General features: G+C 42.8%; 5 protein-coding genes across 8 annotated transcripts; 2 read left to right on the top strand and 3 right to left on the bottom strand.

The window, feature by feature from the left end:
- Nucleotides 1–2,534: 2,534 nt before the first annotated feature.
- LOC140127974 (uncharacterized) lies at nt 2,535–9,473 on the top strand. 2 transcript variants are annotated; one of them, XM_072149260.1, is made up of 3 exons: nt 2,535–4,744; nt 5,031–5,126; nt 5,205–5,280. In XM_072149260.1, the coding sequence occupies exons 1-2, from the start codon at nt 2,631–2,633 to the stop codon at nt 5,122–5,124; spliced, it is 2,208 nt and encodes a 735-aa protein (XP_072005361.1). In that variant the 5' UTR covers nt 2,535–2,630; the 3' UTR covers nt 5,125–5,126; nt 5,205–5,280. The 2 variants fall into 2 exon arrangements, with proteins under 2 accessions (XP_072005361.1, XP_072005360.1); XM_072149259.1 differs by having other exon boundaries at nt 2,535–5,126; nt 5,205–9,473.
- Nucleotides 9,474–12,568: 3,095 nt separating this feature from the next.
- On the top strand, nt 12,569–44,252 carry DDHD2 (DDHD domain containing 2). 3 transcript variants are annotated; one of them, XM_072149252.1, is made up of 19 exons: nt 12,575–12,706; nt 20,816–20,928; nt 25,229–25,424; nt 26,812–27,002; nt 27,632–27,721; nt 28,971–29,091; nt 29,479–29,568; nt 30,248–30,389; nt 31,336–31,544; nt 33,305–33,375; nt 33,942–34,064; nt 34,158–34,253; nt 35,111–35,230; nt 35,477–35,632; nt 35,773–35,875; nt 36,741–36,905; nt 37,625–37,781; nt 38,446–38,552; nt 41,814–44,252. In XM_072149252.1, the coding sequence occupies exons 3-18, from the start codon at nt 25,232–25,234 to the stop codon at nt 38,525–38,527; spliced, it is 2,109 nt and encodes a 702-aa protein (XP_072005353.1). In that variant the 5' UTR covers nt 12,575–12,706; nt 20,816–20,928; nt 25,229–25,231; the 3' UTR covers nt 38,528–38,552; nt 41,814–44,252. The 3 variants fall into 3 exon arrangements, with proteins under 3 accessions (XP_072005352.1, XP_072005353.1, XP_072005351.1); XM_072149250.1 differs by having other exon boundaries at nt 20,816–21,196; XM_072149251.1 differs by lacking the exon at nt 20,816–20,928 and having other exon boundaries at nt 12,569–12,706.
- Nucleotides 44,253–45,573: 1,321 nt separating this feature from the next.
- Nucleotides 45,574–46,500, bottom strand: LOC140128523 (olfactory receptor 10C1-like). Its single transcript, XM_072150220.1, has one exon. The coding sequence runs from the start codon at nt 46,498–46,500 to the stop codon at nt 45,574–45,576; it is 927 nt and encodes a 308-aa protein (XP_072006321.1).
- A 10,643-nt stretch (nt 46,501–57,143) lies between these two features.
- On the bottom strand, nt 57,144–58,082 carry LOC140128522 (olfactory receptor 5V1-like). Its single transcript, XM_072150219.1, has one exon. The coding sequence runs from the start codon at nt 58,080–58,082 to the stop codon at nt 57,144–57,146; it is 939 nt and encodes a 312-aa protein (XP_072006320.1).
- Nucleotides 58,083–67,186: 9,104 nt separating this feature from the next.
- Nucleotides 67,187–67,933, bottom strand: LOC140128521 (olfactory receptor 1N1-like). Its single transcript, XM_072150218.1, has one exon. It carries the CDS (start codon nt 67,931–67,933, stop codon nt 67,187–67,189), a length of 747 nt encoding a protein of 248 aa, XP_072006319.1.
- Between the last annotated feature and the right edge of the window lie 4,156 nt (nt 67,934–72,089).

The following is a 72,089-nucleotide window of genomic DNA, read 5'->3' as shown; positions in this document are numbered from 1 at the left end:
AAATTTATATGAAACTTTTTAAAGGGAAAACTGGTTTTAATTTACGGTTTTTACTCAAATTATCTGTCGGGATAACATTTCTTAGAAAAGTGGCATCGCTTCACTGATCGGTGTCTGTATCATGTGCACCAGGTAAGTAGCGAGGCTACTAAAGGCTGCGCTCCACCCTACATGCACCATATACGTAGGAAGGATGTAGATGTTTCGACTCTCAGGCCTTCTTCAGGCTGTATAGAACTTCCCACTACTGACCTGACGATGCAGCTTTTTTGGGTCCCTCTTCATGAAGGACTTTAAATTTAGCAGCGACATCCAGTGATTGGCCCCTCAAATTCTATTTTTGTTCTGTAACTTTAAAAATGGTTAATGTATTTTACTATCTCTTGGTATAAGGCAGATCTTGCTTTTTTTTTTTTTTTTTTTTTAATGGATTTAACTTTTTTTCACAAAATACTGTTTTATTCCTTCAGAAACATTGGAAAAATTGCAAAATCATCCTGTATTTTTCAGACTTGCCCCAGATTTAGTCAAAAGTAAAATATAGATTTGACAACAATTACGCATTTCCACTTCGTCCCCCATGACGGCCCACCTGGAGGATGCCCCTTGACCTCTGTAGGGACAGGAAGAAGAGAGGTTAAATTCCCCTCCCCGCATCCTCCCGCCAGTGTTCTTCCTGTCCCTACCGAGGCAGGTCATAGAGAGGTGCCCTCTCTCCTCCAGGTGGGGGGGGGGGGGGGGACGAAGATTTACTCACGGGTGATGCCGTCCACGGCGAAATCCCGGCGGCCCCGGCTCTCGGTCGATCCAGGGTCCTCCTTGTAGCCGTCCAGGGGTCCGTTGACTGGCCGCCGCGCCGCAATTCTGATTACACGCGCGCGCGGCCGAAGAAAACTACATTTCCCAGCAGCCCGTAGTCTGGTGACGACTTCCGGCCGCGACCGGAAGTGACGGGGGGAACCGCGCAGCATCACTGGGAGCCGTGGGACGCGGACCAGCAGCCGCTTCTAAGGGGGATGGGCTCCCCATTAAGGTATTTAAAGCAGGTAGATCACTATGATCTGAGGTCTAGTTGATCAAGTGACTACGGCTCCAGTATCTGCATCTAAATCTTCCGCTGTCTACTATGACTGACGAAGTTAACCCAATCTTCCTGCACCCTCCAGTATCCGTAAGTGGGGCTAATTGCAGGGGATATTGCCACTGTGTATGCAATGTTTGTGGGTTATTAGTCTCCTATATTTGCCTTTTAGGAAAAAGACCTGGGGTCTAAGGGGAAAGGCAAGGAGGAGAAGGGGGATAAGGCTAGCAGGCCTGAAAGACCCGAGAAATCGGATAAAACCAGGACCAGGAAATGTAACATGTGTAACCACTCTATGCCAGATTCATATAAGAAACCAATCTGTAAAGTGTGTATTGATAATTTCATGCGAGAGGAGAAATCATCCTTCCTAGACGAGCTCAAAGGGTTCATAGAAGAGAAGGTGGTCTCATCTATTGCCGCTGCTACATCTAGGGCTCCCCCGTGTAAAAAGCCCAGATTGGAACTGGGGTCGTCACCATCCGAGGCAGGAAGTGACTCAGAGACTCCTTCTTGTTCTATAATAGAGACGGAAGACTCCTTAAACCCCCAGGATTTTATAAAATCTGCTGAATCCAGACATCTTTTCCCAATAGATGAATTGGATGATTTATTGAAGGCCATCAGACAGACATTAGAAATTGAGGATGTGGTCGTACCCCAATCTAAAGAAGACGAGCTGTTTGGTGGGTTAAAAGCAAAGCGCCAGAGGGTATTTCCCTTAAATGACACCCTCAAAGAGTTAGTGTATGAAGAATGGAAGGAACCTGAGAAGAGGATCCTTATATCAAAAAACTTTAGGAAGAGATTGGTTTTTGAGCCTGAAGACTCTAAACTATGGGATTCCTGTCCCAAAGTGGACGTGCAGGTTACTAAAATAGTAAGGAAGACAGACCTGCCGTTTGAGGACGCAGCGCAGCTTAGAGACCCCATGGACAGAAAATCTGACTCTCTGCTGAAAAAAGCTTGGGAAACATCCATGTGGGGTCTGAAATCAAATTTAACGGCCACCTCAGTCGCAAGGAATCTCCTGTATTGGCTGAACGAGCTCGAATCCCATATTAAAGAAGGAACTCCCAGAACTACAATTTTAGAGAATTTCCCTCTATTAAAATCAGCAACGTCCTTCTTAGCAGACGCGGCAGCCGAAGGTGTACGGTTCTCTTCAAAAGAAGGAGCCCTGACAAATGCTTCAAGAAGGGCGCTGTGGCTGAAGCAGTGGAATGGGGATATCCGCTCAAAAACAAAGCTATGTGGTCTTCCCTTTTCAGGCGAATTTGTCTTTGGCCCTGAACTTGATACCATCTTGGAAAGGGCATCAGATAAGAGAAAGGGTTTCCCGGAGAATAAGCCAATACCCAGGAAGCAGCCCTTTCGGGACTTTAAAGGCCAAAGAGAGGAATACAAAGATAAGGGGAAAAGGGGTCGCTGGAGCTACCCGAAAGGAGGAAAAGGTAAAGGGTTTCTCTTTTCAACATCATCCGATCCCAACAGAAACAAGAAACAGTGACGCCATAGTGGGAGGAAGATTATTGAAGTTCAGAGAGGAATGGTTAAAAATCACCTCAAATCCTTGGGTTCTAGACATCCTTCTTCAAGGATACAAAATAGACTTCAAGAAGCTTCCTCCTACAAGTTACCTACCACCCTCTCCCCATACATCAGAAATGTCCCACTATCTAATCTGGCAAGAAATATCATCTTTATTGTCTTCTGGAGTTATTACCCAGGTTCCTCAAGAACAAGAAAAGCAAGGATTTTATTCTTCTCTTTTTCTTGTAAAGAAGCCGAACGGATCGAACAGGCTGATAATCAACCTGAAACGACTCAACGACTTCATCGTCTACAACAAGTTCAGGATGGAGTCGGTAAGGTCTGCCACCCACATTATCCACAAAAATGCTGTAATGTGCACTATAGACCTAAAGGACGCATATTATCACGTCCCCATTCACCCGTCTTCACAAAAGTTCCTAAGGTTCTCTGTTTTTTCTCCGGGGGGTTCCACGTTACATTTTCAATTTCGTGCACTCCCCTTTGGCATATCTTCAGCCCCCAGAACCTTCACCAAGGTGATGATAGAGGTGGTGGCGTTCCTAAGACAGCAGGACATACTGATTATTCCATATCTAGACGACCTACTGGTTATTGGACAAAACAAACAGAACCTAATTTCCTCAAGGGACATCACAATAGGAACTTTAGAAAGACTGGGCTGGATCATAAATTACCCAAAATCAGATTTATCACCAGCCACAGTAAAGAAATTCCTGGGAGTGAATTTAAATTCTTGCTTACAAATGTCATTCCTTCCACAGGAAAAGAGGGCTCATATCAAGGAGGAGTTAAGAAGGTTCCGGAGAAGGTCCCTTATCTCCATCAGGGGCGCTATGAAGGTCCTAGGACTATTAACAGCATGCATCTCCTCAGTGGCCTGGTGCCAAGCCCATACTCGAGTTCTCCAGAAATGGGTCCTAAGGTCCTGGAACAGGAGTTCGGAGGGACTGGACAAAAAGGTATCAATCCCCGCGTCAGTCAAGGAAGATCTCAAGTGGTGGCTGATGGACACAAATCTAGACAGGGGAATCTTCTGGAGGAACAGTCCGTATATCACCATACAGACAGATGCCAGCAAGAGCGGTTGGGGAGCAGTGCTTCCTCAAAAGTTGACGCAGGGCTCCTGGACAGAGGAGATCTCCAGAAGGTCGTCCAACTATCGAGAACTAAGGGCGGTTTGGGAAGTACTCAGCTCAAACACTGCTCAACTAGCAGGACATCACCTGTTGATACTGTCCGACAACACCACGACAGTATCATACCTGAAGAGGCAAGGGGGGACCAGATCCCCATTACTGATGTCCTTAACACGGCAAATATTTTTGTGGGCAGAGGACCATGTCCTATCAATCTCGGCTACCCATCTAAAGGGAACAGAGAACACCACGGCGGATTTCCTCAGCCGAAGGAAAATACTTCCCAACGAGTGGTGCATAAAAGAGGAGATATTCCAGTATCTATCCTCCCTTTGGGGAGAACCTCAAATAGATTTGTTTGCGACAAAAAGAAACTCCAAGTGTCGACACTTTTTTTCCTTGGAAAAAGGGGAGACAAGAAATCGTCTGGATGCATTCTCCCACTCTTGGAACACCACTCTCGCCTACGCCTTCCCCCCTATTCCCCTGATCGCCAGAGTGTTGGAAAAAATTTATCTAGAGAAGACGCAGACCATATTTGTGTGCCCAAATTGGCCCAAAAAGAGCTGGTACCCGATTCTGAAGCGGATGTCCACTCAGGATCCAGTCATACTACCAGTGTCAGAAGATCTCCTGGTACAGGGTCCAATATCCCATCCAGATCCAGGAAGACTCCAGTTATCAGCATGGATCCTGAATCGGACTATATGAAGTCCCAAGGACTATCCTCTGCTGTTATAAACACCCTGAAGGCAAGTAGGAAACCTGTCACTTTTGCCATTTATCACAAGATTTGGAAAAAGTTTTGTTCTTTCTGTGCAGATAATCCACCATGTCAATCTAACCCCAATATCTTGCAGGTTCTTGACTTCCTTCAAAAGGGTTTGGAGTTGGGACTTTCCACAAGTACTCTAAAGGTCCAGGTATCAGCCCTAAGTGCTTTCTTCGATCAACCCCTCATCGAGCACAGGTGGGTGAAAAGATTCATTCTAGCAGCCTCTAGATTAAAACCCCAGGTCCTTAAAAGGACTTCTTCATGGGATCTTTCTCTGGTCTTAAATGCTTTAATTAAGGAGCCTTTTGAACCAATTTCTTCTGCTAGTGTAAAAAATCTGACACTAAAGACAGTTTTCCTGGTAGCAATCACCTCAGCAAGGAGACTAGGTGAACTCCAGGCAATTTCTACTAAGGAACCCTATATGAGGGTTCTTGATGATAGAATTATTCTCACACTGGACCCAAATTTCATCCCAAAGGTGGTCTCGGAGTTCCATAGAGGTCAAGAGATCATATTACCTTCCTTCTGCAAGAATCCGTCCTCAGAGAGAGAACGCGAATGGCACACTCTAGATGTAAGACGTTCTGTCGTTAAATACTTGGAAATAACTGAATCCTGGCGAGTTGATTCTAACCTATTTCTCCAATTCCAGGGGAAAAATAAGGGGAGGAAGGCGTCCAAGGCAACCATCGCTAGATGGCTAAGGATGGCGATATCTTCTTGTTACGACATCCAAGAGATTCCAGTACCATCAGGGATAAGGGCACATTCCACAAGAGCCGTATCCACCTCCTGGGCAGAGAAAAGAGGGGCCTCCTTAGAACAGATCTGCAAAGCAGCAACTTGGACTTCCTCTTCTACCTTCTCTAAACACTATAGACTTGACTTGCCCTCCTCGAAGGATCTGTCCTTCGGGAGAAAAGTGCTTCAAGCAGTGATCCCTCCCTAAAAGACTACTCATATTGTAAGTCTCCAGGTGGGCCGTCATGGGGGACGAAGTGGAAAGAATGAATTAGTTACTCACCGGTAATTCCATTTCCATTAGTCCACCATGACGGCCTATAGTTTCCCTCCCTTGCTTGTTATAGGTTATGTGGTATTCACAATGATGAAACTGTATGTGATGAAAACATATAAATAAATCATTGTTGCATCTTCCTCAGTGTGGTTATTTTGAAGTCACTGGCGGGAGGATGCGGGGAGGGGAATTTAACCTCTCTTCTTCCTGTCCCTACAGAGGTCAAGGGGCATCCTCCAGGTGGGCCGTCATGGTGGACTAATGGAAATGGAATTACCGGTGAGTAACTAATTCATTCTTTTGATGGTGGTTTTCACTATCTCAAAGATTTAAAAAAAAAAAAAAAAATCTGTAAAAATACCCTCCTTAAAAATTAAATCCACAATTCCACGCTGGAGAAACACATCTTTGACATTACCTTTTCCAAATCACATTCACTTTGATGCTACTGTATTACACTGCAGATATTCCGCAACGCATGCGGATAGTATTATAGTCCGAAAAATGTTACATAGCAGCTATGGTGCTGTATCTTATCAACATATCCAGATATCTAAGGCTAAGGCTGCATTCACACTGCTGTGGCCCACTGTACATGTCCTATCTTTTTCCGGGCTACGGAGTGGTACGCCGCCGCACGTGTGCTGTACCGTACTGCTCCCGTTGGGGGCCGTGCGCCCATTGCTGTCTATGGGGGACGTATATCTGCCGTATATACGCCCCCCATACAGCAGTGTGAATGTAGCCTAAGGGTGATGGCACATGTGGCGTTTTAATGCGTTTTTGGCCCGTTTTTAAGCTGTCTGTCCAAAAACACATGCATTGAAAAACGCATGCGTTCTTGGCAGGTTTGGTTTATAATAATTGGTCAAACCTGTCAAAAACGGATGTGTTTTTTAACGTACTGCTTAAAACGCATTCAAAACGCCACTTATGCCATCACCCTAAATACTCATCATTGCTCTTGGTCTTCTGAATTGCAGATCATGTGGGTGTCACCGGGATGTGACTCCAGGTATCGCTGTATTGTATGATACAAGGAGCCCCCCCCAGCAGCGGCTCCTGGTTACAGATGGGGGGATCTCCTTGGTTGGTGAGACCTCTGTCCACCCCCTAGTACTGGGCTCTCCTGTGTATGAGTGTTGTCCTAGACCAGTGATGGCGAACCTTTTAGCGGCCGAGTGCCCAAACTGCAAGCCAAAACCCCCCTTATTTATCGCGAGGTGCCAAGCAAAAATTAAAGCAGTAACTTATTGCTTCCTGTTCCTCGACAACGTTCGATCATACTGGCCTCCTGAGGACAAGCTGAAAAATTTGCATCATTTTAGCTTCTTTCCAGTGTCCCTCAGTACTCAGAGAATCGTGGGGCCAGCAGGAGGTCCTCCAGAGATAATTCGGCCCTTCTCCCTCTTCCTACATTCCCAAGTAAGTATCACTTTAATATATGACTGAAAGCAGCATCTTTTAATTTTCTCAGAACTGCAGAAAGATTCTTTGAGTCCTGTCTGGTGTGCTGGGGTGATGGCCCGGGTGCCCACAAAAAGGGCTCTGAGTGCCGCCTCTGGCACCCGTGCCATAGGTTCGCCACCACTGTCCTAGACTATGGCTGGACCATTGGATTTGTTTCGGTCTCGTGGTAGCGTGTAGAGAGAATAGGATTTGAAAGATTTTTGTTTTTTACTTGGACATATTTGATATTAATTTCAAAATTGTCATGAAAAGTGTTTTGAAAGGGAACAAGTCACCAGGACAGACCCCCCCCCCCCCCAAAGGGAATATATTATTCTGTAATAGGTACAACCAGACATAGAACATTTTTTTATTATAATTTTTAACTTGGATATTAATACGTGGCAGACACTTTGCCCGTATCTATGTTGGCGCCATTCATAGATTCTCTTTACAGCAGTCACCTGCCTGGTATAATGTGAACTGATCTCTACAGAACAGGGAGAAATCTTTTCTCTGATTTAATGTGAATATCATTTGTAACAATGTAAAAAAAAAACAAACAAACAGAGAAGTGTATGTAACCGAAAAACTTGATTTCATCAATAGGTCATTTTTGTAATAAGTTCCCTATAAATTAGGGTATCATACAGATGTTCTAATGTAGGGGGGGGGGTACAACTTTTTTCCATGAAATACTTTGACTAAAAAGCTATTTAGGGACCATAATGGTTATAAGTGATGGAGGAAGCTCCTCCCCCTGGACTCCTGAGCTTTTGTTTTAATGTTTAGACCTTGATTTCAATATTATGGACTATTGCTTTCTTTCCTTTCATTATAGTACATTATAAAATTGCTTTCCAGTCTTTCGCTATTAATGACTTGTTCTTTAGACTCGGTAGGTGACCGGTGAGGGGTGCGGCACATACACGGTCGCCCTGCTCATAGGTGAATGACCCAGGCGTTGAGGGTGAGGCTGAGAACCCAAACTATGTAAAAAAAAAAAAAATCACCTTTTTTGTAATCTGCCAACACAGCAATTTAATTAGTAGTTGGTTCTGGTTTCCTGCTCTGCCTCAACTTTGAATTGTATCAGTGGCCAGAGGACACCAATACAGAGTAAAGGAGAAATTTGGATCATCATTGCAGCTTCCCCCTGGGGTCCCCTGAAAAGGTAGAACTGAGGGGCATGAAGCATGAGCTCCAGTGATAATCCAGCTGTGTTCACCCCTCCTGCAGGTACAGGGACATTGCATTTGCTGGGGTGGTAGTAGGAGGTCCTGTCTGGTGAACTCCATGCTGGGCTGGGTGCCCACAGAGAGGGCTCTAGGCACCACCTCTGGTACCGGTGCCAGAGGTTTGTTACCACTGACTTCGTGTAAGCAGCTGAGCAGTGCAGGTCCTGGGTATCACAGCCCCACTGATCCTCCCCCATAAGGTGCGAATAGACGGTGCGCCCATGACTGTGTTGTGATGATCATTCATAATGAAATTATTTAGTGATGGTTTCATGTACTGTTAATATGAAACTGTCGCTAAATAATTTTATTGTCAAAACTCCTAATGTGGCGGCCGCACCACATCGTGGCCACTCGTCTATTCACAGCCTTGGGCCTCTTTCACACTCGCAGATAACATCAGAGTGCAATGTGTGAAAAACTGACGTCTTTGTTCTCTAGCCTTTTTTTGTGTTTTTTTTCATGTTTTTTGGGGGGTGTTTTCAAAGCCTTTTCAATGTGAAACTTGGCTTTTGCACTCATGTCATAGTGCAATGCGGTTTTGCTGCGTCTCCATAGACTTGTATGGGGCGTTTTTTTTGCGTGCATTAAAATGCAAGTCCGACAAAAGTCATTGGATACAACGGGACAGTGCAAGTTCTACACCTCAAAAAAAAACAAGAACAGAACTTGCAGGTAAAAAACACAAGTTCAAAAAGGTCCTAAATGAGGCTTTAATTATATCCTGTCCTGTGTTAATGTATAAGCCACATCCTCTTAATGTTTGGGCTGGATCACTAGGGTGGGCAGATGTTTCCTACCCCCCTCCAAATTGGGAGGTCCCCTCTCCCTATGGAGAAGGAAAACTGTCTCCCTAGTAGGGGAGATGTCTCTGCACCCTAAGCCTGTCATTCTTGAGATAATCTGTCCTTAATTACGCACATGAACATTTTGGCGCACGAAGAGGAGGGAGTTGGGTATGATGCCTCTGAGACTGCTGCACCCGTTCGTTCAGTCAAAGCTGAGTGGGTGGTCCGTGCCTGGAGAATTTGGGAATGTGCAGATGGTCATCATCTCTAGGGGCAATACTAATGGTTACACATGAATGTATATAATGGTTGTCCTAAACATTTCAGGATTTGTATTCTCCTGTGTGAACATGAAGTTTTATACTTTATCTGTATCCATCCAATGTGCTTATCCATTTATAGAAATGTAATAAACAGTGCAGACTGCTTGTGTCTTGTCATTGGTGTAATGCATTCACAGGCCATTAGGTGGCGCTGTGGCGTCACATCTCCTCTAAATCTAATGGTAGGGTGACAGCCGGAGGACACATATACAAGTTTACTTGATGGCTCTTCCTCCAGCGCCACCTCAAAAGCCGAATAACATGACTTCAGATGTTTAAGCAGAAGATCCCTTCCATAAGAAAGACCCTCATCTACAGACACCTTGTCAAGCTACTGCTTAACTCCTTAACAACTATATACGCCCTATATACACATAGCATGTATATACCACGTCATGACAGTGGGGGACTGTCTCTGGAAACACAGTTCTGGTGTCCTTTTAAAGAGGAGAATCTGTTCATATCAGAATTATGTTTCTAGGTGCTATGGAGATATAAATGTTTGAAGTTCGCCCCCTGCAGCCTCTCGGCAGGATGTGGGTGGAGCTGCAGAAGACTGTTCATGTGCCTCTAAAAACTGGTGAAAATGGTGATGAATTTACACTACATATTTATATCCTATTTTGTGAAGTGGTAAAATTGCATTTTTAATGTTAAAAAAAATGACCTTTTTTTAATTTTCAGTTATTTGTCTGCTAATTCTAAGAAAAAAAAGTTAGAATAATTTAGTTAGAGTCTGATGTCAAAAAGATGAACAGAACTGCAAAAATTCACCTGGACAATGAGGCACCAATGAGCCTCAGTCATGAAAGGTCCAGAGGTGCTTTTGGAACGGGGGTCCAGAGTATCACAAGACGCTCTGTTTGAGTTCTGTCTTTGTGGTGCCATTTAAAAAAGAAATAAACCTTTATACTAAGGGTGATGTCACACACGGCGTATTGTGGTCTGTTTTTAAGCATGTGTTTTCAGTCCTTTTTACAACGCATCCATTTTTTACCATTTACCATGCACTTGGCTGCTTTGAATCTATGAATTACCTTGAACTGCCCGAACTATTAAGATAAACAGGTTCAATGCAGCCAAATGTATGATTAGCGGTAAAAAAACGGACCAATAACGCCACGTGTGATGCCACACAAGGCGTATTTGGTCCGTTTTTAAGCATGCGTTTCATTTACCATGTGTTTGGCTACTTACAAACTTTTTATATATTAAGATAATTGGGAAATACGGACCGAAAATGCCATGTGTGGCATCACCCTACATTCACACTGCCGTTGCCCGCCATACTGTAGCATGTTGGGCACACGGCAGTGCTGGAGAGAGGAGGAAGGGGAGAGCGCCGCTCACCCCCGCCCCTCTCCATAGGAATATATGGCGTGCGGCACCATATTATGGAGAAAGATATGACATGCCCTAACTTTCTACGCGGTACCGTGCGCCCATTGCCATCTAAGGGGGGCGTATATATCGGCTGTATATACATCCCCCATAGGACAGTGTGAATGTAGCCTAAGGCATCATTTACATGGCCATTGTGAACGACACACACCGCATCGACACATGCAATAGCTGTCATCAGCATTTCTATATTACAGTCTGTCATAGTACAAAGCGACGCAGACAGACGGGTAGGCACTTCATCGCTCGGCATATCTATCGCACCTGTCTTAAATAGACAGATACGATTGATCTACCTGGTGGGCACGGAATCGCACACCATAGTATTGGAAATTTATCAGCTTTGCGTTCTGTCGCTTGAGGTGTGATTTTCATCTTGCTTCATTGCAGATGAGGCCCTGCGGGGGCGTTCACACGTTCCGCTAGCGTCGCGTTCATAACGTGTCGATGAACCCGTTATCTCTCAGCTAACTCCCTCCTGGACCCCCTACAACCTGGTTTTTGTACCATGCCCTCCACTGCATCTGCTTCTCCTAAAGTTTCCAATGATCTCTTCATTCTCTCGGCAGTGTTTGATACTGTGGACCACCAGCTCCTCCTCAGGTGGCTTTGCTACATTCACACGAACGTAGGGGGACGTATATACGTCCACCATACACTTCAATGGCCTCACAGCCCAGTGCATGTGTGTACTACGTTACGGCGGGCATACATCGTGTGAATGTAGCCTAAGGCCGGTGGCCCATGTGGCATTTTAAACCCGTTTTTGGGCCATTCTTAAGCAGTCCATTAAAAAACGCATGCGTTTTTGTAAACACATCCATTTTTTTCAGTTTTCCCCCAATTATCATATAATTGGAAAAAACGGATGTTTTTTAACGGACTGTTTAAAAAACGGGTTCAAGACGCCACCTGTGCCACCACCCTAAAGGACACTGCACTCCCTTGGTTTTCTCCCGATCTCTCTGATCGCACTTTCAGGGCGCGTTCACACTTTGTGTTTTGGTTGCGTTTTCATTGTGTTTGAAACGTTTTACAACAGCTGAGGAGAGGTGATTTGCCTAATTACATTACCGTATTTTTCGGACTACAAGTCCAGTGCGCCTTAAATATGACCCGCACTTACAGACAACAGCTGCCTTGAACTGTGCACAGGTCTGCCACCTGCTGGTCATTCATCCTTATAATCAGGTGCACCTTATATATGAACCCAGATGTTTTAGCAGGCATTTATTGATGGTGCGCCTTATACTCCGGTGCGTCTTATAGTCCGAAAAATACTGTACTGTTTACCTGTGTTAACGCATGCATTAACCCCTTAACGCAGGGTATTTTCGCTCATTTCTCGCTCTCCACCTTCAAAAATCCATAACTTTTTACGATGCGTTTTGTAAACGGAAATGTTAACAGTGATGTAATTAGGCAAATCACCTCTCCTCAGCTGTTGCATATGCGTATCAAACGCAATGAAAACGCAGGTCAAAATGCAACGTGTGAAAGCGCCCTCATGTGACAAGGTGGTGGGGAGGTTATCACCCAGAATTTCATAACTCTGACTGAAAAACCAACGCCTCAACCTTTACTCTGCCCACATTTCAGTATTTTTAGGGCGTATTATGAAGGATGACATCGGAAGAAATCAGTTCTTTTGGTTTTAAAGTCCTGAAGATAATTTTAGACCTTCAGGTAAATGAATAAACGTCATATCAATGGTAAGCGACGCTTTCCCTCCCTCAGAAGAATTTTGGCGCGCTTTAAACGAGCTAGTAATGGGCCGATCGCTTCAACTCTCGCGAGAAGTCGCCGCCTCGCGGGGCAGAGATCACGTGCCGCTCAGCGCGTCACCCAGAACGGGAGATCGTCACATGACCGCAGCCAAGGGAGGGGGCGGGGCTTAGAGGAAGAAGGTTCTGAGCGAACATGGCGTCCTACTAGTGGTAAGTGTATGGTACAGTGTCCCGTTATGTCTGCCGGCACAGGGCGCCCCCTAGGGGCTGGGCTTACAGTAATGCATAGAGGTCTCCAGAAATATATAGATGACATTACTTGCATAGACATATGACGTGCTGTCTAATCTATTAGCACAGGCCATTGCAGAAGTATTAAACCCCCCTAAGAAAATCTACCTAAAGTCACAGTACGTACAGCTGATGCATTATGCCTTTATAAATAAAGCTTAAAAGAAAAAAAATAATGGACTTGCATAAATATCCCCCCTCCCATTTACTTCATACAGAGCCGGTGTAGTAAATGGTGGGCCGACACCTAGACAAACACGTTCAACCCCTTTAAATCCTATGTCAGTGCTGGGTTTAAAGGGATGTTTTTTTTATTATGATCAATAAGATATCCTGTTACTTATTGCTATGAGATCTACATGACGACCCGTGCAATAAAGGATGGCAAAGAGGGGCTAACGGACCCCCCTTCCGCCAATCACACAGGTCCCAGCGGGTGGACCTCATGCAGTCAGACAAAAAAAGTCAAATGTTGCAATGGTTTGGGGTTCAAGGGAACCTATCAGCAGTTATTGGTCTAATAAACCACTGGCAGTACAGTGTCCAGCAGATTAACATCTTAGGTTTCATTCACATGAACGTAAGGGGGACCTATATGCAACTGCATATTGGCCCCCATTGACGTCTATGGCGTCTGGTCACCATGCGATGAGAACACCTTGTCTCAGCGCACCGTGACTGTGCACAGCCAAATAAAGGAAGATGTCCTATATTTCTTATATATATATATTATATATAGAGAGTGCTCACCCCTCTCCAGTGCTCGGCTGTATGTTTGCCTGAGCCCTTAAAGTAATGGAACGTACCCTTTTAAATCCATTTTTGGGCCGTTTTTTAAACAGTCCGTTAAAAAACACATTAATTATCTTAATCAACATGGGTTTTCAAAAAACGCATATGAGTTTTTTTTTAAAGGACTGCTTAAAAACGGCCCAAAAACTGGTTCAAAACGCCATGTGTGCCGCCGGCCTTAGGGTGATGTCAAACTTGGCGTTTTGAACCCGTTTTTGGTCCGTTTTTAAGCAGTCCGTTAAAAAAAACTCATGCGTTTTTGACAGGTTTTACCAATTATCTTAATTAAAAATGGTAAAAAACGCATGCGTTTTTTAACGGACTGCTTAAAAATTTACCAAAAACGGGTTCAAAACGCCATGTGTGGCATTACCCTTACAGACCAGGGTGGGGGCATCTTCCAGAAAATCTATTTTGAAATGAGGTGTAAATTGGTTGTATAAAGTTGGAGATCTCTGCACTGAAGTCCAGCTCTCCCTGTTGCAGAAGGCCCCCCCTCTTCACTGTGATCGCTGGTCCTGAGCGGCCCTTCTGAAGTCTGGTGGATGATGTCCATCACAGCAGAGCTGACCAGTGTTCAGATGAGAGCTTAAAGGGAACCTGTCATCAGACATTAAGCTAATAAACCACTAGCAGTATGTTGTCGAGCAGATGAGCAGCTTCTAGATGATGTTTCTTTCATGGTCTGATGTGGTGTCATCATCCAGAAAATCAACTTTGAAGTGAGATGTAAACTGGTTTATGAAGTCAAGGAGGCGGAGAGTTTAACACTGAAGTCAAGCTATCCCTGGCATAGAACATCCCCTTCATTGTTATTGATGGTCCTGCGTCCTGGGACATCATTGACCAGATCTCCTGAAGTCCAATGCATGATGTCACTCAAATGGGAGGAGGTGTTCAGAGGCAGGGAGAGCTTGACTTTAGTGTTAAACTCTCCACCTCCCTGACTTGATACAACCAATTACCATCTCACTTCAGAGTTGATTTTCTGGATGATGCCACCACACTGGACCATGAAAGAAAAACATTATCCAGAAACTTCTCAGCTGCTTGAAAACATACTGGTAGTGGTTTATTAGACCAATTTCTGATGACAGGTTCCCTTCAGTACGGAACTCTCCACCCCCCTAGACGGGTTGGCTCCTGCTCACAATGTATGGCATGTTTTTTTTCCCCTCAGTTACATTCTTTTATGGGGTTAAATACTTTTGCAATGACTGAGGATATAAAATCTGATCTGTTTTAATTGATGTCATTTCCCAATATGTAAAAAAAAAAAAAAAAAAAAAGACTCCCTCAGCTGTGATAAAAATACCAGACCTTCAGTCGTCCTCCTCTGTCAGGACGTCTCTTCAGCTGCTTCTTATAGTTGGTCATAGAAGCTTTAATATAGGGGAACCCATCTTAAACACCTGTTTGCAGCGCCCCTGATATCAGGAGGTAAGGATTTCTGTTATTGTGGGGTATTGGGGGGTGCAACTTAATATCCCCCAGAACCAAAACCATTTCCCACTGATCTCCTGCTTGGACAAACCCTGTAATGGAAGCAGGATTGTTGTCACCCAGCTTTCCTGGAGGCAGATCTTGATTTGCTCCTGCACTTTTGTAATAGAACAGACACTGGGCCAGTCATATCCTCTCTACCACGTCATTTCCATATATGTCTATAGGACTGCTGAGGATCACCAAACACTGCATGGAAGTATCCTAGAGACTCCTGAAGGTACTAGAAATCAGTGTTTTCATAAACCTATGGGGTCCCTGCAGTTGCACCCCCAAACCCATACACAGCGTAACACCAATCCATAATTTCTGGCCTCCTTGTCCTCGCATCTCCCAGCCAGGAGGTAACACATGAGGACGTCGCCCTCATGGGGATTATTACCCGGCATGCTGAAGATTATATAGTGTAAAATACTGTATATCTGCATCCACAACTAGGGGGAGCTCACTGCATACTCTCTTATTAGTGAGTACAGTGAGTAGCATGTGTGCACTAAGCTCCCCCTGCTGGAGAACATATATAATAGGTGAACAGCTCAGTCAGGAAGATTCTGCAACCTTTTTATATTAATAATTCTCCATTTTTGGAGAGTTGTGTGAGCGAAGGCGCAGGGAGGAGTTGTGTGAGCGAAGGCGCAGGGAGGAGTAGTGTGAGCGAATGGAGCAGGGAGGAGTAGTGTGAGCGAATGGAGCAGGGAGGAGTAGTGTGAGCGAATGGAGCAGGGAGGAGTAGTGTGAGCGAATGGAGCAGGGAGGAGTAGTGTGAGCGAATGGAGCAGGGAGGAGTAGTGTGAGCGAATGGAGCAGGGAGGAGTAGTGTGAGCGAATGGAGCAGGGAGGAGTTGTGTGAGCGAATGGAGCAGGGAGGAGTTGTGTGAGCGAATGGAGCAGGGAGGAGTTGTGTGAGCGAATGGAGCAGGGAGGAGTTGTGTGAGCGAATGGAGCAGGGAGGAGTTGTGTGAGCGAATGGAGCAGGGAGGAGTTGTGTGAGCGAATGGAGCAGGGAGGAGTTGTGTGAGCGAATGGAGCAGGGAGGAGTTGTGTGAGCGAATGGAGCAGGGAGGAGTTGTGTGAGCGAATGGAGCAGGGAGGAGTTGTGTGAGCGAATGGAGCAGGGAGGAGTTGTGTGAGCGAATGGAGCAGGGAGGAGTTGTGTGAGCGAATGGAGCAGGGAGGAGTTGTGTGAGCGAATGGAGCAGGGAGGAGTTGTGTGAGCGAATGGAGCAGGGAGGAGTTGTGTGAGCGAATGGAGCAGGGAGGAGTTGTGTGAGCGAATGGAGCAGGGAGGAGTTGTGTGAGCGAATGGAGCAGGGAGGAGTTGTGTGAGCGAATGGAGCAGGGAGGAGTTGTGTGAGCGAATGGAGCAGGGAGGAGTTGTGTGAGCGAATGGAGCAGGGAGGAGCTGTGAGAGTGCAGGAAGAACCTGTCTGTAGTGAAAATGAGGTCTCTGGTGACCGCTTATCCCAGATACAGGTAACATGGCTGTTCTTCTGTCATCTTCAGAATGAGTCGCTCATTACCAGTCCACTCATGGTCTTTTCGCTTTATGTGTCATTATTTATCCTCCATATTTCCATTCTTAAATGAAGGAGGCCTAAGGTTACATTCACATAGGGCAGTAATGGTGCAGTATAATTCCAGACTCTACAACCCCTGACCATGAGAAAATAGTCACAAGTTACATAGAATTACACAATTTAGTTATATAAAAAAGTGCCGCCATATGTCATACGCCTGGATTAGATCCTGGAAGATGAGCCAAGTCCCTAGAATGTGCTTCTGTTTGCTACCCGTGTGTGACCCCCGGCTTGTTCCGGACTCTGATTTGCTCTGCCCTCCCTGGTATCTGACCCTGGCTTGTTTCACAAACCTGTGCTGTCTGCCACAACCCTCTAGCGGTCTCTGGATTCTGATTGAACGCTGCCTGCCTTGACTACAGAATGACACTGACTACCCGCCTTTGCCTGTTGGGCCAGCTGCTGTCTATACTGGGACCACTGCAAGAGGTAGCAGCCTTGCAATTTTTGAAAGGGTGAATACCGGAGAGGTCCAGGGATAACATCCTCAGTGGTCCACAGCCAAAGCAGTTATATAGCACAGTGGGTCCACAACCCTCTGCTTGTTACAGTACACATAGATAACCCATGCTTGGTCAGTGCACAGTTCTGGACCCATTTTGGATAACCACTTGGCTACATTAATGCTGTGTATCGGGAGATAGTACGCCTGCGCGGGTCTGTTCCGCCCACAAGGGGAAATGTTTGTGGGGGCGGCTCTGCAGAGGTTACTCAGGGTTGTGGCGTAGCCTTCGCATCAGGAGCTTGCAAGTAGCAGCTGCAGCTAATTTACACATATATATAAAATTTAAGTTTTAAAACCAAAATGCTGCATTCCAGAAAATAACGCTAGAGGGTTGAGGCAGACATGGGGAATCTACCTCTGAATCTACTAAGATACCGTGTATACTCAAGTATTAGCTGAGTTTTTCAGCACAAAAATTGTACTGAAAAAATGTAACTCAGCTTATACTTGCGTCTATAAAAAAAAATTACACTGTACTCACCTTTCCAACGCTCCCCACAGGTCCTCTTCTTGCTTCTGATGCTCAGCTGCCTCTTCTGGTCCTCCGGCTTGTTCGCCTCCTCTTTGTATGTACTGGCTGAGCACGAGGACCTGAAGAGGGGCACCGGAGCATCAGAAGCAAGAAGAGGACCTACGGCGGTTGTCTGAAGGGTGAGAACAGTGTTAATACAAGGGGGGAAGGGGGCATGGGCAGGTTATATACTACTGGGGGCTGGCAGGCTTTATGCTACAGGGGGCTACGGATTATTGTGTAAGTGTGCTTGGTGTACAATACTGCGTCCATGTGCTAGATTTAATCCAAGATTAATCGCTTGGAAAAATAATATTATTAGCAATAGATTTTCCCAAGTTTATGGTAAATCCACAAGATGGGTCCGCTCATCGCTATTGTTGAAGTTGCTGTGTTAGACAGCTAGGTTAGATAGTTTTTCCTTGTCTCATCCCGTGAAACGTATTTGCACATTCACCTAATAAAAGTGATCCAAACAATGGGTGCAGATGGCGGTTTGATGGTTGTAAGGATTAAAGCCTAGACCATCATCTTTGGTCCCTATTGTAGCTTGAACGCCTAAAAATGTCAATGATAGAAAGTCATCAGGCATTACGGCATGTTGTGTATAGGGACTGTACACCCACAGACTGGTCAGTCCACCCATGCTGACGCATTTCTGCCACCAAAAGCATCTACAGAAGACATGTGACCATCACAAGTGGACCATAGAGCAATGAAAGGTGGTGGTCTAATGGCCTGTTCCGTGTGTGGGTATGTTGCTGGCCAGGTGAAGAAGATGAGATGAGAAGAAGATGAGCTGTTCACGGAAGTAGTTAGCATGCTACACAGAAATTGTTCCGAAAGAGATTGAGGAACATGACAAAGAGTTCAAGGGGATGACTTGGCCTTATTATTATCTAAATCTCAATCTAATCGAGCATCCGTCAGAGATACCGAAGTCCAATTAATGGCTGCACCTCACAGTTTACACAAGTTAAAGAATCTGCTGCGAAATTCCTCATGCCAGATACTGCAGGACTCGTTCAGAGGGATTCTTGTGAAATTCTGAGACTGAGACCGAAATTCCAAAAGTCATGTACCCCCGGCCTTCGGCCAGTTGTACACAAGTAAGTTTGTTTTGCCTAACTCTCTCCATGTTTACGAGGGATTTACTGGCTTGAACATAGAAATGCTGAACTAAGCTTGGCATTACGCTTCGGTTAAACAGTTCTGTGTTCTGGAAAGTAAATCACGCAGATGCACGGAGCGAGTTTATGTACAGTGATGGGGATCCTGGATGGGGCACTCTACTATTGCCCATTAAACTGTATACTGATTTCCGGTATCTTTGGATACCCAGGCACTGCTATTTGTCATGAAGGAAAAACCCATCCAATCGGTAACATTGTGGACTGCTCTCCTCGTCCAAATTTACACAAAAAAATTAGAGGCTAGTATATATGTAAAGAAAATATATAAAGAAAAAAAAAATTTAAGTTACTTGAACTTAGTTGAGAGTCTGTAAGGCTGCCGTCCACAAAAACTATAATAGTTTAATCTTCAAATTTTACAAATTCTTTAAAATTATGCCAAATTTGTAAAATTATTGTACACAAAGCTTCCCCAAATCTAGATAATCCAATTCCATTTTCTGACCGGACATGGTGAATATTTCCTATAGTTCCTGAATTGTCCCAAATGCAGAACGTGAAAGCCACAAATCTTCAATTTTTTACATTTTCTAAATTTAGACATTTGTATTGTATGATAAGTGATTTTCTAAAGCAGGGAATCCAATTTGTTTAATGCATTTACAAGATAATTTTGGACAAGCAGATCCAAAAGTTTCCCATTGCGATTGTGAACATATACCAAGTGGTGGACCAATACTTTGGAATTTTCTTGTACCCTTCTTCTGTTTAGAGCTCCTTTCTCCAATTGCATAAGATCTGGTCTAAAATGAAAGCTGCTTGAGGAATATACCCTGGATGAATCTTTTATTTTCATAGTTTTCTGTAAAGTCAGACTGGAAGGACTTACAACATGTTCATTTTGTGGAGAGTAGACTTTGTGCAGATGTTTGTGGTCACAACATTCTGTGCAGTCATTATATAACTGGTACATTGCACCCTGCAACCTCATATACATATAAGACAATGTAGATGGGTCACTTATGGATGGCCTGCTCGTAGGACCAGAAGAACTTCCATCTGTTACGGCCTTCGACAACACTGTGTATCATAAAACAATGGGTGCCGATGGCGGTTTGATGGTTGTGCGGATTAAAGCCTTGACCATCAACTTTGATCCCTATTGTAGCTTGAACACCTAAAAATGTCAATGCTGGCAATGATAGAAAGTCATCAGGCATTACGGCATGTTGTGTATAGGGACTGTACAACCACAGACTGGTCAGTCCACCCATGCTGACGCCTTTCTGCCACCAAAAGCAACTACAGAGGACATCACAAGTGGACCATATACATATAAGACAATGTAGATGGGGCACTTATGGATGGCCTACTCGTAGGACCAGAAGAACTTCCATCTGTTACGCTCTTCGACAATACTGTGTATCATAAATCTTCTATGACATCTTGTACATCCATGAATCTCCATTCCTTAAAAAAAAAAAAAACTTTGCCATTCTTGACTTCTCTCAAAACCTTTCTTAGGTATTTTTGACCCAAAAATATAACCTTGCAGATAAGTTTCCTAGCCATGTGAGAATTATTAACAATCTTTACTTTGAAAGCCACTACTTTTGCCAGTTTGTTTTTGTCAATGTACAAGTTGCAGGATATCTTCCAATCCTCGTAGAAAAAGAGACTGCCATCACACAAAACATCTTATCATGTATGCTCACTTTTGGTCCATAACCGTACCTTGATAACATCACAGATGAAACCTGCCTACCTTCATAGTGTACATTTTGCCTATGGAATTATTATTTTTAGCCAAAACATGGCAGTTTTTACATTGTGGTTACAGTATCCTAGAAGGTATGAGCACCTTAAACAAAATGTAGACCATGCTCTTTATCTAGAAATCAACTCATGTTCCTCCAAAGGATCAGGTGAGATGGTTTTATTTTAGACGTTTCTAGAACGATAGAATAGTCCCCATTGTTGTGTAATTAAAGTTTGTTTAACTTGTAGATGGGTTCCCTCGGGTACACCTCCATGGCGGTCAACTAAAGCAACATGAAGACCAAGCAGCTTTCTCAAGATGTGCGGGAAAGAGTTGTAGAACTTCACAAAGCTGGAGAAGGGTATAAAAAAATTTCAAAGGCATTGACTCTCCATGCAAGCACAGTGCGCAGTATCATTATAAAATGGAAGACTCACCACACTACTGAGACTCTGCCCAGATCAGGTCGCCCTCCTAAGCTGTGCAGTCAAGTACGCAGGAAATTAGTTGAGGATGTCACACTTCAACCACTGACGACGTTGAAAGACCTTCAGAACTCTGCATCTCAGATGGGAGTCCATGTTCACACATCAACAATATGTCGTTCCTTACACAAAGGCCGGATATTTGTGGGTTATTTTATTTTTTAATTGCTGTTTACTCCGCTTTCGTATTTTTCGACAATCTCTTGCCTTTCAAGTGAAGATGGGGAAGCAGATCTGTGTTAAGTTGACCATTCCCGTTAGACTAGCCTAGTTCAGCTCTCTTTCTAATGGACTGGTCATGATTATAATGGGGTCTGGTCAGCTTTTTTTCTGGTGTCTATAATTTCCCCATTCACTATTTCACTCAAGATTTTTGAGTAACTTAAAGGCTTATAAAAGAGCCTGCAACATGGATATGAACATAGCCTAAATTGTAAGAAATTTTTACATTTCAACCAGAATTAAATTTCAATTTATTTAGCGGATTTCACAAATAGCATAAAAGCTAAATTAAATGAAATAATAAGTAGAGGCCTCTGGGGTAAGCGGCAAAAGATTCCAGGAAGTGGAGACCTGCGGGGTAACCGATAGGACTTCCCAAGAAGTCGAGACCAGTGGGGTAACCGGTAGGACTTCCCAAGAAGTAGAGACCTGTGGGGTAACTGGTAGGACTTCCCAAGAAGTAGAGACCTGTGGGGTAACTGGTAAGACTTCCCAAGAAGTAGAGACCTGTGGGGTAACTGGTAAGACTTCCCAAGAAGTAGAGACCTGTGGGGTAACTGGTAAGACTTCCCAGGAAGCAGAGACCTGTGGGGTAACTGGTAAGACTTCCCAAGAAGCAGAGACCTGTGGGGTAACTGGTAAGACTTCCCAGGAAGCAGAGACCTGTGGGGTAACTGGTAAGACTTCCCAGGAAGCAGAGACCTGTGGGGTAACTGGTAAGACTTCCCAGGAAGCAGAGACCTGTGGGGTAACTGGTAAGACTTCCCAGGAAGCAGAGACCTGTGGGGTAACTGGTAAGACTTCCCAGGAAGCAGAGACCTGTGGGGTAACTGGTAAGACTTCCCAGGAATCAGAGACCTGTGAGTAAGTCAGTCAGAGGTAGAGACCTATTGTGTAACCAATAAGCATTCCTAAAAAGTAGAGGCCTGTGGGGTCACCAGTAAGTGTTCCCAGGAAGCAGAGACCTGTGGGATAATCAATAAGAATTTTCAGGAAGTATAGGGTAACCTGTTGGAGTTCACGGGAAATAGAGAGCTGTAGGATTTGTAAAGTATTAGTTCATCTTATATTGTTTTGCCATTATGACAACTACTTTATTGCTATTTCTTTATTAATCTACGACCTGCCAGTAAAGGAGGATGGCCACTTTTAGACACATCATGTACATTATGTCTGAGGTTGTCTTGATTTAAAAATTTCTTGAGAAAGTTGGCCCTCAACTTGCCTAATCTTCATGTTAAATTGAGGTAAGATGCCACCTGAAGTATCAGAATGCAGATTTACTTGGGAAAAGGTGAGCAGTCAGGTGAACGTGCACGGAATGAGAAGGACTAGCTCAAAGATTTTAGGTTGACAGCTTTTCAAGGTGTATGAGCACCTTAAGATGATAACAAATTATTTGCACAAACCTGATTTCTCACTGTAAGCCAACTCTAGTTTCAGTAAAAAGATAATAAGGTAAATTTTGGATTTTTTACATTTTTGACATCTTGTGCAGTCTTTAAGTTTTGAAGATTGCAAAATCTTTAATCTTGTGCATTTGTGTAAAACCTTTAATTTCATATTTTTAATTGCTTAGAAGACCTATACTATCTATATATTCATATTTGGTCAAGATTGAAAGAAAAGCTACCTAGAGTGTCCATGTCTGTGAAAAACCACACGTCACACCGACATGCCAATGCAGTCAACGTAATGCTTTATTTGATTGCTTAATTTGTACCTTCGTGATACTACAGGGAAACTGCACCCATTCCCCTAGACATTACAATGGATCATTGGACATGGCAGCAGTGTTGGTCAGCTTATTTTTGGTGGAGCTTTTCCACAGAAGTGGAGATTGAGTGGTATTCCCCAGATAACAACTGACCATTTACCTGTATTTAACCTGTTCCTTGGCCTTCGTACAGGCAGTTATGGACCTTAGGTGTAAGATTAATCTTCTAAATTGAGAATATCAGACTTTTCATGACCTAAATAAAAGGGTTTTTCCCCATTTAACCCCCATGGTGCCGAGGCCGGAGTAAGAAATAAGAAAACGCTTGCTTCCACTTCTCTGGTTCCCTCGTCACTCCAATATTTTCGGTTTTGAGCGATCTCTGACTGGAAGTTCCTGGGAGGGTCACGGGACCCGCTTCATCCAGTGCGTGACTTCCTTTTACCAGGGGGCAACAAAGGAAGTGAAGTCACCTTGTTAAAGTAAGCTATGTCCCGTTTCCAAAGAGGTCAGTCATTGGATAATGGTGGTACCATGACCCCTGGAACTTCCAGTTGGGTGCAGGCCAGAAACCAATGCAGTTGGAAATAATTTTCTACCCCTCAACCTTTCCCAAATAATCAACATTTGTTTCAGCACACAGTAGGCCCTTTATCATAAGCTGGATGGTACTGTACTGGAGCAGTAAGTTATAGCCAGCAGAAAAAAAAAACTGAGCCAAAATCAGTGGTATACCACCTATTAAGAGTTTTGGACTTGGTGAAGCAGGTGAAAGGGTCTCTGCTTCAATTATCATAGGTTAGTCATAATCTTTGTCTACCCTATACAATCTTGTACTGTCTAAATGCTAAAGACTGCACGTTTGCCGTATCGCTTGCCGTACAGCCAGTCCAAAAAATTTACGCCCCTCGCTACCAGCCGTGGCTATGATTGGCCTCCCTCCCGGCCAATCATAGCCATGCTAAGTAAGTAGGGCTGTTCAGGCAGCCGAACCCTGATGCGAACAACATGTCTGCTCATCTTTATTTATGACCTTTGACTTTATGGAATGTTCCTGCTTGAGAAATAATTTATATATCCTATGAAAATTCTATACAATCCCAACACTCTGTAGAGAATGTTCTCTCCCAACCCACCGGATGAGATGAACACTGGACACTACATCCTGACCGAGAATAAATAGTTTCCATAACTATCACATAGAGCTCAATAGACAATTTGCAGACACTAATCTATGGATCTGCATTTTGCTAATAAATCGGTAACAAAACCACACCTCCTTGTCTATGCATTTATTTATAGAGGTGTAGGCTGCAGTAGTACATTTTTCTAAAGTTTTGCACCAAATAAATGCTACGCTAGAATTTTAGTGCAAGCATCTTGCTTCATGTGGACCATTGTCTGCGGGATACTTACTACTGTCCTGTGCTCTTGTTGGCCTAAAAGGCTACAAACTGCTGTGGGAGCAGTAAATTGGACTAGGCTGTTGGTAAGGGGTGCCGGGAGCTTTGTGGGTCAAATTTTTTTACTTTCTGTAAAGTGACCACAATGGGTTGTTGGATTTAAGGGAATTTCAGGACTTGGGGCTATATGGCCTATCCTTTAAAGGGCATCTACCACCCGCATGAAGGACTGTATGCAAATGAGCCTGAGAGGCTCCATAGGTATTACTGGAGCCTGGAGCCCCTCGGGCTCATTGGCATACAATCTTTCATCCTTATGGTAGATGCCCTTTAAGTTATGCCATCAGTATGAGTTCTTGTTCCCTGCTTCGTTATAAACACTGTGTAATACTCAAATTCCCCTGTGAAGGCGCTGCAAGGATTAAACACCAGGATTCCCTACAAATAGTAATTTGGATCTAACAGTGGTGATAGTTTGTGATCTATGAGCAACATAAGGATTGTCCATAGCAGCAAAGTCCATAATGAGTACATGGATTCAATACATCACTTCCCTAGTTCTTACCTGACCTTGATGTACAGGTTTTCTAGTTTTTTTGGACACACTTTTAGTTAGTCAAGACCTCCCATTGACAATAGCTCAGTCAACACTTCAACAAAAGTGTAGCCGGCCCCACCAAGCTCCTCCTGCAGAGAAGTCTTCCAGCTAGTCTTACCTAACACCTCGTAAGGAGGGAACAAAGTCTTCTCAGATAGTGGAAGTTACGCTACCTGTGTGTGAGTGTATAACACATTCTCAGCTATTTGACTCTGGTTTCTTTACTCCCACCATAGTACATGTCGTCAGACGGTAAACTGGAGTCCTCTCCACTAATCTTGTACCCGGTCTCCACCGACACCATGGAGACTACAATGTGCTACGAAGCCGTGGTGCCTCACTGGTTCTATGCCAGGACACAGGACGGCAGAGACATCTGGAACCCCTTCAGCAAGGAGGACTCTGACAAACTGGAGGCTGCGTTCTGCTCCGGTGAGTACGCGAGATGACATCATCCACCGATGACATCATCCACATGATTCAAGTAGAGATTTCATACAAGTGTATAGCTTTCTATGTTTCAGTTCCTCGCCACTTCATTGAATGTTTGCTGTCATATACAATTTCGGGGAGTGACTATTGATCTTTCAGTGGGTACACTATTGATCTTTTCCCCCATGCTATGATCATGACTAATACTAGTAATTGGTTCTGACTACTTATCAACAAATGATGAGGAGATATTTGGCCAATGGAAGTCATCTGTGGTTACATGAGGGTCCATTCACAGCATTCTCTGGATATGATGTAATCCTTACGCGGTGACAGCGGAGTAATGGGATTTCCATACATGAGAAGTAATCTTGTTAAGAGTGGAGTGATAGCCTTTAATACTCTAGAAGTTAATCCGCTCGTAGACAATTGATTGGTGATTACCAGATCAGTCGACAGTCTAATGGGCATCCCTAGAATGTGGGGGTGTATATGTGACCTGCTTGATCCTATGCACATTGTACCCCCCGCACCCCCCCCACCCACATCATCATAATAATAATAATTACTTTATTTCTAATATGCAGTTATCCTTTGACCACCCATAATGCACACGTAAAAAAGGGATGATTGTGAATCGCTCACAATGTTGCATGTCTGATCTAAGGGGGTCGTCTGTCCTCTTATGTTTTTTTTCATGCCAATGACCTATTCTCTAGAAAAGTCATCGGGATGAGGCTAAATAAGGGTCCAGACCCAACACTGATGAGCTCTTACGGTGGCCTCACCGATATAATAGACAGACTAAGAAGGCACCATCCGTTGTAATGCCACTTCCATTCACGTGTCTCCATCCATTGTATATATTCCGGCTTGTTGGTTGTTTCAGCACCTGTGCAGTGCAGGGTCCAGGTTTTGGAACCAAATCAATCTCGTAAACTTTGTGCACCATGTAAACTGTAACTACTGCACCAAGATGACAGTGGATGACGAGAAAACCCAGTATGTGACCAGGTCCAACCATCACCTGTTACTTCTCTGCTTCTTTGCAAATCTATTTCTGAGCCCTGCAGAAGCATGTGATCAAGTTAGTATTATTCATACGTAGCATGTGATATTTATTTATACCTGAGGAGACTTTCATGACGCCTACTCCCTGAGAAATCACACCTCCATAAGGCAGGTTGGGAGAAAGCAGCTTAACACAGACAGTCATCTGAACTCTGAACTTGCAGGTCCACAAGCAAACACACTATAATAGTGCCAGTATGTCATCCACATCGCTGCCTGGTCCTGTCATGTGTCCATGGTAATTCTAATGCTTTATATGTGAGATCTGTTTCAGTGCATATTTTATAACACTTCTGTCTTGTTCTACCTTTCCCAGGAGTAAATCCAAACAGTATTGTGGTACCAGTGTGTGGCGGCCGATATGACGTCTACCTGGGAAGTCGCAGGTGCCTGTCCGTGTACTGGGATGAAGAGGACTCCGTCGTGCAGAGATGTTCCTGGTTCTACAAAGGAGATAAGGACAGCCGATATATCCCGTATCCAGAGAACTTCAGTGAGATATTAGAGGTCATCTCCTATTCTTATATGTATTATACTGTATCGCTTAATGAGATTCTATGGCCCAGTTCACACCTGTGTTTGGACCTCCTCTTTTATTCTCTGTCACTAAAACAATAATATTTGGGCAGGGAACTATGATCCATATGCAGGCCACATTTTTGGTATGGGCCCTAAGAGAAACCTTCAAGTGTTATGGCAAGGGATCAGGGGAACCCATTAAGGTTCGGGTTTGCGTACCAAACCCAAATGCTCATTTGCATTGATCGCGGGTCTTGTGATTTTAATGTTGGCAATGGGAGCAACAATCCTCAAAAAAATGAGCTGGAACAACAAGTGACTTTAGTCCCAGTTCACACTTGCTTTCAGTGTTCTATTTTAGTTCTATGTTCTATTTTAGAATTATGTAACGGAACCTAAAAACGGCCATTCCTATTTATTTTTGTCTGCTATAAAATAATAGAAGTCTTAAAGGAACCCGCCAAACGCATCCTCTAAGAAGAGGTTCTTCAGCAGCTGCAGCATGTATTCTGCTGTATTGTGTCTCAGATTGTACTTAAAGTAACAATACAGAAACTGCAGACCTGCTGTATGTTGTATTCTGAGCCTGATTTTTTTTCCCCCCCATATTTTCCCAGGATGCCTATATGCAGGCAGTAACCCAAAATGAGTGGAAGAAGAGACTGGAATCCCCATCCAGAGACCTTATCATTCTACATAACCCCAAGGTGATTGGAGGAGAACATTTGTATGCGGCCCCTTCCTCGCAGTGCTATAAATGTGTGTACGCAGTCACCAAATAGACCTCTGCTATGTCCCTGCTTTATTTTTCTTATGCATCGGAAATACATTACTGCTTTCATATAGAAACAGCGCCACACTTATCAACAGGTTGCACGTGGTATTGCAGCTGAACTGAGTCGTGCATCGCATTGGCCCACACTAGAGTTGGTGCAAGTGGAGACAGAATTTGGTCACACTGGAAACGGAAATCTGCATAAAAAGTGAAGCCTCTAGCCAAATTTACCAATGGGTTTGGAGCAGCTGACACCGTGAAAAATCTGGGACAGTTTTTGAAATTTTTAAGAAATCTGCCCCATTAAGTTGTCCTTGAAAACTTGCCAAAACCCTCTGCAAAATAGCACGTCATGCCAGATACAACCTATACACCAGAGGGGCGCTGTTTCTATTGGACAATCGCACCCATATTTCACCCTACTCACTTTTTTCTCCTATAAACAGCACCCGCCCTGTGCTCAACTTGTAGGTAACATTACAGTTCAACTCCATTCACTTCATTGTGTTTTAGCTGCAATACCAAACTCAACTCATGGACAGGAGAGGCGCTGTTTATTGTATTTTTTTATCCTGGGAACTCCTATAACTCTCAGTATGTGGCTACCTCTCAGACTAGAGTATATAGTTAGATTGAAGCATGACATGTAATTGCTAAAATCTCTCATGCAGCTTATAGGGAATCTGTCGACAGATTTGGCCACAGAAAGCTACAGACTGCTTGGTAGCTTACCCAGAGATCTGTGTAAGCACAGCTGTGTATTAGTAGCAGCAGTAACATGAGTCTATATTCCATGATTGTAGCTGGACTTGCAGCACTGAGACACACTGGTGTGTGAGATGCTGTGCTCCTGCAGAGCCCCTCCCCCCTGAGTAACTGTTGCAGTATTCAAACAGAAGCTGCTACAGGAGAGGGGAGGGGCTTTACAGCAGTACATTGAAGAGATCCCAAATACCTGTGCACCTCAGTGCTCCATGTCCAGCTACAATCCTGAAATATAAATCCTTGTTTCACAGCAACACACACAAAGGTATTATTACACAAATCTCTATGGTAGCTACCTAGCATTGTCTGCAGCTTTCTATTGTCAAGTCTGCTGACAGATTCCCTTTATGTCCTAATATAATATTTATATATGTAAAGATTATATGTAACGTTCCTGTTTTGTTATTTTTTTAAAGCTGATGGTTCACTACCAGCCAACAGGGTTGACAGATGAATGGGGGGCCACTCCTACTGAGCAGGGGCGGCCACGGACTGTAAAGAGAGGGGTCGAAAATATCTCAGTGGAGATACCTCAAGGTGAGAAGACACATGGATTTGAAGTGTAAATTCCACAAATATTATCTTCATATGCAAATGAGGCTGCAAATAATTCCAGGACATGTAACACATCATGCACTGCCTTCATCATGGGCATCCTCCGTGTAATCTCTCCAGGGCAGCTGCACCCGCAGTATTACTGGGAGGATGCGCACAATGGGAAGTCATCAGTGTATGAAATGGGATGGCAGGAAGGTGCTCATGCTGCCAGGGACTGATCTGATCATATCCAAAACTTGGAAAAAAAAGTTTAGTAATACTTTTGTAGGAGCAGTTGTACCCTGCGCCTGTATGGCACAAACAGAAGGAAAGTCCCAGCAGATTCTGATTTGTCTCCCTTTGATCACTGTAACTTTTTTGTCCCAGGTGAACCGGAGCAGATCGATCACTTGGTCTTCATGGTGCACGGTATCGGTCCTGCTTGTGACTTACAGTTTCGGAGTATTGTGCAATGTGGTAAGTGCCTCCGGTGGACCGTTAGAAGCAGCAAGGATTTACCTCTTCATCAGGGGCGTAACTAGGAGACTTCTGCATGGAGCGTGTTTATACAGTCACACACATCTGTACAGAGCAAATACACATCCATACATTTATACACTCGTACACACATAGGGGGAGATTTATCATATGCTGGCGTATGATAGCGGCCACACCTTCCCTCTTTGTGCCGGATACATCAAGAGGCTTTAGGCCTCCTAATGTATCTGGCGGGAGAGTGACGTGGCCGGGAGCAAAACTACAGCCGGTCAGACCTGGCGTACTTTTGCGTAAAAACCATGGAATGAAAGTATGCTGGTTTTGCAAAAGAACGCAGGCACATGGCTGGATTGCCCCATGGCCGCCCCATCAACTGGTGGCCGTGTCCCTCCTCCGACCGTCCACTCCCCCGATATTTCTTATGTTAGCTGTCGGTCCTGCTGTGTTCTGTCAATGATGTGCGCTTTTCTATACATATTATGCTGTACAATGAACAGTTTAATGTGTACTTAAAGTTGCACATCCTCCATTCTTTAGTGTGTTGGGCCCCCTGACGCTGCGGGCCCCATAGCAGCTGCTATAGCTGCACCCCAATAGTTACTTCGCTGCTCTCCATCAGCGGCGGTGCACCTGATGTCAATGATTTTCTTTTCTCCAGTGAATGATTTCCGTCTTGTGTCCTTGAACCTACTTCACGCCCACTTTAAGAAGTCACTGGACGGAGGACAGATTGGACGGGTTGAGTTCCTTCCTGTGAACTGGCACAGCGCTCTGCATGCCGATGCCACCGGAGTGGACAAGTATGTGAACAGCTACAGGTCATGGGTATCACAAGGGGTCTTCTGAAAAATGGGGGACAGCATGGTACAGCAATTACACTTCACTGCCTGCTAGGTGGCCCGTGTTCAGGACCCACATCTCTTGGCCATTAGTGATAAGCTGTGAATAGCATCTCTCTCTGGAGGACATGTCTTATAAACGGTGTAAGGCTACATTCACACTGCCGTACAGGGGACGTATATACGTCCCCATAGGCGGCAATGGGTGTGCTACGGTACAGCGGGCACACATCGTGTCAATGTAGCCTAACACTGTGTAATTCTTCATTTCCCTTGTGGTGGCGCTGGATTCAACACTTACTACTAAATTTCCTCATAGATCACAGCCGATTACAGCAGGGGGACACGTTATGATCCCCAGACTTACCCCTATTAAGTTATAATAGTGGAGGACCATAAGGTTACCTGCAGATTTTACGAGCAGATTTTGGTGGAAAATCCACATCCCTAATTAATATAAAAGTGAATGATCTGGAAGAAATCATGCATTTTTGTTCAATCCTAAAAATGAAATAATGATCATGTCACTTTGTATGTGCGTCCTCAGGGATTTTTGCATCATTTTTTAAAAAAAATTTTTTTACAAAGATTTGCAAAGCCATTATGCAGATTTGATGCAAATTTTTAGCTTGAAATGTCATCAGATGAAACCAAACTGGTAAAATGGCCTCAAAAATGCACGTAAAAAAGTGCATTTTATTTTCATGCAGATTTTCCTCATGACAATTCGCTATGTGTGCAGACAGCCTTAGGCTACAGAGCAACTTAGAAACTTGCATATAAAAGGGTTTTCTGGGGGTTAAAAAACATGGCTGATTTGTTGTGCTGGTATTGCAGCTCAGGTGTATAGAGATGGAGCTGAAAATATCTGTCTAACTTTTATTGTAATAGTAATATTTTCTTCTAGAGACATCCAGAGGATTACACTGCCCAGCATCTGTCGCCTCCGGCAGTTCACAAACGAGACGTTACTGGACCTGTTCTTCTACAACAGCCCGACATACTGCCAAACCATCGTGGACACTGTGTGTGGGGAGATGCATCGCATCTACAGGCTCTTCTTGGAGAGGAACCCCACATTCAAAGGGCGCGTCTCAGTCACAGGACACAGTCTTGGTAGGTTGTAGAGTTTTACAATTTACAGAGGTTTCCTATTGCCTAAGTGAACACTATGCAATAAGAGACCATGACCACAGAGTGGCGCTGTTTTTACAGAAGGAAATGTCCTTCTAGTGTAGTATCAGTATAATGTAGAGGGTCTGTATGAATCTAATATGCTCTAGATGTACATTGGCCATTCTCACATTGTCTTATCTGTCTGTACATCCAATTCAATGAGGGCAGGTAAGGATTGGTGGAGCATGGAGTCAGCTATGACCAATGATCATTTGGCTGACAGGTCTCTTGTGTGTATGTCCAATATAATGGGTTTCCCAGGATCACCAAATTTAGTTTTTTTAGTATTGGTAAAAATAAGGAAGAACCTATACTGACAATGGCACAGAATACAGAGGCTTTATGTTGTCACATTGTAATGCAGCCTAATACAGAACGCAGGTTATAACTGGTGCAAGCACTGTCACCGCTGAGCCTCTGTATAACAACAGAGACTGGCAGCGAGAAGAAGTTGAAGTTCTTTGTTATTTTTACACTCATCTTTGCAATTGGTGACCCCAGATAAACCCTAACAGAGTATTGCATGTAATTGGACAGCTGCCCACAAGAGCTTACACTCTTATCAGACTCCGCCTGTTACAGCATTGTGGATGAAGTGAGTCACAATGTGCTGAAGGCAGAGCTTGTGTGACCTGGCACGATGACAGCGCTATCATGTTGATCTTTGTCTGTTATGTGAATAGATGTAATTCCCCATTGTGTGTGTGTAGTTTCCTTAGGGCAACATGACGTTACAATCGCCAGTTTTCTTTTCCTTGGTGAAGAAATATAGGACAGCACGGCAGCTCAGTGGTTAGCATTACAGCCTTACAGCGCTGGGGTCCTGGGTTCAAGCCCCAGGGTCAAGATCTGCAAAGAGTTTGTATGTTCTCTCTGTGTTTGCATGGGTTTCCTCCGGGTCCTCCGGTTTCCTCCCACACTCCAAAACATACTGGTAGGTTGATTAGATTGTGAGCCCCATTGGGGACAGGGCCTGGTGTGGTAAGCTCTGTGCTTAAACACACTAAATGCCAATTGGGCTGTATGGAAAGCACTGAGACTTAAACATCAGTTTACTAAGAAGTTCCTGAGGAACTATTCTCCTCAGAACCTTTATTATAACTCTATACGCCGCGCTTGCAGCAATATATACAGTTATAAAAATGATATTTCGTCACCCGAGCAACTCGTCTTATTTTTTGATTTGCCTTGAGGTACTCCGGCTACGTCACCTAGACTGATTAGCATAATTTTTAAAACTGTATATTGCTGTAATCCTAAAAGAAGTCCTGAGGAACTTCTTTGTAGGACACGTCTGCCATCAGTAAAAATGATGGTAGAAGTCCTTTAACACCTTAACTTTCCACGCCATACGGGCTGAGCCCTCTTCATACAGAGATGGGGTTCTGTTATTGAAAGAGGACAATGGGGACACAGGGGAGAGCGGAACCCCAACATGTGTCTTCTTCCGGGGGCTTCTAGGCTTCTTACCCCAGGAAGAAGCATTGGAGTGAAACACATGTCAGGGTTTTGCTCTCCTCCGCATTCCCATTGCTATTGGAAAACTGGAATTGTATGTATCCATTGTCCTCTTTCTATGATAGTACTATTGACTATATATGTAATAATAGGAGGTTGTAACCTTGTTTGAATGGCTGTGGAAGTTTTACCACCATTAGTAAACTCGCATAGTAACACTGGATTCTGTGTCTCCTCTGCAGGATCTCTTATTCTCTTCGATCTACTCACCAACCAGGTGGATCCCACAGGAAGCCCTGCTCACAAAGCAAAGGTGAAATGTCATGTACTCTGTGTATTTCCAGTAAATAGATTTGGGGAGTCCTCTAATGAGTGTATCATTTGTGTTACATTCAGACAGGGTTGTGGGGGGGTTACCTGAGGTTTGGTAAGGAGGTAGACGGGAGTATTATGGGATCCTGGCCGATAGATCTGTGAACCTCCACACGCGGCTTGTACCCCTGCCTCGCCCTGCACATCTGCCCAGGACAAAATGATTTCAGGCCCAGTATTGGTCCAAGACCTGTGATCCAATCAGTATGAAGCAGCAGTGTGCAAGTCAGAGAAGACTTGCCCATATTTAAAGGGCATTTCTATGCTTTGATATGACATGAATACATGCTAGGTGTGGGCGCATACTCAGCCACTCTGCATGCCAGTCACTGGCCGCACTGAAGATTGGAGTCAGTCCTGTGGATTTATAATGAGAACCAAAGCTGGGGATATAGCTTTAAAGGGGTTGTCCAGAAGGTGAAAAACATGGCTGCTTTCTTCCAAAAACAGGATCACACCCGACCATGGTTTATGCCGGTATTGTAACTCTTCCTTCTTTTGGCGCAGGCCTCTGTACAGGGATCAGAATCTCGGACAAACAAGAAATCGCTAAAAGACGTCTTGAAAGAGCTGGAGGTAGAAGACCTGGGTGCGGTGTTTGAGCGGGAAATGATGGATATAGACGGCTTGGTGAGTCTGACTCTTCCTATGTGGAAGCCGTGGTGTTACCGTGATGTTTCAGATCCTGTAGAACTTATGTTTTGTGCTGCACGTGTCCTATAGGTTTTGTGCTCCGAGCAAGACTTGAAGAATCTGGGGATTCCTTTGGGACCAAGAAAAAAAATAATTGAGTATATAAAACACAGAACACATCTTCAGGTGAGAAAAAATGTATCTATTTTTCTCATTTGAATAAGATGTGTATATATACCTGTTGGACTAAGGCGGCTTTAGAAAATTCTTCATAAAACTACAAGGACATTGAGGAAAGTTGGAAAAAGGGCAAAAACTGAAAGGTCCACATTGGTAAAGACATCCCAGGGGTAGGAGCCTTACACATAAGAAAGCTGCCCACTTAGTGCTTGTTTGGCCAACAGCTATCCCGCCTGATCCCCACTCATACATGCACGCTCAGCTCAGCTAGCCGTTTGTGTGTCCTTATTTGTTAAAGGTAAAGCTGATAATAGCAAAGTCAAGATGCCCAACATGGTTGACCTGTCCTGCTGAAAATGGCAGTTTAGGACAACCAATCATCTCATGTGTATGACCAGCTTTAAGGAGTTGGACCAACTTTGATTTTTAACCTCCAAACATAGCATAGGGGATAATAATCTAAGACTGTTGGGACCCCCAATAATCCCAAGAACGGAAAATGGGGGCCCGTTGTCAGTAGTTGAATGAAGTGGTAGTGTGTGCATGCATCCTGCCATCCTATTTAGTTTAATGGGAGCGCCGAAAACTGCTGAACCCAGCAAGCTGGTATCTTTGGCACTCCACTTCACTGTCTATGTAAGTGCTGAAAATACCCGAGAGCTGAGAGCATTATGGCTTGCCACTGATGATGGCCATCCTAAAGTCAGGCCTTGTTTAAATTTTTAGATCTTGGCTCTTCTGTAAAAGAGAATTGTCACCTCCCTTACAGTAAGAGAGACACAAGCTCCACTTGCATCTCTGTAGTAGTGAGCACTATAAACTAATACAAAACTCCAAAATGAGTCCTTACTTTTTATTTTTAGGACACTAACTGCCCACCTATGGAGACCTCTCCTAACCCTGAGCTAACGCCACCTCCGCTCACCTCCGGCACCACCTTCAATATGGTCAATTATGAATACTTTGATGTAGGCATTGGACAGGTAAGAGGCCGTCACTCAGTTCTTCACCTGATTTATTTCATTAATAATATGAGGCAGGTTGTAAGCTTGGAAGGACATGGCTGCTGCCTACGCTGTGCCGGTCCAGATAGCAATGGCGGACAAACGCCACCTGATCTATTCAGGGCTTATATAAATACATGTAAATTACTACTTTTTAAATGTTACCCAATTACCAAATAGCCCTGTCTGCATCCATGTGTAAAGAGATTGTTCCCTGTTTTCCAGGTCCGAATCAATTACCCACAACTCACTTTCCACCCAGAGATCTTCTTTGCCTGGGGTTCCCCTATCGGGATGTTTCTGACTGTGCGCGGTTTAAAGCGGATTGACCCCAAGTATCAGTTCCCCACATGTAAACGCTTCTTCAATATCTACCACCCTGTAAGTAGAAGGCAGTTCTTTCCTTTGTTCCACCTGTCCCTGTATTTTCCATATCACATTTGTACCGAAGTGAAATAATCTGTATATTGACATTTTCGAATTATCCATATAATAATGTTTGTTCTAATTAATATTTGCAGTTTGATCCGGTCGCCTACAGGATTGAACCCATGGTTCTGAGGGAAGAGGAATTTGAACCAATGCTGATCCCTCATCATAAGGGAAGGAAGAGGATGCATTTAGGTAACTGAGTGTATGTGATCTATCTATCTAGATGTGGAAACACTGGAAGCACTCCACAATCCAAATTTCAAATAATGGTGACGTTTTTTGGGGATGCGACCACATTTCCAATAAATTGTATTTAGGATTGAGGAGTGTTGCGTGTTTTTCCACATGTATCTACAAAGGGACCTGCGGGATGTGCACCCCTCCTTCAATGAAGCCTTCACAATGTGCTGACCTGGACTTTTCTTTGTTATCTGTCTAAGGCTGCATTCACACGACCATAGGGGGATGTATATATATAACGCTGCAAGCTTGCGGCTGTACATGCGTCCCCCATAGGCCGGCAATGGGTGCACGGAGTGATACGGTGCTGCAGATGTGCGGCACTGTACCGCTCCGTACACAGGGAAAAGATAGGACATGTCCTATGTTTCCCCATGTTACGGCGCCGTGCGCAATGGATCGCTGTGGGGAGGTGAGGGGTCACTCCTGCTCCTCTCCATGGTGGCAGACGTATGCCCACCCGGCTATGGCCCGGCGGGCACACGTTCATGTGAATCCAGCCTAAGGACCAGGACGGGGTCCTCTCGGAGTAATATGCAGAAAAAAACAGCACCCCCAATAGATCCAGTGAAGAACGGGTTTTAACCCATGTTCAATGCAACGTTTCGGCTTTAAAGCTTTTTCTACATATCTGTTTATTACACTCTCTCCTCTATCTACCATAGTTATATATATATATCTCATTATCTAACTCGTATTTCTATTGCTCTCTCTTTCATTATCTTTCAATCGCACTCTCTCATTATCAATCACTACCAATATTTATCTATCGATCTACAATATTTTGAAATGTGAAATCTTATCTTCTATCAAACAGAATTGAAAGAAGGACTAACCCGAATGGGTACAGACCTTCTGGGGTCTCTGCGCGTCGCCTGGCAGACATTCACCCGGCCCCCTGTTCCTACCTTACCTCCACCGACTACAGAAGCTGCTGAGTTGCCTGTTTCTGAACTTCCTCCTGTCACAGAAACCCCTCCTGGTAAGGTACATCTTACAGAAATGCAGATATAACTTTTTGGTAGATCTGTTTAAAAAAGAAAAAGGCCTCTTTCTCCACTTACCCAGCTCCTTCTGCCCACACTCGACTCTGGAACCGATCACTCACACCGAATTCACTAATAAATCTGTTTCCAGGGTGGAGATGACTTTTAGCTTTACTGAGAGATCACATTATAGTTGTACCTAGAAGTCTATGGAGGGTGATGAGGTAGAAGCGGCAGAGGGGAGTTAATTAGAGAGATAAGGGGATACATCTCAGACTAGTGACTGATTTAGTTAAGTTTTCTACCTCACCTCATTACTAGATCCACATCCACAAAGCTAAGAACTGCTGTATAATGGTTATTCTGTATATTGTAACAACTATTCATACTCCCCCCTCCATAGACTATTATGGTAAATATCTGTAACCTAATCCGCTCCCTGAAGATGCATCTCACCAGCAAAGTCATCACAAATGATCAGTGCAGGAGTCGGAGCCTGAGAAGTGCAGAGTAGATTTTTATGACTGCAGTTTTGTCTGTTAAAGGGGTTTGGCCACAAAACAAGTTAGTGGATAGGGCCTAACTTGCAGATCACGAGGACGAGGGGGGTCCAGATTTCTTTGTTTTTAGAAATTTCTCCTTACCATTGATAGAAGTATCTTCTTACTTGTACTACATTATTAAACAATTGATTATTATCATATTTTTTTAATAGTGGCGGCAGGCGAGGACGTGCCTGTAAATGAGGATCCGGCAGCGCTCGATGTGGGGATGTTAAATGGGGGTCAGCGATTCGACTATGTTCTCCAGGAGAAACCTATTGAGAGCTTTAATGAATATCTATTTGCACTACAGAGCCACTTATGTTACTGGTAAGTACCACAGTCACTACTCTATGTATCTCCTTGTGTGAGGCCGTGGGTGAGCACTGTGCATGGAGCAGGACTCCCATTATCATGTGTGATCCTCCCCATGAGACTGAAAGCCTGAATACAGAACCACACAGGAGTCCTATAGTCATCATAGATGACTATAGGCGGTCCCCTACTTAAGAACACCCGACTTACAGACGACCCCTAGTTACAAACAGACCTCTGGATGTTGGTAAGTTACTGTACTTTATCCCAAGGCTACAATAATCAGCTATAACAGTTATCACCGGTGTCTGTAATGAAGATTTATTGTTACTCCTGGTTCTTATGACAACCCAACATTTTTAAGATCCAATTGTCACAGAGACCAAAAAATTTCGCCTGGAGTTACAATTATAAAATATACAGTTCTGACTTACATACAAATTCAACCTAAGAACAAACCTACAGAACCTATCTTGTACGTAATCCGGGGACTGCCTGTATATGATTGTAAGAAACATGCAGTCCATATGTCATGGAGTTGTCTGAACTCAGACACAAAAAAAAAAACAGCCCCTGTTTCTTTCTAGAGAGAAGCCAAATTTCAATGCTTACGTGCCTGGCCCTCAGGGTCGCCTGTAACACTTCCCATAAGACTAAGAGGATTTATTTCGTCTTGTAGGACATCGGAAGACACGGCGTTACTGTTTCTTAAAGAGATCTATCAAACAATGGGAGTCAGCATGGATCAACCTCTTCAGTAACTGTACGACACACGCACCTGGCAAGGTAGGTCTATATATCATGAATAACCCCTTAAAGGGGTTGTCCACTTTGTGGAAATAATTGATATTGTGTAAAGAAAAAGTTATACAATTTTCCAGTATACTTTCCGTATCCTTTGTTTTCTGTATCTCTGCTTGTTGTCTTTCTATAGGACTTCATTCTTTATTTCCTGTGGCTAAAAAGCGATCCCCGATCATGTGATGTCACACAGGTGCACGGCCTATATATATCCCTGGTCATGTGATGTCACACAGGTGCACGGCCTATATATATCCCTGATCATGTGATGTCACACAGGTGCACGGCCTATATATATCCCTGATCATGTGATGTCACACAGGTGCACGGCCTATATATATCCCTGGTCATGTGATGTCACACAGGTGCACGGCCTATATATATCCCTGGTCATGTGATGTCACACAGGTGCACGGCCTATATATATCCCTGGTCATGTGATGTCACACAGGTTCACGGCCTATATATATCCCTGGTCATGTGATGTCACACAGGTTCACGGCCTATATATGTCCTTGGTCATGTGATGTCACACAGGTTCACGGCCTATATATGTCCTTGGTCATGTGATGTCACACAGGTGCACGGCCTATATATATCCCTGGTCATGTGATGTCACACAGGTGCATGGCCTATATATATCCCTGGTCATGTGATGTCACACAGGTGCATGGCCTATATATATCCCTGGTCATGTGATGTCACACAGGTGCACGGCCTATATATATCCCTGGTCATGTGATGTCACACAGGTGCACGGCCTATATATATCCCTGGTCATGTGATGTCACACAGGTGCATGGCCTATATATATCCCTGGTCATGTGATGTCACACAGGTGCATGGCCTATATATATCCCTGGTCATGTGATGTCACACAGGTCAACATTAACGAAATTGAACAAACCAGAATAGGGAAAAAGGTGATGATATATATGTTGTACCGTATTGGTGTACTATAACCTGTGTTCATCCCTATATAAATTAGTACCATATGGCTTGTTGGTAATTTATAGATGAAACCTATTGTTCTTCCTTTCAGAGAAAGGAAGGAAGAATCCAACAATATTGCACAAATTTACACAAAAACAAGTAATAGCAAAAAATATATAAATTCTTTATTGTGGTTAAGTGACAAATACTGGTTAAAAAATGATTGGGGCTGTTGTCATTCCAAGCAACGATCAGTTCAACATGGGTGAGCTATATTTCACTCATCTCTGACTACTATTTTCTGATGTATTCCCATTGGTTGATGCTTCCCATCAGTACCACACAGATGGATATGGCCACTGGTGCCCTTACCGGTATTCAGATGTTGTAAACACATTTTTCACTCTGATCTGTTGTCTGGCATGCCACATTGTCTGGTGCCCCCTCTGGGGCAGGATCATTTTTTAACCAGTATTTGTCACTTAACCACTATATTTTATATATTTTTTGCTATTACTTGTTTATGTGTAAATTTGTGCAATATTGTTGGATTCTTCCTTCCTTTCTCTGAAAGGAAGAACAATAAGTTACATCGATGTCACACAGGTGCACAGGCTTTTTTATATTCCAAACCTCTAATTACTCTCTGTGATATAACGAGCTGTGCACCTGTGTGACATCACATGACCAGGGTTCTATAACGATGTAAGCATGCACCTGTGTGACATCACATGACCAGAGTTCTATAACGAGGCGTGCACCTGTGTGACATCACACGACCAGGGATATATAACGAGCTGTGCACCTGTGTGACATCCCATGATCAGGGATATGTAATGAGCCATGCACCTGTGTGACATCCCATGATCAGGGATATGTAATGAGCCATGCACCTGTGTGATATCCCATGATCAGGGATATATAATGAGCCATGTACCTGCATGACATCACATGACTAGGGATATATAACGAGCTTTGCACCTGTGACATCACATGACCAGGGATATATAACGAGGCGTGCACCTGTGTGACATCACATGACCAGGGATATAACAAGCTGTGCACCTGTGTGACATCCCATGATCAGGGATATATAATGAGCCATGTACCTGCGTGACATCACATGACTAGGGATATATAACGAGCTGTGCACCTGTGACATCACATGACCAGGGATATATAACGAGGCGTGCACCTGTGTGACATCACATGACCAGCGATATATAACGAGGCGTGCACCTGTGTGACATCACATGACCAGGGATATATAACGAGGTGTGCACCTGTGTGACATCACATGAACAGGGATACATAACAAGCCGTGCTCCTGTGTGACATCACATGACCAGAGATATATAACAAGCTATACACCTGTGTGACATCACATGACCAGGGATATATAACGAGCCATGCACCTGTGTGATGTCACAGGACAATGAATTGATGGAATGGATGCACATTTACTAAGGATGTAGCAGAGCTGACTACTAAGAATGTAGCAGAGCTGACTACTAAGGATGTAGCAGAGCTGACTACTAAGGATGTAGCAGAGCTGACTACAAAGGATGTAGCAGAGCTGACTACAAAGGATGTAGCAGAGCTGACTACAAAGGATGTAGCAGAGCTGACTACAAAGGATGTAGCAGAGCTGACTACAAAGGATGTAGCAGAGCTGACTACAAAGGATGTAGCAGAGCTGACTACAAAGGATGTAGCAGAGCTGACTACAAAGGATGTAGCAGAGCTGACTACAAAGGATGTAGCAGAGCTGACTACAAAGGATGTAGCAGAGCTGACTACAAAGGATGTAGCAGAGCTGACTACAAAGGATGTAGCAGAGCTGACTACAAAGGATGTAGCAGAGCTGACTACAAAGGATGTAGCAGAGCTGACTACAAAGGATGTAGCAGAGCTGACTACAAAGGATGTAGCAGAGCTGACTACAAAGGATGTAGCAGAGCTGACTACAAAGGATGTAGCAGAGCTGACTACAAAGGATGTAGCAGAGCTGACTACAAAGGATGTAGCAGAGCTGACTACAAAGGATGTAGCAGAGCTGACTACAAAGGATGTAGCAGAGCTGACTACAAAGGATGTAGCAGAGCTGACTACAAAGGATGTAGCAGAGCTGACTACAAAGGATGTAGGACACCTGCTTATATATTTATGGGCTGATGCTTGGAGAGAAAATTTGCGGGGAAATAAATTTCATAGCGTTTCCTATTCATATCAGTCAGACATGACAAACTATTCTGCTCTGTGTCTATACTTCAGTCACTCATTGACTCCTTGTTCCTCTGTATTTTGTTGCAGGTGCACACAGCTGCTGTACATCCTTCTTTTGGGTCTTCCTAAACAGACGGAGACATCAAATGACGATCTGACCTTCACGTTCTTGAGGATGTCCCTTTAAGTCTTGTCTTAAATGCATTTCATGACATTACCTTTAAGTACAGTCCTAGTCCACACAGCATTTCATGTTTTTTTTTTGTTTGTAGTGTTCGTATACAGGGCTATGCTGCTAGACTGGTTTTCGGATGAACAGTCCTATTCCTAGGACCCCTTTTGACCTGCCAACAAGTCTTAAAGGGGTTGTCTAGAGGATGAAAAACATTGCTACTTTTTTTTTCCCAAAAACCACTCCTCTAGTCAGGCGTGGTCATGTTTTTGGAAGAAAGCTGCCATGTTTTTAAGGTTGTCTGTATCAACAAGTCTGTCTCAGATTTGACTTTTTGACTTTTCAACTCAAGGCAGAGGATTCACAGGTCATGGAAAGGTAAAAGTTCAAGAAAATCGTATTCCGATTGGAATCGATTCCGATTCTGAATTCCGATTTGATTCAGTTTGTATAGCATCACATGGGCGCCACTCCTCCAGCTGAGGATACAAGTTTTGGCCCATATTGATGTTCTACTTACGGTACTATTGATGTAAAACCTGCTATTGTGCAATATTTTTTGCTAGAGATTTCCACAAATCTTTTGGAGATATGAGATAGACAGGATAGACTACAGCTGTTGCCTGTTTGCAGATCAGTCCGGATCAGGGGGACACACAGCCGCTATACCCGATCCTTCAAATAGCTGGTGGGGATGTCGGGTTTTAGTATATGACTTGTATTCTGTAGTTTCTAGCTATAGTTGTCTCAGCAGTTTCTAGCTCCCTGATCTGATAAGTGGAGACCTAGCTGCTGTGACTCACTGCTGCCCCCTCCCTCTCTGTAGACTTCTATGTAATCTGACACCTGTGTTTCTGTTTGCCTTAGTAGCAGGATGGAATTCAGCAAAGATTTCAGTGTGAAAAGCAAAGTAGGAAGGAGGAGGATAAGAGCCAAAGTAAGTGGAGAAAGAAGCACTTTCCTCTCTAAGATATGTTAGAAAATTATTTCTAGTCACTTATATAACATATATATATATGTATTTATTGAAAGTTATTGACGCCGCAACAGGAAACCCTGAGTCAACAGGAAACTTCACTGAGTCATCTGACCCATCTTTCCCATTGGTACAGGTCAATGTGAGCCATAGGGTTCAGGGTCAGTTCTAAACATGTAGGTACAATTCTGATTAGAAGGAGTACATGCACTTTCATACTTGCTGCCCTGCTACCTATTAAAAGGAAGTAACAAGTATTTAAAGGGAAAATGCCTTGATACATTCCCTTTAAATGTCACGATTAAGGTGAAAATCAGATTTTCAGTTCCAGTAAATGAGATTAAACTGCAATTCCAAACTTAAAGGGGTATTTCTATATGGACATTCAAATTAAATGTAACATGCTTGCCATATATATGTTTTTTTTTCAATTGGATGTTATTAAAAATTTTTTTTAACTGTGTGAAGATAATTTTCCATAAACGTAGCCATGTTATTTCTTTAGAAACAAGATGGCTGTGCTTGGATACGACCACCACCATTGAGCCCTAACCACCTGGATTTGGCGTTCATTACTACAGGACGGCCGTAGGATAAGCAGTAACTCCCGTCCCTTACCTATGCAAGAAACAATTACTTTCTTTGTGTGATCACACCGGCATAGGTGGTCGTATCCAAGGACAACAATCTCGTTTCTAAGGGATAACATGGTCAGATTTATGGGAAATTGTCACATGGGACAATTTTTTCTCAATAACATCCAGTTGAAGAAATGTTTGTATAATTGTCAGCGTCCAGTTGAGAATACTCCCTTAACCTCCTATTTTGAAGAAAGGAGCCAATTTTTTTTTTCCAAAATTTCAGGCAATTTGGGACTTTATTTGTGCAATTTTGTGGATATCCCACGTACACAATCGTAACCATACACTGGTGAGTAAAAGTGATTGTGTCTCTGTATACATATGGTACATGCACTCAGATGGATGTCCCCTTTCAATTCTCTGGAAACCACCTATGTATATTGTAGACTTATCACCACAGCCACTTGTGGTATATTACATATAATGTCAGTACAGTCTCTTCTCCTGTGTGGGTCAGTGCAGGCATCAGTCACCATGTGATGTCATATGCTATACCATTAGTATATACTATATAGCGAGCACAATATACTACATTAGCCGATATATCTGCTTCCTGGTGTACTCATCCATGGTTAGTACCTGTTTGCCTTATGTGCTGTTTCTTTCACTTTTTTTGTAATTGTATATATTATATAATATATTATGGAAGCACAGTCTGTCCCGCATGTGATGACATATAGAGATATATGGAGAATTTTGTAATTAAAGGAAATGTGGTGTTTCTTTTTTTTTTTTAATTGTCTTTCGTTTTACTAATCGCTTAAAAGGGGTTTCCATATAGGTCATTGCTGGCACCATTACTACACCGTGTACAGATCAGGAATCGGCAGCGCTGTCTGCTGTATAGATTCCCTGCGGGTTAACATGGTAGGTCACTTCTTCCTAGTGCAAGTCCATGTTTGTGGTAGAAGGATATATATATATTAGTGTTAACTCCAAGCTTCCAATGCAAAAAATAATGTAGTTTAACTACCGTATATATTCGAGTATAAGCCAAGTTTTTCAGCACAAAAAATGGTGAGTATTCACTTTGCTTTTTAATGATCAGGGGACTGGCTGTATAACGGGGCTGACCATATACTGGGGGAATGCTGGCTGACCATATACTGGGGGAATGCTGGCTGACCATATACTGGGGCAATGCTGGCTGACCATATACTGGGGCAATGCTGGCTGACCATATACTGGGGCAATGCTGGCTGACCATATACTGGGGCAATGCTGGCTGACCATATACTGGGGCAATGCTGGCTGACCATATACTGGGGCAATGCTGGCTGACCATATACTGGGGCAGGCTATATAATGAAGCAGGGGTCAGCCATATACTCAGGTAGAGGGCTCGCTATATACTGGGGAAGGGGTTTGGTTGGCTATATACTGGCTGGAGGCTGTGACCAATGCATTTTCCACCCTAGGCTTCTACTAGCGTTAGTAGGTTTTCCCAGGTTTTTTGTAATAAAATTAGGGGCCTCGGCTTATATTCGAGTCCGCTTATACTTGAGTATTCTCGGTAAAAAGTTTAAGGAAAAAAAAAACACCTATATCAAATAGAAAAAAGTAAGATAAAATATTCTTCGACTTTAATAAATTAATAAAAGTTAAAAGAAAATACAAAGCGGTCCCCTACTTAAGAACACCCGACTTACAGACGACCCCTAGTTACAAACGGACCTCTGGATGTTGGTAATTTACTGTACTTTATCCTTTAGGCTACAATAATCAGCTGTAACAGTTATCACAGGCGTCTGTAATGAAGTTTTAGTGTTATTCCTGGTTCTTATGACAACCCAACATTTTTAAAATCCAATTAACACAGAGACCAAAACAAATTTTGGCTGCAGTTACAATTATCAAATATACAGTTCTGACTTACATACAAACTCAACTTAAGAACAAACCTACAGAACCTATCCAGTACGTAACCCGGATACTGCCTGTAGTGAAGGAATTAAAAACTAGGAGAAAAGAACGGATTTCACCTTATATTCCCCCCGTTACAATGTAGCATAGATTCTCCTTCTTTTACTCATTGATAATCTAACCATCCAAAGACTCTCACTGATGTTTATTCACCTTCAGCGTCCTCATTATTGCACATTTGACCTCTCTATTACGTAGACTGTATATAATGGGATTAAACATTGGAGTCCAGGCTGTGTACAGAACCGTGAAGACTTGATCTAAAAAGCGCACATTGTCCAACGGCGGTGAGCTGTACTGTAGTAGGATCGACCCATAGAAAATTGTTAGGACAATGAGGTGCGACGTACAAGTGGAAAAGGCTTTCCTCCTGCCCTCTGCCGACCGAACTTGCAAAACAACACCTAGTATTTTGACGTAAGATATAAGACTAAGTAAGAAGGGTCCGAGTCCCAAGGACAAGGTCTCCATGTAGATAAATAATTGGAGCCCAGTCTGAGTGCAGGTAATCTTAGCCAGAGCTTTGATGTCACAGTAGAAATTCTGGATCGTTTTTGAGTCGCAAAAAGATAGATTTGATACAAACAAAGACGTAACGAGGCCGTTCACACATCCAGAGGCCCACGTCCCACCTAAAAGTAACGCGGCCTTGTTCCGGCTCATCAGGATGTTGTAATGTAAGGGATAACAGATGGCGATATACCGGTCGTAGGCCATACACGACAACAAGATATCATCCGTACTTGAGATTAACACAAAGAAAAAGACCTGAACAAAACATTGAACTAAGGAAATGTTTTTATGGCCAGTCCACAATATGTGAACTAATTTGGGGAGAGTGACCGTGGTGAATATGATGTCCACGAAGGCGAGGTTTCGAAGGAAGAAGTACATGGGGGTCTGTAGACGGGCATCCAGGACACTCACTATGATAAGACTTGAATTGGCGAATATTCCCACGAGGTAGATAACAGTAAATATCACTGTAAGAAGAGGTTGTTTCTCAGATTTATTGGAAAACGCAAGAATTGTGAAGTATTTCATAGAAGTATCGTTGTCCATGGTCTAAAGGAGAGAACATATCCACAAGTTCAGTCAAATGAGGCTTCCGAAAATAATATAACTATCACTAGAGTTCAGGAGAGATTGCCGACCCCGTAATCATGAACGGAAAAAAATTATCTACAATCCGAAGATAAAAAAAGTCTGAAAAAAGTGATGCTAAATGACTGAAGGTGTAGAAGAAACTTGGAGATGTCTTTCTTTCAATCTTCAATATCACACAAAACTCTTTGAATAGAATCTTAATTGAGTGAAAGTTCTGTTTTTAGATCGTAGAGTTAGGCAGATACCATTGTCTGGCGAAAGGTGCATGGACAACCTAATTAAGGGTCCCAGGGGTGTGGAGCACTTCATTTAAGATGGGCCCCCTTTCTCGGCAGCCAATGCAGGGCCCCCTGCCACCACAATGGGGCACATTTACTAAGGGTCCGAATGGCGCACTTTTGTCGGTTTTCGTGATTATTTCCGTTTTGCGGCGAATTGGCCTGGGTTTTTGGTGCATGCGATCAGATTGTGGCGCATCGACGCCGGCTTACATGCGGCAGGAATCGGGGGGTGCCGTCGGACAACCCAACAGATTCGGACAAACCACGGAATTTAAAAACAAAATTGTGTCGCAGGATCAGCACTTACATGCACCAGGAAGAAGATGGCGAACTCCGGCGGGGGAAGCGACACATGCAGGACATTGGACACACGATCTTAGTGAATCGCGGCAGCTCCGAATCCTCGTAGGACAACGCATGGCGAGGATCGCGACGGGACGGGTAAGTAAATCTGCCCCAATATGTCTAAAAGATATAACACACTTAAATATGTAGCACATATACCAATGATGAAAATAGGAGGAAAAATTTGGATTATCATTGTATCATGTGCCCAGGATGATGGGAATAATTTAGGGGCTCACAGTAGGGGTGATAATGGTAACCAGCCCTGTCCTTACCAAGAATGTGTTGTGGCTAGGTGTCTCCACAGAGAGGACTCTGAGTGCCGCCTGCTCTAGGTTCTTCAACACCGAGTTTTAGATTGGTGCATAAATTCCTTTACCTGAGCCATTTTAATTTTGGCCCATGATGAACCAAATGATAATAATATCAACAAATAAACTACCATTAGAACAATATACCAAACCACAGCGCTACAATTTCCTAATGATCCCTCCAAACTGTGGCCGACATTATTACCACAACGTAAGAAAAATATCAACATCCATATAATGAACACAAGACTCTATACACAGACCAGTATTACCAATAATTTCACAAAAATAAACTCCATTTATTGATGTTCTTTACCGTCATATTACTATTATTAAACAAATGCCACAATATCACCAATGATGCGTCTGTACAAGGCCCAAATAATACCACTGTACCATTACCATTGCATAATGACTTGAATAACACTGCACTGCAATATAGTAGTAGATACCAGTCCTGCACAGAGGGAGCCGTGTAATCCAATGACTTACAGGTGACGTCCCTGATTTTGTCTCTTCCCCTCTGTCTGATCTTTAAGGCGACTTCAGACACATCTCTGTAGGTTTGTAAAACAGACAAGGTTAGCTTCATCCTATATATTCCTCACAACTGTCCCCCACATATATCATATACACCCTCACACCACAAGTGACGATACAGTGCCCTCCGCGCATATCGTATAAACCCCTCACATTACCATTGACCACACTGTCCCTTCGTATGTACCACTCACACCACAGCTAACTACACTGTGCCCCCACATATGCCCCCTTAATACTTAATTAGGCAGTCTCTGTCCCCCTTAGTAATTCATCAGAAGGGCCCCCTTAGTGATCCCACACTTACCCTTTAGGAATATATTAAGCAGCCCCCCCCCTTCTTTAGTAATTCATTTTGCAGGGCCCCCACAAAAAAAAAAAAAAAAAACAGTACTTACCGCCAGCGCTTGCAGCTCCTCTTCCCTGGCAGCTTTTTGATGTGGAGGACACAGGAGCGTGGTGATGTCACAGCGCTCCTGCGTATGTATTATACCCCACAGCCACATAATCACTTACATGCAAGATGAACATGAAAGTGATTACATGGTCTGATTATCATCAGAGATCCAGGCCGGGGGCACCCACAAAATAATCCACATTGCGAGGCCCGATGCTGATTATCCAATAGCGCCAATGACAATCTGCCCCCTGGGCATGAGCTGTCAGACTAGGCAAACTCACCTTGGCTGTCCCTAAAGACTACAGTCCTGTCTGCCACAGATAAACTGATACGCCATAAACCTCTATCTGGAACTTGCTAACAGACCTTAAGTGATCCTGCAAGTTTTAGAGGAGAACTTGCCATTGTTTGGCAGCTTTTGGTAGATGGAGCCTAGAGGTAAAAACAGTCCAAAGTCAAAACAACAAATAAGCTACGGAATCATAAATGCCAAAGACTCGTGAAATGGTTAAAGAAGGCAGCATTCAAAACCAACAGGACATCTAGACAACACAGTAGTAGTGAATGAGCCATAGGAAAACAAGCTCTGGCAGTGAAGTCCAGCCCCAAGGAAGTTTTATAGGAGACTGACAGCTTAGCAAAACTAAAGTTATTTTCTCTGACTTACCTCTCTTTACTAACATTTGACAAGAGTTGAGATAAAAATAAATTGTTTCCATTCGCTAACATAAATCTTGTGTGTAACGTGTCTATATCAAAGTGGATACATTCAGTTCCATAATACACTGGTGTCATCGTATGGTGTTCTATGTTGTATGATGCAGATCTTCTCTATCTTGTCTATCACAGCGGTGTCTCTGTGGTTAGTAGTGTCTGTAGCACTAGGGTCTTAGAATTTTTATTTATTTTATTTTCACCATTCAAGCTACATTAAAAGAGAATTTAAAAAAAAAAACTTGACCATAACAATTTCACATATAAATGTAAACGTTTTTTTTGTACCCCTAAAGCTTATCTCTAACACTGCATGATATTCTGTCCCCCCTCAGCACTCATACTGTGCCTAAGATGCTTTTAAATATTACAGGTGGTCCTCTACTTAAGGACGACCCCTAGTTACAGACGGACCCCTCTGCCCACTGTGACCTCTGGTGAAGCTCTCTGGATGTTACTATAGTCCTTGGCTACAATGATCAGCTATAAGTTGTCTGTAATGAAGCTTTATTGATAATCCGTCTTCCCACTTTCACCATTTGTCACTGGGCCAAAAAAATCTTTTTTCTGGAGCTACAGTTATAAAATATACAGTTCCGACTTACATACAAATTCAACTTAAGTACAAACCCAAGGAACCTATCTTGTATGTAACCCGGGGACTGCCTTTACAGGCAATTCTTTTAGTGTGTCTCAAATGGAATTGGAACTCAGGAGTTTTGGAATCAGAAGCAGCGCGCTGAGCTACAGGCCTCATACATCGTTCGTCATTACAGTAACTACAAGAACAATGACTAAGGTAGAACACCAGCAGGTTAGGGATCCTCCACAGCCAATAATGCTAAAAAATTCTTGCATGCATGGCACAGTATTGATGTCTAGCAGAGTCCATACATACAAGCCAAGCATTAGTGTAAACTGCACAGTCAGACTGGCCAAAACTCCTTACCCCACCCAATAGACGGTTAAGGTGAATGCTAGCTCGGTATACCAGCTTAATTCTGTGCAGTTCTTCAGGTGTTTTTAAAACCCTATTCAGATGTAGATGAGACCATGGATCCAGGGTGTGTATGGTGACAGTCTGTATAGCATTGCAGAATATGTTTCTGTTATTTAAAACACAATAAAACAATGGAGATAAAATTTTGCTTCATCAGAAATATATTTTATGGTGGTAGAAGAATGGCCTTCACCTGGTAGGACCTCTCAGATCTATGGTGCCACAGGTCATTTGGTGCTAACTCCAATTGACCTTGTTCTACTGTAATTTGTTTCCCGTGCTCCCCATCTGCTCCGGTCTTGGAGGTTTGGGTGTTGCTGGCCACTTACCTCTCTGTGTGAAAGACTTGTAGTTGGTTTCATGTTTGCGCAATGGGGAAGATGTTCTAGAATTTCCACATTTATAGTGCAGAGTGCAGCGGATGTATGGACATGGGAATTGCTCTTTGCAGAAAACAGCCGAGAATAACTCATATTATAATTTAACTCCTCAACATCTCATGGTGAAAGCGATCACATTAAGCTTATTAACAGACCCCGCAAAATATAAGTTTCAAAAAACCCTCCTTTAGACCAGGTGGATTCAGACTATTTAGTGTGGAAATTTCTCGCTCTGCATCTTGTAACATTTTTTAATTGTCCTTAAAGGGGTTGTCTTACGTTTACAAAAATGTATCAGGTGGGATGAGGAGGTCTTTAAAAAAAAACAAAAAAACCTTTACTCACCTCCTCCGTTACTTCTGGTGTCCCGATTTGTGGCTGATTAGAGCCATGCCCCTGTAGGGGCACAGAAGCTCCACTTGGACAACTGCTGGGTGGCCTGACTGGCCATCTGCTGTATTAGGCAGGACAGGAGATGGGTGGGCGTGCCCAGCCGTCCATCCGGAAGTTGTCAGAGCGGAGCTTCCGTGTGTGGCGCTGGACAACGGGAGCAACAGAGGATGTTAGTAAATCTTTTATTTTTTTTCTTTAGGATTATCTCTATTAACATTATACCGATAAAAGAAAAGACAAAAAGTTTTTTCAGCTCACCCACTTCTGGTAGTCACATGTTTGGAGCCGGTGCACGGAGAAGCTGTGCCAAATCAGTACAAACAACGCAAAAAATGTGGTGATTCCAGCAACCAGGCAGGTGTAACGGCAAATCGTTATATTAAAACTTGCTTTTATTTCATTCTTTTAAAAAGAGTTAAAACAGGCACCATCATAGAAAAAAATGACGCGTTTCGAACCAAGCATGGTTCTTAATCATAGTCTGAACTTGACAATACATAAACTGGTTATATTCAAACAAAAGGCGGAAGTAGGCGGTTACGAGTCACTGATTACATCATTGAACAAGAGAAGAAACACAAAAGAAAATTACAATGAAAGAAACAAAGTTTAGGCTATATTCACACTGCCGTTGCCCGCCCGTTCCCTACCGTAGCGGGCAACGGCAGTGTACGGGGAGAGGAGGAGGAGGTGAGCGCAGCTCACCCCCCCCTCTCCATAGCAACCTATGGCGCACGGCGCCGTATTACGGGAAAAGATAGGAAAAGATACCGATATCTAGTTTAAGAATGGGAAGATTGGCGCCCTCTGACTCTACATTTTTTGGATTTAGCCTTTTGACAAGTGATATCTACTTTTTACTCCGAGCTGCTCCTTGAACTTCCCTGATCAGGTTCCAATGACATGGAGCACCACCCAAGTCTGGAGGACGGAGGAATGGGTGGGCTAACTGCTATTTGATGTGATGTATAAAGTCATTGAGGAGTATTTCTCAATGGTTTTCCTGGGCTTTTTTTGGCTTTAATAAGTCGTAAAAAAGTGGCATTGAGTTCTTTTGGAACCTTTTACAGAACCAGGAGCGTAACTACTGTGGTAGCAGCTATAACAGCTGCTATGGGGCCCGCAGTGTCAGGTAACTGTGTGTATTGGTAACTTAATGCATGTTAGTATAAATACGAGGATGTACGAGGCTGAGCTTCTAGTAAGAATGTATGAGAGTAGAGCTCAGCATTATGGGAAGTGAGGGAAGCTTCTCTGGCCTCAGTGCCCTTAGCTGATGTAACAACCAGAAAGTAACCGCCCACTTCAGTAGAAGCTAAAGATAATTTTACAAAAAATGCTGATCGATTTATCAGGAAGGATCTCAAGCTAGGAAGAAGCCAGCGGCTGTTGTCAAAGGCTCTCCCTAGCTGCGATAAAACTATTTTTGGCTAGGTAACTTTGGAGTGAAGGATGGTGGGAGGTAGGGGCAATCTTTATAGACCCCAGGATCTATGCTAACATTGAACTCTCACCAGAGACAAGCCTATCAGTAAAAGACAACTCTCCATTCGTGATTGTGAATATTGAAATAGTTATAAAAGAATAGAGATACAAATGAATAAATTACCAGTTTTGATGATCTTTTCCTCATATGAATATATATAATTTTGCTCATATCATCCTGCTCTAAACCATGTTCCCTGCAGATAGGACACTATGTACAATCTGCTCAGCTCCTCCTGCTCTATAACATGCTACCTGCAGATAGGACACTATGTACAATCTGCTCAGCTCCTCTTACTCTATAACATGCCGTCTGCAGCTAGGACAATACCCTTTATGGTAGGTGACAACTGGTCGACATTCCCCTCGTGAAAAAGTGAAAACATGGAGACAAAATCTGGATAGACACAGAAGAATGGATTCACAAAATACAGGTCAAAACCAAGAGGACAATGCAGTACAGAATCTTGGGTTTAGAATCATGTGGCAAATGCATGATTAGAGGACATTCAAGTGCCAGAAGATAAAAAAAATACATAAGTTCAGAAAATACTTGCAAACTCCAAAAAGGCTTATAGTAAGCACTGGGAAGTGTGCATACAATCCTCTTATAAGATATCAGATTTCTGATCCAGAGACTGATTGGACTGGTCCCCTGACATCCAGGCCAAACAGACTAGTAGGGGAGGAATGTGAAGTGAGAAGGAGTCTGTGGTCACAGATGGCTTAACTGTCTGCAGCCCAGAACAAAGTCAGCAGGAGACAGACAGTTGTGATGGAAATCAATTAAGACAGTCAGGAGTACAATACGACAGTGTTCAGACTAGTGCAGGACAGAATGCAAGCGAAGTACAAAATTATTCAGCATTAGTCATAACACGCAGAAGATGTTACAATACCTATGGATTTGGTTGGAAATGATATGTGAATACTGTAATAGTGGTTATATCCAGTGTTCAATTTTGAAGAAAAATTAAAGTTAAAAAAAATAAGACCTGTCCTCAAATCTCGGTTTAGTAAAAATATATTGGAAACTATTTTTTTTGTTAGTGAAGTATTCATAACAATGTGCATTAGAAATTATTTACTTCACAAAGCAGTGCCCACCCAGAAATAATTGGAAAACTACTAATGTGCAATCTGCTCTATAAGATTCTGCCTGCAAAAAGGACACTATGTACAATCTGCTCAGCTCCTCCTGCTCTACAGTATGCTGCCTGCAGATAGGACACTATGTACAATCTACTCAGCTCCTCCTTCTCTAAACCATATTCCCCGCAGACAGGACACTATGTACAATCTACTCTACTCAGTTCTTCCTAATCTATAGCATGCTGCCTGCAGATAGGACACTGGGGCAGATTAACTTACCCGGCCCATTCGCGATCCAGCGGCGCGTTCTCTGCGGTGGATTCGGGTCTTCCGGCGATTCACTAAGGTAGTTCCTCCAACGTCCACCAGGCTGCTGCGCTGAAGTTCCCCAAGGCCCGCCGGAATGCACTGAAGTACACCGGCCTATTCCTAGTGAAGGTAAGCGCGAGTTCCGCAACACTTTTTTTTTTTTTTTAAATGCGGCAGTTTTTCCGAATCCGTCGGGTTTTTGTTTGGCCACGCCCCCCCTGATTTCCGTCGCGTGCATGCCGGCGCCGATGCGCCAAATCCGATCGCGTGCGCCAAAATCCTGGGGCAATACAGGGAAAATCGGCGCAAATTGGAAATATTCGGGTAACACGTCAGGAAAACACGAATCGGGCCCTTAGTAAATGACCCCCACGATGTACGACCTGCTTAGCTCCTCCTGCTCTATAACATGCTGCCTGCAGATAGGACACTATGTACAATCTGCTTAGCTCCTCCTGCTCTAAACCATGTTCGGTGCAGACAGGACACTATGCACATTCTGTTCAGCTCTTCTTGCCCTATAACAGTGATGGCGAACCTTTAAGAGACCGAGTGCCCAAACTGCAAACCAAAGGCGACGTTTCTATTACAAGGTGCCAACACAGCAATTTAGCCCAATAGTGCCACAATACCCCTATACAAGAGACAAATAACACTGTGACATCATGACGCCACCATTACAACCACATAAATAGCATAATTCTGGTTATAAAGATCACTACAGAAAGGCCAACATTACCAATAATAACACTATACTAGAAGCTAATATAGTGATGACTACAGTATTACTGCCATCAGTGAGGAATATGACCGCCATATACTGATTATCATTACCCCCATACAGTGACAGCAGTCCAGAGTAGAGGCAGGGATTGGGGGACTATAAGTTAGTCTGCTTATGGACCAAATATTGCCATCTTAACCCCTTTTTTGTTTTTGCATTTTCATTTTTCACTCCCCACATTCAAAAATGTAACTTTATTTTTTCCATGTAAAGAGCTTTGTGAGGGTTTGTTTTCTGCATAATGCAGTGAAATTGGTGCCATTTTTTGTGCCATTTTCTTGTGGGCTTGGATTTTACTGCTTTCACTGTTCACCACAAATGAAAGGTCTCATATATTCTTTAGGTGGGTGCGATCACGGGGAAACTAAATTTATAAAGGTTTTATAATATTTTCATACATTTACAAAAATGAAACCACCTGCACAAAAAAAAAAAATTATTATGCCATTTTTGGCGCTAACTTTTTCATACTTCAGTGTACGGAGCTGTGTGTAGTGTAATTATTTCCGAGATGACCTGATGTCTTTAATGCTACCATTTTGAGGACCGTACAGACTTTTGATCAGTTTTTATTACATGCTGCAAAATGGCTAAAAAGTGGCATTTTGATCCAGTTTGGCAGGGAGGTGGTGAAAGGTGTGGGCACATGTGGATTTGGGATCACACGTATGACAGCTGTCTGTGGCCACATTTATACTTGCCTCATCACATGCACCGTGCAGCCAGTGATGCAGCATAGCACCCGGCCACATTGTGCATGCGCTGCCTGCAGTGGAGCTATGCTGGCTTCATTGGCCGCCTGATGCAAGTGATGAGCGCTTCAGACACAGACCAGTATATATGTGGCAACAGACAGCTGTCATACAGGGGGATTTGGGACACTAAATCACAGTTACCTATAGTTGGTTTAGTGTCCCAAAGCCACCTGACAGAACCTTTGAAAGCATTTGCAGCTCTAACACTGAACTGCTGATGTGCAAACCACACACAGCAGCCCCAGCAGCTCCTGACCTCTTATCATCTTCTGATGCTGCAGGCTTCCTTCTGTGGACTCTCACTCCTCCTACTGCTGTACTTGTCTTCCCGGGCTGAAGAGGAGGAGGGGCGGACACTGATCGGCTGCTACTGTCTCACTAAGGCATCACTAGTGAGAGCAGAGCCGATCAGCTTCAGGATGCAGTGGCTGCCGGAGCTCCGACTTTGATAAGAATGGGGAGATGGTGCGCGTGCCTGCAGAGAGGGCTCTGCGTGCCCTCTCTGGCACGCGTGCCATAGGTTCGCCACCACTGCCCTATAACATACTGCCTGCAGATAGGACACTATGTATAATCTGCTCAGCTCCTCCTGCTCTATAACATGCTGCCTGCAGATAGGACACTATGTACAATCTGCTCAGCACCTCCTGCTCTATAACCTGCTGCCTGCAGATAGGACACTATGTACAATCTGCTCAGCCCCTCCTGCTCTTTAACATGCTGCCTGCAGATAGGACACTATATACAATCTGCTCAACTCTTCCTGCTCTATAACATGCTGCCTGCATATAGGACACTATGTACAATCTGCTCAGCTCCTCCTGCTCTATAACATGCTGCCTGCAGATAGGACACTATATACAATCTGCTCAGCTCTTCCTGCTCTATAACATGCTGCCTGCAGATAGGACACTATGTACAATCTGCTCAGCACCTCCTGCTCTATAACCTGCTGCCTGCAGATAGGACACTATGTACAATCTGCTCAGCCCCTCCTGCTCTATAACATGCTGCCTGCAGATAGGACACTATATACAATCTGCTCAGCTCTTCCTGCTCTATAACATGCTGCCTGCAGATAGGACACTATGTACAATCTGCTCAGCACCTCCTGCTCTATAACCTGCTGCCTGCAGATAGGACACTATGTACAATCTGCTCAGCCCCTCCTGCTCTATAACATGCTGCCTGCAGATAGGACACTATATACAATCTGCTCAGCTCTTCCTGCTCTATAACCTGCTGCCTGCATATAGGACACTATGTACAATCTGCTCAGCCCCTCCTGCTCTATAACATGCTGCCTGCAGATAGGACACTATATACAATCTGCTCAGCTCTTCCTGCTCTATAACCTGCTGCCTGCAGATAGGACACTATGTACAATCTGCTCAGCCCCTCCTGCTCTATTACATGCTGCCTGCAGATAGGACACTATATACAATCTGCTCAGCTCTTCCTGCTCTATAACATGCTGCCTGCATATAGGACACTATGTACAATCTGCTCAGCCCCTCCTGCTCTATAACATGCTGCCTGCAGATAGGACACTATATACAATCTGCTCAGCTCTTCCTGCTCTATAACATGCTGCCTGCAGATGTACTATCTTCTCAGTTCAATCTTCTCTCTTCGTACTGCTCTATAACATGTTTCCTGTCCATAGGGCATTATGTGTCAATTAAACTGCATTTTATGGGGATAGGTTCACTTGAAGGGAACTATTACATATCATCACATACAGAAGATCTCCCTGTCTCACATAGGTATCTTTATATAGTTTCCTTCCCTGACTTCTATCTTCTACATTCAGTAAAAGATCCACTTTCTTTTGTTACAAACGATTTTTCTCACTGCAGCTTTGACCTCTTTATTTCTTAAACTATATATTAGAGGATTCAACATGGGGGTGACCGCGGTGTATAACACTGAGAAGACCAGGTCCTGCTTCTCTAGATGCTGGGAAGGAGGATTCATGTACATACATAGACCGGTACCATAGAAGATAATGAGGACGGTGAGGTGGGACGTGCAGGTGGAGAAGGTCTTCTTCCTACTATTGGGGGACTTGATGACTAAAATACTTGTAATGATCTTAATGTATGATATTACACTTAGAAGAAATGGGCAGAATGCGAGGAGCATGGTTTCGATGTAGAGTATGACGTGGAAGCCGCTGCTATTACATGAGATCTTCTCCAAAGCTTTAATATCACAGAAGAAATGCTGGATTTTATTAGATCGACAGAGATCCAACTGGTATATCGAAACGGTCATGAATAACGCATTAATAAACCCACAAACCCAAGTGCCCAACAAGAGGAGGACATACTTCTTCTTATTCATGATCATATGGTAATGCAAGGGTTTACAGACGGCCAAATATCGGTCGTAGGCCATCAACGATAACAAGATGTCCTCTGTGCCAGCAGCAAACATGAAGAAGTACAACTGGCTGAAGCATTGTACGAAGGAGATGGAGAAGTTTCCGGAGAGTAAAATGTCCATCAGTTTTGGAAGAGTAGAAGAGGTGAAGATGATATCAACCAAGGACAGGTTGCAAAGTAAGATGTACATGGGGCTATGTAGATGGACATCAGTGATCACTATGGAAATGATGACTAAATTACCAAGTAAACCTGACATGTAAATGCAGAAAAATATCAGGAAATACAAGTTATTCTTCTCGGTGTCGTTTGAAAATGCTACAATTTGGAAATTTTTAATAGATGTCCAATTACTATCCATCAGGCCCGGGTCGTGTCTGTAAGGCAGAGAAAGAGATGGTCAGTCATTTATTTCTTTTTTTTTCAATAACATTTTGGAAAAGAAAAGCCAGTTACCAGTTATTCCTTAAAATGGGCTCATTGGGGCACATGCACTTACCCGAGGAGGTCACCGAAAGTGCGTTGTCCATCTATAATGCACTGTGCTGCGATTCACTAAGATTGTGTGCCCGATATGCTGCATGTGTCGTTCCCCGCTCAGGTCCGCCGGAGTTCACCTTCTTCTTCCTGGTGCATGTAAGAGCATTGTCTTGCGACACAAATTGAAAGTTAAATCCCGGGCTCAGTCCGAATCAGTCGGATCAGTCCCCCGATTTCTGTCGCATGAAAGCAGCAACAAAAACCAAACAGGTGCCACACAATCCCAGTGCAGACACCTGTTAAACACCTGTCCAAACCATATCCGAAAACAGCGCACAGTCCGACGAAAGTGAAATCCGCAACCCTAAGTAAATAAGCTATGTTGTTCTATAGTATATTTTTTATTTTACCCTTATATTTTAGAAAAAATGAAAACTAAGGAAAACTCCTATTTTGGTTTGCTGCTTCACTTCAAGTTTGTGACTGTGTTATGGATATACATTATTGCACTCATAGGGGGTTATTATTATTGAATTTTTGGTGTAAAAAAGTGGCAAAAAAACTGCAAAGGATTCATGATTTTATGCAATTTGTTAAAAAAAAAATTGCAAGGTCACTCCCCTCTTGGTGTATGTGCTGCTGCGATTATTTAAGAAAAAAATCCCAGATACTTCTGAGAGATTTATTAAAGGGCCCAAAGGGACATACTGGTAGGATCTGCTCTTCTTTAAGCTTCTTATGCCCTTGTTTTAAAGGAAAAAAGGCTTTAAAAATTATGCAAATGAGCCATAGAGGCTCCTGGCTCCATTAACACTTTTGTTAATCAGCCCCTCAGGCTGATTTCCATGATTTAAAAAAAACAGGTTTTTTAGTAAAAAAACAGAGATTAGGAAGTTAAAAGAAGAACAGAGATCTTACCAGAGGGGGCACACACCAGTATGTCAGTGTGCTTGGTTTGCAATTCTTCATCCTGTCCTTTAATAAATCTGATCACCAAATGCAAACATAGAACTGTTGCAAGGAGCTGTCTAATGATAAATAACCCCCATAGAATCTATGAACCATCAAGACTAAAAACCTCTGCATTAACTCAGAAATCAGAATCAGAAAGTTAGAAAATTGTCACTTTTTGTGGATCTATACAACTTGTATCCAAAAATACAATATACCTGTAATGTTGCTATATGGGAATGGACAATAAGATGGAAAAGGAAAGAATAGACACAGACAGTGAGCCCAAAAGCTAGACCCACCCAGCTGTCCCTACTTACTTATCCTACCCTAGATGGTAGGTAACAACTGGTTGTGAAAAGATGTGGTTCAAAACCAATGCCATACGATTTAAGATACAAATGGATGATTAGAAAACTGTCTGCAGCCCAGAACTGAGTCAGCAGGAGACAGACAGGTGTGTTGGAAATCGATTAAGGCAACCAGGAGTAAAATAAGCCTGTGTTCCGACTAGTGCAGGACTGAATGCAAATTAAGTACAAAATCACAGTTGGCAGTGCATCTTACTTCACAAACAGAAGATGTTACAATAGCTGTGGATTTAGTCTTACATTTTGTGTGAAAACTATAATAGTGGTTATATCTAGTTGTCAATTAAGAAAAAACGAAATTGAAAAACATAAATAATATCCATGTTCAAATCACCTTACAGTACAAATACAGTGAAAAGATTTGTTGCCCACCCAAAAATTACTGTTATTATTTTTTGAAGTAACCCCCCCCCCCAAAAAACAAAACAAAACATGTAAACAAAAAAAAAACCAAATCAATACTCAAAAAGGGTATAATAAAATTTTTCATAAAAAAATTACAACTTGAGTTACATTGATAGAGAAATTAAAATGCAGTGGATCAGTCTTAGTGGAGGTTTAAAAAAACTAAAAAGACTAAATTCATTGTAAAATTGTATCTAATATGAGTGTAAAAGTAATGAAATGTAGAAGGTGTGATGTAAAAAACACAATGCTGCTCACCCCCAAGAAGAGGACTAAAAATGAATCATTTAATCATAATCATATCTCACTAATAAGAAAAACTTCTGAATCTATTAATAATCATAAAACTACGTAGAATATTATAGGGTTTTGTATTCAGTATGAATATAACAATCTTTATAATGTAAAATATTATATTTACTTTGGGGAAAAAATAAAACATAAAAATATTACCTTCTGATGAGGATGAAATGTTCAGGTCTTGTAGATTTTCACTGACATTGAGAAGGATTTATATACACTTTTACGTTATCTTTATATCCTTAGTGTCACCTACAGGGAACATAAGGCACCTGGGGGACTGCAATTACATGTACACAAATATAACATTCTCACATCTCCCAGGGGAATTCTTGTTTCTCTATTATTCTCAGTTATAGTTAGTTATTAAGACCATCTTGTATTTCAAGGAACTAGAACTTTACTAACCTAAAGCTTAGAACACTAAGAATTAGAAAGTACTACCCTAAAAAACATAGTACACCTGTTATTGCTTGTCTCCACTCCACATGCTCGCTTCCTAATCTTTGTACGCAACTGTCCAGGTTTGTGTCTAGCCTCACAATGAGTAGGGGGGCATTTATCATGACTTGTGCACCAGTCTCTGGCATACAAAAAATAATAAATTCCTGGTGCATGGCAGGGCCTGGCATAGAATTCATCCGAGTGCTCCAGCTGGAGCCTCTTAGTATGTCTGGCACTGGCAGGGTTAATACCAAGACTGTCCATCATCGTGCCCAATAAGTCCAGATCAAGAGCGCTGATAGCGATACTTTCTTCCGAGCTGTTCCAGCATTTGAAGTCCTCATTCTTGTTCCAGACATCATCGAGGCATCTGAACTACTTTGTCTTCCAGCTTTTTAAGAATCACTTTAAGCCTGTATCTTTCTACCTCTGCTTCCCGAATTATGCCACATGATGGAGGAATGGGGGCATTACAACATCTCATGGATTGGGTGGGTCAATTTCCTGAAAAAAAAAAAATCCTCCATATGATGTCATCTTCAAGTCCCCAGCCATATCCCAAAAACATCTCAGATGATGTACCTGCCCTTTTGGGGCAAGACTCCGCAAGATGGCGACAGCTGCGTTATACCGGGAGTTTCTTATAGCTCCAGATACTGTACGACAGCTCTGATGGACCAGCTAGACTTTTTCCCTTCCCAACGGGACCTATCACTTTGGCTTTCTCATCCTTTTCACATTCACTAATCTTAATTTCTGATGAGAGATTCATCTCTTCCCACCAGCCCCTACTCTGCAGTATACATACTCCTCCATTCCCCCAAGGTGTGGAATCCCCTGGGACCTGCATGGATAGGAGGCTACAAAGAGTATACCTCCTACCCAACCTTGAGGGCATGTCCACATTTGTATCATTGTAACACACTTTGTAGTATTACATTTATTTAAAACTTTTATTTAACGTATATACTCCGAGTATAAGCCGAACCGAGTATAAGCCGAGGCCCCTAATTTTACCACCAAAAACTGGGAAAACCTATTGACTCAAGTATAAGCTGAGGGTGGGAAATGCAATGGTCACAGCTCCCCAGTATATAGCCAGCAAGCCCCCAGTAGTATACAGCCAGCCTGCCCCCTGTAGAATAGAGCCAGCCTGCCCCCAGTAGTATACAGCCAGCCTGCCCCCTGTTGTATACAGCCAGTTTTCCCCCTGTAGTATACAGCCAGCCCACCCAGCCCCCCTGTAGTATACAGCCAGCCTGCCCCCTGTAGTATACAGCTAGCCTGTCCCCTGTAGTATAGAGCCAGCCAGCCCCCATGTAGTATACAGCCAGCCCCTAGTAGTATACAGCCAGCCAGCCCCATGTAGTATGCAGCCAGCCTGCCCCCTGTAGTATGCAACCAGCCTGCCCCCATGTAGTATACAGCCAGCCTGCCCCCTGTGTAGTATACAGCTAGCCAGCCCCATGTAGTATGCACCCAGCCTGCCCCCTGTAGTATGCAACCAGCCTGCCCCCATGTAGTATACAGCCAGCCTGCCCCCATGTAGTATACAGCCAGCCTGCCCCCATGTAGTATACAGCCAGCCTGCCCCCGTGTAGTATACAGCCCACCAGCACTTTAAAAAAATAAACTTAGATGCTCACCCTCCGGCGGCTCCCCAATGTTGGCACGGCGCCTCTTCTTTCTTCGATCTTATGTAACAGCCGGAGCATACTATGACATCATCAACGGCCGCATTATAGTATGCGCCGGCCAGGAGATAACATGGCTGTTACAGAAGACCAAAGAAAGAAGAGGAGCCACGGGGAAAACAGATGAGGAGCCACGCCGACATCGGGGCCCCCAGAGGGTGAATATATAAGTTTATTGTTTTTATTGACTCGTGTATAAGCCGAGGTGAGGTTTTTCGGTACATTTTTTTGTGCTGAAAAACTCGGCTTATACACGGGTGTATACGGTACTTCATTTGTCCCTATTTCTTCCCTCACCGAATAAATTGGTACACAATTAATGAGAAGTTCCTGGCTCGTCTAAATGACAATATTTTTTTGGCCAATTTGGTCCTCGTGGTGACTCTTCTCCCTCTAGGACCCCTTCCCTCTTTTCTATCCTTCCTCCCTCTCTCTCTTATCTTTCTCCTTCTCAACTTCTCATTCCCTTTTCCATTTCTTTAGGCTGCTCTTGCTTTTGTTTTCTCTTCCTGATCAGTGTTATACCTTCAGGGCCCTGTAGCCCCAGAGGAACAGGATTATCCCGTGTTAGGCATTTTTCTTATTATTATTGTGGTTCTGGAAAAATAGAACAAAAGAGACAAAACAAAACAGCGCTCATTGGGTAATATTGTCCAGTTTAGTGTGTGCAATGTGGTTAGTTGGTGCGCACCTGGTTGAGTTGAGCTCTGCATAAGGCAACCGATGCAACCAATGTCTTTGTGTTCTCCAAACTCGGGATCCTGTACCGGTTGGAGTCGAGGAATGGATTCAAAGGGGGGTCATGGGTTTTTCTCCAAAAGTTTTATCAATGTTATAAAAGACCATAACAGGTAACCACTATTATTTTCTCATACTGTTCTACCTTCTTACTTTTCAATAAAAATATTATTGTAAAAAAAAAATGTACAGTTGTAATGAAAATTTAAAGGAGCTTTTTTATTATATATAAACTTAAAAAGCTCAAAACAATAAACTTACCACTCAAATAGTGATTGACTGCTGTGGCCAAATAAGTAGCTATTACATCATTGACAGAGCAACGTACAATAGTTCTGATGGCAGTTCTGATCAGGTACAGGGGTACAGCAGGAGTTAAAATATCAAAAGTTATAAGTTAACTCCTTAATGACCTGGCCCTTTTTTGTTTTTTTTTTATTTCCATTTTTTACTTCCCACCTTCAAAAATCTATAACTTTTTTAATTTTACATGTACAGAGCTCTGTGAGGGCTTGTTTTCTGTGTAACAAACTGCACTTCATAGTGATTGTATTTAATATTCCATGCCATGTACTGGGAAGCAGGAAAAAAATTCCAAATGCAGTGAAAATGGTGAAATAACGCATTTGCTCCGTTTTCTTGTGGGCTTGGATTTTACGGCTTTCACTGTGCGCCCCAAAGGACATGTCTACTTTATTCTTTGGGTTGGTACAATCACAGCAATACCAAATTTGAATAGGTTTTATTATCTTTTCATACATTTACAAAAATTGAAACCTCCTGTACAAATTTTTATTTTTTTTGATTTTGCCATCTTCTGGCGCCACTAACAGTTTCATACTTCAGTGTACGGAGCTGTTTGCGGTGGCATTTTCTGCAAATTTTGATGAAGTTTTCAATGCTACCATTTTTAGGACTATATGACCTTTTGATCACTTCTTATTGAATTTTTTATATTTTTCAAAATGGCAAAAAATGCCATTTTTGACTTTGGGCGCTATTTTCCGTTATGAGGTTAAATGCGGTGAAAAAATGTTTTTATACTTTGATAGAACAGACATTTTCGGTTGTGGCGACACCTAATGCGTTTATGATTTTTACTGTTTATATATGACTTCTAGGGAAGGGGGGTGATTTGAACACCTGCGATTGGTGCAAGCCTGTGCCGGTGCTAGCACCGATCGCAGGTGTTATCCCACCGATTGCCGGAAGTTTCAAACAGATGGTGGCGCATGGGTGCCGCCATTTTGCCGAAGATCATCGATCCATGTGAGGTCATCGTCACTCCCCGTGACAACTATTACGGCACGCATTGGGAAGGGGTTAAAGTATTAAAATATGAAATACACAACACATAACCATAGATTAACATATAAAACTATATTACTATAAACCATACATTATAGTCGGGGCCTGGCACAGACTTTTGCACTGGGGCCCATCAGCTTCTAGTTACGCCACTGGCTCTTAGTTTAGACCAAGATGGGGGTTGGAAGGTCATTCATGCCCTAGGACCCCCAGGACTACAATGACACCAAAAACATGATACATTGCAAAACAAAAAGCACAAGTACTTGGTCACCTAAACTCTCCACAAAAAAAGTGATATCCCGTGTGTGGGTATCACAATATCAAACAAAATTCATTTTGTTTGTTTTTTATTGAAAATATTTTTTTGTATATTTTTAAGTAGTTAAAGGGAACCTACCGCCACAAATCAACCTATAAAGGTAGATTGGGTGGTAGGTGGATCAATGGCACGTGAGGATAGCTCTTTTAAGGGCTAATCCTCACGTCCCCACACTTTTTTGTTAACTTTTAATAGACTTTTATGCAAATTTACTTATGCGGCTACTGGGGCGTGGAGTAGCCGCATCTGAGGTTACACGAGGCGGCTACTCCACGCCCCGGTAGCCTCTTTTCCCCTCCTACTCACCATCTTCGGCCTACTCACTCGCCCTCGTCCGACGATCCTGCCGTCTGCACGTGCGCAGAAGAGCAGGCCCGCGCCTGTTTCGGAGCAGTGACCGCGCAGGCGCGGGCCTGCTCTTATGCGCATGCGCAGACGGCAGGATCGCCGGACGAGGGCGCGCAGCTACGCGGAGCTGCGCGACGAAGATGGTGAGTAGGAGGGGAAAAGAGGTTACCGGGGCGTGGAGTAGCCGCCTCGTGTAACCTCAGATGCGGCTACTCCACGCCCCAGTAGCCGCATAAGTAAATTTGCATAAAAGTCTAATAAAAGTTAACAAAAAAGTGTGGGGACGTGAGGATTAGCCTTTAAAAGGGCTATCCTCACGTGCCATTGATCCACCTACCACCCGATCTACCTTTATAGGGAGATTTGTGGTGGTAGGTTCCCTTTAAAGCACAACAGAAACTGTACATATTGGATTTTATAATTATATAAAATACATTTAGCATGACAAGTTCATGACAGTTAATGCCATGATCGAAAAAGCTTTTTGTTCACCATTTTATCTCACAACATATTTATACAGAACAGTATATTTATGCAACAGTTATACAGAACATTAAATGGAACTATTAAAATACAACCTGTTTTGCAAAGCATCTAGAGCTATCAAGAGTAAAAAAAAATGTATCTGAAAAATGCAACTGGATGTAGTGTAGTTCATTTCCATTATGAAAGATACTGAGGCAACAGCATGGGAGGTCATGAAGAGATACTTGTTGAAAGCCTTTGAATCCTGCGTCTCCTGATTATTTGCTTTTTGTGTCCTGAATTTGATAAAGGGTCTGAGACCCGAAACTCGTAATTTGGACCATGTTTATAGGTATTTTTACTTGTAGCTTGTAATAAATAAATGATCTTTATGACTTAAACAATTGGTTTAAGAATTGGTATATTTTAAATTTTGGGTAAATATTACTATCAGTTTCTTGCATTCTTTCTGCATATTTCTTGTTTAATTAATGGCCCAGTTTCTACTTTTGTACTCCAAGATGATTTTTGGTTACTATGGGGGAAGCCTAGTTCCATCATCTTGTGGCCAACAGATTTGTTACCCTCTATATTCCTGGTAGCAAGTATAAGCATCGTCTCTAACTATATGATTGCTATTACACAGTCCTAATATGTCCTATGGACCAATGGTCCAAACAACGTAGAAATCTATGCTCCTGGTTCAATATCCTTCACCACAGGCTTACGTGGACATTGTAGATGTCTTGATGGCAACTGTCCTAAAGCAAATACGATGTACTATTGCCACAAATATTTGAAAGTGTAAAATTATGGTATTAATCTGAATGTATCTTTCCCAAATTTTCCCAATCGGATTGGAATAGTGCATTCCAGAAAACAATGACAAATCATAATGTAAATGGGCTGGAGGGTAGGTCACTGGTTGTGCCACCCTATGTGTAAAAATGGGACGTCAGAAAGGCGCTGGTCATCAGGGTTAAGAGGTTTCCTTTTATTCAAAGATATTTTGGTGTCCAAAATATCTTTGAATAAAGGGAAACCTCTTACCCCTGATGACCAGCGCCTTTCTGACGTCCCATTTTTACACATAGGGTGGCACAACCAGTGACCTACCCTCCAGTCCATTTGCTATACGCCCTTGTTACCCAACCTTGGGGCGAGGGTGGGGACGCGGTAGTGGTCACTTGTCACATATGCCTGACCCAGCGTTGTGCCTGTCTCTAGCACAACCAGCAAAGGTGAGTACCGAATCTCACCCAAGAGCACCTCTTCCTCAAGAGCACCCTGGAACTAACCAAGGATAATCTCGCACTAGGTAGCGCTGTTTCTCTCTGTCCCCATCCCTTTTTCTCTGCATATCCACTGAAATCATAATGTACAATCATACCGAGTGTATAGGTTCCCCGATCTTACACACAAGTTCTCCACCATCTATTGTACCATGTAATCATGTGCTTGGGTTGATAAATACCTAATTTCTAAGGAGAATTTTTTTTTTTGATGGACCCATAATTGATGCCATTTTATCCTTCTTAAGAACACCAAAATGAGTATAGTACAAGCTTTAGTCACATCAGTTCCCCAATACCCCAGACCCCATGGAATAATATGTATAAAGGTGAACTTTAACCTTACTCTATTTCAAGATAAAAAGTTTCTTTATGGCTTCCTTGACCTCTTCATTTCTTAAACTATATATCATTGGATTTAACATGGGTATCACTGATGTAAACAGAGTTGAGAAGACCAAATCTTGTTCCTCTAGATGTTCTGAAGGAAGCTTGAGGTACATACACATACCGGCCATGTAGAACATAACCAAGACGGTAAGGTGTGAGGTGCAGGTGGAGAAGGCTTTCTTTCGACCAGACGTGGAAGAAATGCTGAGAACCACTGATATTATTTTGATGTATGATGTTAAACTAAGGAGAAACGGGACAAAGCCAACCATGACCTCACCAAAAAGTATGAGGTGAGTTTTTGTGTTGGCGCAAAGAATTCTGTCAAAAGCTTTAATTTCACAGAAAAAATGTTGTATTTTATTAGAGTGGCAGATATCCATCTGGTAAATGGCTAGAGTGATAAATGAGGCATTAACCAAGGACAACATCCATAAACTCATCAGAGACAACATGAAGTTTCTGCTATTCATAATCATATGATAATATAATGGTTTACAGATGGCCACATATCGGTCATAGGCCATAAAAGACAACAGAAGGTCTTCTGTAACAGCGGAAAACATGAAAAACCACATTTGGGTGAAGCATCCTACATAAGATATTGAGTTGTTTGCAGTGAGTAGAAGGTCCATCAGTTTTGATAAGGTCGATGAAGTGAACATCATGTCCACGGTTGACAAGTTGCTGAGAGAGATGTACATGGGTTTATGTAGATGCACATTAGTGACCACACATATGATTATAGTGATGTTTCCTTGTAGTCCTATTAAATAGATGAATAAATACATGGAAAAAAGTAACGATCGGTTCTTTGTGTAATTGGAAAAAGCCATAATCTCAAAATGGTCAATAATTGTTCGGTTCTCCATTAGTTTCTGTAGTAATGATGTACAAGGTACCTCATGATGTTAGTGGCTATCTAATATCTAGATACCATAATATAAGATCTAGAACCTATTTTATAATTTGATATTTGCACGTGGGGAAAATAATTTCTTAACCTCCAAAAACAATGCAAAATGTAGGATACATATAGTCATTTTGAGAATTTTGCCGATTTCCTGGTGGACCATAACTCTACAAAACTACAGTGGACACAATCACCGTTAAGGGAGAAGGAAACGGAAGAGCAGAACTTTTCCTGAGATAAAGTGAGGGAAAAAAAGAGTTATTTTGAGGTTTTTATGTTTCATGGTGATATAAATAATTTGGGCAATAAATTAAGCTTCTATTTAGGTTATTTATCATTAGGCGGCTCCTTTGGACAGTTCTTTTTTTGGGATTTGCTGCCCATCAGATTCATTAAAGTGGCTTTGACCCTTTAATAAATGTTCTTATTCTATAATTGCTATGTGGGATTTTTTTTCAAGATGTCTCAAAAAAGTTGCAAAATGCATGAACAGTCCCAGAACAAAAGCCAGCAGCGAATGTGAATGTGTAATTTTTTTTACAGGACTTTTTGTAAATGTCACAAGTCATGACTCTGGCTTTGGACGACATTGCACTAGCAGTAGTTCTATGTTTAGCCTGAATAATAAAGTGGTGGAAATAGTTCTGTGTGACTTTTATGCAGTAACAAGTCCCAAAAAGGTTAATGAAACTTTTTAAAACTTTTTTTACGTCCCAAAAAGCCCAGCAAAACCAATGATGAATAACCCCTTAAGACTTTATCTCTCCACGCCCAAAGAACCTCTAGAATGCTGGAATCGCATTAACAAAAAACAACATAAAACGACCATAGTAATTCATTTTTCAGGGTCTTGTATGAAAATAATCCTTCTCCCCCACATCTGCCAATATAACCCATCAGATCCCATTAACTTGGTTGTATATAGAAGAAAAATAAATGCGCAAAATAATAATGAATACAGTAATAATAATAAAAATAATGGGAAAAATGAATAATAATTATAATTAATCATTTTTAATAACGGTGATAATATTAATTATGGCAATTGATGATGATAGTAATAGCAATATATCAATAGATCAAATAATATTCCCTTATAAAAATATTAATAATGTTTGTAAGTTTGATTTGTTTGTATATTGTGTATTACCCATTCCGACCTATAGGTGCATATAACTATTAGTTATTCATGAACTTATGTTTTTATATATTGCTATTCATGGTGGAATCATTCTTCTTTTTCATCTTCTTCTTCTAATATTTATATTTTGCTCCATACATTACAGATGGAGCTTTGGTATTGCAGTCTTTAGTGACTCTCCCCATTTGGTTGTATCATTGTTCTACTCAGTGGGGCACATTTACTTACCCGGTCCTGCGGAGTTCACGAAAGTGCATTGTCCGACGATTCACTAAGATCATGCGCCCAATATCCTGCATGTGTCGCTTCCCCGCTCAGGTCCGCCGGAGTTCACCTTCTTCCCGGTGCATATAAGTGCATTGCCTTGCAACACGTTAAATCCCGCGCTCAGTCCCAATCAGTCGGATCATCCGACAATACATTAGAATTGAAAGTTATATTGTCGTATAAAAGATGGGGCACACATTGCAAAATTGCTGAAAGTTAGTGGCAGGGGAGTCAACAGAGGATAACCGGCATCAGGGGTGGGTTAGGACCACCATGGTTCCTGGTCTGTATGAATATTATAACCCCTACAAGTCTGTAATCACTTCCTACATAAGCTGTTAGAATCAGCTTATTGGGGAAGAGAGGTCCTCCAAAGGACCTTTGGAGGACCTTAGAAGGTCCTGCCATGGCTCTTGAGTACATGTGTATTGAGAGCAGGAGCAGGTTTAGGATGATTTCACTGGTGAAGGTCTTTACAGTATAACATTTGGTGGGTGGCTTTGGTGGCCCTTGGCCCCCTAGAAAGCTTGGGCCCCGGGCTGCCGCCCATACCTCCTGTATTATAAAACAATACTGACTAGCATTATATGCAAATCCCTTCCATATGAATAAAGTTGTATTTGTTAAAAATGCAGAATGAAATGATTCAGGCCTATAACCTGCAGCATGTCAATTATTGCTGCGGATGCTAACTGTGGAATTCTCATCCTTTGCAATTAAAAAAAAACTGGATTGGAAGAAAGAAGAGAGGCTTCCCCCAAATATTCTACTGATGTCTTCATATAATTCAATGTGTCTCCCTTAGCAAAGATATATATCAAAATCTTACTTTAAACAATTTTTGAAAGTTTTTCTATACAAGTGTGATATAGATTTGATTTTCTTACCTCGGGAGTGAAGCTGGATATTTGGTGTAAATCGCACCATATATTTTATGCCTTCTTCATATACATCTGGGATATAAACCCCTAGGAGAGAAGCTGCTTCATTAATATAAATGAGTATATGGCTCCCCTGATGTTCTACATTATCCTGTAGGATCTTTAGTTTATGGCCAAAAATGTAACCATGTCATTGTCATCAGTAGAGATGAGTAAAACTTCCTTTGTTTGAAAGTTTTGGATCCTGTTTTGTTGCATTCTGAATATTTTTGATCAGAATTGGAAAGTGATCCAATTGCAACCCGAGTTGTAAGAGATGTATACATCACGTGACGTGTCCTAGACTATGTTAAACAACTTTCCAGCTCTAAAACCAGCTCAAATGATAATAACATCAAAGTACCTGTAAAGTTACTTCATTTGAGAGGTACCATTCAGAAGTCTGCTCCATGTTACACCCATGACAGGGGGGATCACTGTAACACATGTGCATTTACTAATACACAACATCCTGCAGTCCAATAATGTTTAATGAACCCAATTTTCTTATTTTATCTAAAATACTTAGTATAAATTGTTTTCAGTGATTTGTAATATATCTACATGTAAGGATTCCAATGTCATTGTCTTATATTATTTAAGGGGTCCCTGCATCTATTGTCATCCTGTTTTCAATCCAATGGGGGTGCAGGGAGTCCTTGGGGGTCATTTATCCTATTGAAGTGACTATGTTGTTGTTTCTTTTTGCTGCTCATTTATCATAAGTAGAGATGCAAAACCATGAAGGAAAGATTCCTGTTTGGTGTCCCGACACGTTCTTCCCAACTCAGAAATATTACTGGATTGGCTGCTGAGCAGCCAATCAGGCAAATTAATGCCCCTAATGGTGATTGAGTCAATATAACATCTCATTTGTTCTCCTTACCTAGATCACCGATGTTCTACCCTATGAAAAGTACAATCATTGGGCCGCTGTCCCCTTCCTTCAGCCCCTATTCACAGCTAGGCTCTCTGAGGGTTTCCGAAAAAAGCCTTGTCAAAATTCTAGGTTTGTCCCTCGTCGCGATCTGTAGCCTGCGCATCATGGGCTTGAATAGCATTTCTGAGATGCTTTTACTCTTAGGCTCTATCCGTTATGAATCAAATCAAGTGAAAAGTATTAATTTCATGTATTTTTTTTAACTTTTATCATTTTATTATCACTTTTTTATGATCATGTCTGCATATTTTTTGCTCAGGAACAAACAGTCTAATTAGGACACTCAGTAAACTGGTGGTACATGTCCTTTAAGGTCACATCGAAGAATAATCCAAAATGAATAAAGTTGTGGTGACTGTTAGGGTATTTTACGGCGACCCTCAATCGGTAATTCTGATACCCTCTAAGGTCTATAACATCTAGGTGTTCCTCCCCTCTTGTTGGGTCTTGAACCTGTTGTGAGAGGTAATTGTCTTTTGTTATCGACAAAAACCTGCTGCCTTTGTAGGACCTACAAGTTTCTGACCCCCAGTCACGTAACATTGAAATTCCAAATTGCAGCTTTTTTTTGCAAACATAATAAAATCTATGAGGGTGCGGGGTACCATGCGGCTCTTGCATTGCATTTCCATCCACGCAATCGGTAACCAGCACCCGGTGTCTTGCATTCAAAAATTCA

Source organism: Engystomops pustulosus, chromosome 4 (genome assembly GCF_040894005.1).
Source record: "Engystomops pustulosus chromosome 4, aEngPut4.maternal, whole genome shotgun sequence".
Taxonomy (NCBI): domain Eukaryota; kingdom Metazoa; phylum Chordata; class Amphibia; order Anura; family Leptodactylidae; genus Engystomops; species Engystomops pustulosus.
This window is presented reverse-complemented; position numbering and strand designations above follow the sequence as displayed.

Coding starts and splice junctions, on each gene's coding strand:
- LOC140127974 (XM_072149259.1), top strand. CDS start 2,631: ATGGTTAAAAATCACCTCAAATCCTTGGGTTCTAGACATCCTTCTTCA. Junction 5,127..5,204: donor GCGAATGGCACACTCTAGAT/GTAAGACGTTCT, acceptor CTCCAATTCCAG/GGGAAAAATAAGGGGAGGAA.
- DDHD2 (XM_072149250.1), top strand. CDS start 20,861: ATGAAGACCAAGCAGCTTTCTCAAGATGTGCGGGAAAGAGTTGTAGAA. Junction 27,722..28,970: donor TCATTCTACATAACCCCAAG/GTGATTGGAGGA, acceptor ATTTTTTTAAAG/CTGATGGTTCACTACCAGCC. Junction 36,906..37,624: donor TGTCACAGAAACCCCTCCTG/GTAAGGTACATC, acceptor TTTTTTTAATAG/TGGCGGCAGGCGAGGACGTG.
- LOC140128523 (XM_072150220.1), bottom strand. CDS start 46,500: ATGGACAACGATACTTCTATGAAATACTTCACAATTCTTGCGTTTTCC.
- LOC140128522 (XM_072150219.1), bottom strand. CDS start 58,082: ATGGATAGTAATTGGACATCTATTAAAAATTTCCAAATTGTAGCATTT.
- LOC140128521 (XM_072150218.1), bottom strand. CDS start 67,933: ATGTACATCTCTCTCAGCAACTTGTCAACCGTGGACATGATGTTCACT.